Genomic DNA, 62,079 nt, shown 5'->3' with positions numbered 1-62,079 from the left:
AATATAAAAGTAAAAGACACAACAAGATTTTGTTAACGAGGAAACCGCAAATGCAGAAAAACCCCGGGACCTTGTCTAGTTTTGAATACTCTCAGGATTAAGCCGTTATACAAAATCTAAACCAACTTCGTATAGTTGAGATCAAGCAACTAAACCTATATAGTTCACCTAGTTCCCTCTGTATCCCTGCGCCTCCAACTTGCAATAAGTCACGCACTTGGAACAATTCCTTTGGTTCATATTCCAAACAGTAAAGGAACAACCAATCTGTTCGGTAACAACTCTTTTCAACCAAGTGATATGAGTTCGTCAAAAGGCTCTTCCGTTTATCCCAATAAACTTCTTTGTCAGGTCCTTAGATCTATCCAATAACAATTACCAAAGTAATTGTCAAGATTTTGCAATCACTAATTTTAATCACAAAGAATTGTATTGATGTCGGTCTACTCAACTAATCAATCCAATCTATCACAAAGATAAACCAATTATAGTTGGATCCTTTTCCAGCCGAAACAAGTATTGTGCACACCAAAGATTATGAACCCAGATATCTTCTTTGTCTTCAAATCTTCTTTGATCTTCAATAAACACCTGCATACAATCAACTTGAATCTCTTATGATTAATCACACACAAAACGGAGTCTTTTAACAATGGATTATCACAAGACCTCTTCAGATCTACAAACAGTCTAAAGATCCCCGTCGAAACTTCGATCTAGTTTGAGTGAATCTTATATCAAAAGAGAAGATTCTCAAGCATAAACAAACCAGGTGCAATCAAAGTCCAACAACCGTTAGTCAATCAAATCAATCGAAAACTAATAATAAACTGCAATTATCTAGTTTCTCACCAACGGTACTAATAAAGCTTCTCAATACCAAAGATGTCTTTAAACTGAGCGGCTGTAAGAGATTTCGCCTAATTAGGTTACTTTCCTCTCCGAATAGGCGGCTCCACCAGCAACAACACAACTAGGTAGTTTTACTGGCTCTGAGGATTAGTTTGCTTGAAATGCAAACTTCAATATTTATAGACCAAAGAATTTTGGACACCAAGGAATTTCCAAAACCGAAAATATTCTCAAGATATGCAATATATTTCCAAATTCGGTTTCCATAATTCCTGGAAATGCTTTGTCCAAATAATGACCAAAATCTCAGTAGAAAATCTCCAATTAGTAAATGCACATTACCAATTTTTATTTTCTAAAGATATGCATTTTAATTGCTGGAAATTAAAAGCATATAAAACTAAAAACCTTAATTAAAAGATTCTCAATTTATTTCGATCGAGGATTCTCCTTTAGCTATTAAGGAATATCTTTGAACAATAAAAGATAAGCGTCACTGCACATGTTCAAAGTATGTCGACATCTTTAGTTAGTAAATCCTTTTTCATATTTACTATCTTGGAACCGATTTGCCACACTTCCAAAACGAGTTTAGAATTGGTTCATCTGACTTCCAAGAACTATGTGATTGATTATCCTATTAAATCATCAAACATGGGTTTCACGGTTCTACCAAAACAATTTTCGGTTCTACCTCCATGTGGGTACTAGAATTAGTCACGCTAGTTACCAAAACTTGGTTGACTAGGTACTAGGATCGATTTCCATGTATATATGGTATCTAACTTGTATTTGGTGCACATGTTCATAGGATCGGTTCCCAATAACTAGAGACTTGTTGCACCTCTTACAAGGATCGATTCCCCTTTTGTGATCGGTTGCACCTCTTACTAGGATCGGTCCCCCAATGTCTAGAGTTGGTCATACCAATTACAACAAATCGATCATACCATCTCAGGTGATTACTTAAGATCGGTTTCACTAATAAAAGTCATACTAATACATAAGTTAGGCCTTGTGAATAGTTTTACCAAGAACATAAGCAAGTCATGAGAGGTTATACTAAACACACATATTGGTAATTCAAAAGATATGCAATGAATAACAATACCAATAAGCCTAGCGATTTCCCTTTTGATTCACAAAACAAGTTTATGAATGTACTTCCTTTCAACGAATGTAAAACATTGTTTCCTAGGACGAAATCTTCACCTCATACCCATACATAATCACAATAGCATTCAAATGATTATGTCGATGTCATATATACGAATTTCAAAAGATAAGCGTTATACTTCGTATTGTATTCCTTAATACTACGTCTAACTAGAGTATAATCATTCACAGCTTCGCAGTTATGTTTTCAATATGCACGACTTGAAAGATACGTTAGGGAATCAAACAATTCAAGTCAAATATTACTAACCTCAAGTGGGAGGATGATGTCGTCGTTTTATCTCCTTACTTCTTCACATTATTCATATTCACGTAATACTTGTAATGTCTCATATCCTAATACTTTCAAGCTAACCTATACGGAGTTGACTCTAGTAAATAATCAAGCGACTCTTTAAATGAGTTTTGGTTCACTAAAATATGACAACCAAACTTGACATACCAACGCTTTGTGGGTTCAACCGAGCTATGCTCTAACAATGACCACATAGAGGCATGCTCATCCAATACTTTCGGGTAATTGATTCATTCCCCTTTGGCCCTTGTACTCTAGCAACCGAATTTCACTTCTTTTTCTTTTCTTGTTTTTCCTTCCTTCATCATCGATATGTAAAATTCATTGTCTTCTTGTAGGCGCAAGGCCATCATCTTTCTAAAATATTGACATTGGGTTAAGTTCCCATCGTCCGCCAAACTTATATGGCCTATTTGTTCCGACGCAACGTGATAACCACAATTCCCATCTGTATCCACGTCGTCGGTAGATAACACATATGGCTTAATGATTTCAGGAAGTTTCGAATAATACTCCTCGAATATGGTATAACACGTTTGATAGGGTCTACCTCATTCATCCCTAGGCATGCTTCCATCACCAAGAGCGTCCCTTAGAGTCCCATAGAACCCATTTGTCTTGCTTGTCCTTCCATGCACGTATCCTTGATACTTGTGTTGTACTCGCTTGACTTTCTTGAGAAGGAACGATGAGATCGTTTGGATCCTCGTGACAATTCAAGCAACCATGGCTTAACAATATATTGGACAAACAATAATAGTTTCATTTAAGCATTTAATCAAACAAACTAACTGCAACCATATTACATTATATGTTTCATGGTGACAACTTTATCTGATCATCTTCAAACTTTACAAGGACATACATGAATCAATAATCTACAACATACCAAAAATTTACAGTAAACCAACGGTTCAAACAAAAGAAAAGATATTGAATTTATAATGACATTCTAAAAACTGCGCAAATTACATGTTATTACTAAACAATTCATGGAAAATTCATAATAACTTGAAATCGAGAAATTCCAAAGCGCAATTGAATATATCATACATGTCTACAACTTTTGTCAAGAAAAATAATTATAAAATCATTTAGATTTCCTAAACACACCGAAATCATAGCAAAACGCAATTGTCTGAGAATTCAGAAACTATCACCCAGATTCAAACAAACATTCAACAATGAATTTACGGTGGATTAACTTCAAATTTTAACTATATGTACCTAATCATATTATCTATACATATACAATGGATGATCATCAATCGGATGCTCAAAATCACGCAGATAAATTTCAGAAACTTAATGATATAAGAATTATTAAGATCAAGTATAACAAAAAAGACAAAGAGAAAGGGAATTTAACATTCTACCTCTCAATTGCTACAAACTCCTCCTGATTTTCTTTATCCCTTTTCTTAAAAGTCTCTACCTCCATCTACCTCTCTATTAGAACATTGCTCGGTCGAAATCGCAAACGTTGCTATCTCAAGCTTGTTTTTCAAGTTTAGGTGATCAAAACGATAAGTATTGATTTCTAGTCTACTTATAGCTATGTCTCGGATTAGGATAAAATGTGTAGTTGAGTTTTAGACTTCACGACGTTCATCGATTGAAGACGAGGATCTACTGAGGAGATCTTGGAGGAACTTCATCAACAAAAGGTATGTCGAGACTAAAACTTATCTATCACTCAGAAGTTTATTCTATTTTATCTCCTAATGAGACTAAGTCGTATAGCTATATAAACTTTTATATTATACACATTTGATATTTCGAGCTGAGTTTAACTCAGTTATCTATTTCTCGAAATATATGTTGCAAGATTTTTGCTTTAGCGGAGTTCATCATATTCTTGACGAGTTTAGTTGGAAACGATTTATTTGTTGGAAAATGAATAATAAGTCAAAAGATGATCATGTGAAAATTGCCTTGAAATATCTTACATGATTTGTGTGAGAAAATCATATGATGTCGACTCGGAAATTTTCGTATTGATCATTCGATCGCTTGAAAATTACTTATAAGTTAATAGTTTGTATGAGACAGCTATTGTCGTCTTCTAAGGATGTTTCAATGATTGAAATGGGAGTTTAGAACAATAAACCTTTGTCTGGACACAACACAGAATGCGTACCTAGTATACAAACTGTTTTGGTATGATTCAGGTCCGGGAACCTTGTTTGCATACCTAGGATGGTTTAAACTGTTAAAGTCCGGGAACCAAGTTTGCATACCAGTATGCGAACGGTTCTATCTGAGTTAAGGTCCGAGACAGCAGTATGCATACATGGTTGCAAACTGCTGGACAAGACCAAAACTCCGGAAGCTTTGCGTACCTGTTTGCAAACTTAGTTGTTTAAGTTCTAAAATCGGTTAAGCATGTTTTCATACTCATGAACAAATACATTTATGAATTAAGGAATGTTGTTAGAGCACTACTCGGTCGAACTCGCATGCGTTGCTATCTCAATCATGTTTGTCAATGTTAATGATCAAAACTTTAAGTCTTGATTTCTAGCCTATTTTTAGATGTCTCGGACTAGGACATATATTGTGTAGTTGAGCTTAGTCTTCACGGCGTTCATCACTTGAAGACGAAGAACTACTAAGGGGAGCTTGTGGAACTTCTTCGACAAACGGTATGTGGAGACTTGAACTCATCTATCACTTGGAAAGTCTATTTCTACTCTATCTCCTATATTGAGACATAAGTCATGTTGAGTATATCTATAGTTTTCTCTATACACATTTGAGATTTCGAGCTGAGTATATCTCGCTTACATATTTCTCGAAATATGTGTTGGTAAGCTTTCGCTTCGACCAAGTTCATCTTATATCATGAGAAAATCGCCGAGTAACATCTTATATGGTTTATGTGATACAAACATTTTATGTAGGCTTGGAATGTTTCGATAATGGTTATTTCAATATCTTGAAAACTGCTTTAATGCTAATAGTGTGTGAAAACGGCTATTGTCATCCTCTAAGAATGTTTCAATGATTGAAATAAAGAGTTTAAAATCTTGCAACCATCTTTGGATATAAGCATAGTGTGTTCGCACATTAGTGTATAAGTCCAAAACCGGGAACCAAAAGTATGCATACTTGTGTGTATACAAAATGGTTGAAAGAGACTGGGTAAGTATTCGTACTAGCAGATGTTCACGTCAGTGAATTTTTGCTGAGTTCGGAAACCAAACCAAACTCATTCGGTTACCTAAAGTACGCGTAGCCGTACACATACTTGCGGAAGTTCACGTCCGTGAACTTTTGCTGAGTTTGAAAACCAAACCAAACTCAAATATGGTTACTTAAGTACGCATACCCGTACGCATACTTAAGTGGGTTACTTTCTAAAATCGGTTGTGTACATGAACTTAAACATTTATTGATAAGGAATGCAATCTTTGCAAACCGTGGTTATAATGTTCATGTATTGATTCGAGTGAATCAAACGGATTTTGCTTCAATTGTGTTCTTGTATAATTCTATGATAATATAGCAATTGAACAACTCTTTAACTAGTTTCATTTGAGTCATTTGAACTAGTTATGGTTAAGATGAATAAGGATGATATGAGAGTTATCATATGGCTAACCTCGGTTAACTATTTGTGAACCAACATGGTGTACACATTTGGGTAGGTTACATAAACCTACATGAGGGTACATTTCATTTGTGTGTGTAACAAGCTAAGTTCGATCTAATGGTTGAAAGATATTAGCTTGGTTGAATCGGGTTTTTCATCTAACAGTGAATATTAAATGCTTTGTTACCAAGGTAACTTAGATTGCAAACCATGATTTGAAAACTATATAAAGGAGAACTATAGCAAATGGGAAAACTAATCCCCACACCTCTTGTGTGTTACTAGTTGCATAACTAGAGTCGATTCTCCTTTAACCTTAGGTTTCTTCTCGAGACCCTGTAGGTTAACGACTTGAATACTTCATTGGGATTGTGAAGCCAGACCCAACTATTCTCTTTGTAGTTATGTGATCTGATCTTGCTGTTTCGATCGTGATTGAGTGCAATCGTAAGATTGGCTTGAGATTAATTTCTCCGATAGGCAAGATAGAAAAGTAATCACAAACACCTTCGTCTCATCGTTTGTGATTCCACAATATCTTGTTTCGCTAGTCGATTAAGATTATTGTGAGGTGATTGATAATACTAGGATGTTCTTCGGGAATATAAGTCCGGTTCATCAATTGGTTCCTGTTCAGCTAGATTTATCAAAAGACGGAACAAAAACACTAGGGTATTTCTGTGGGAAACAAATTTATTCAATCTTATAGACTTTTCTGTGTGAGATAGATTTGTCTATCAAGTCTTCGACTTTGGGTCATAGCAACTCTTAGTTTTGGGTGAGATCAGCTAAGGGAATCAAGTGCATAGTATCCTATTGGGATCAAAGATGTAAGGAGCGCAACTGTACCTTGAATCAGTGTGAGATTGATTAGGGTTCAACTACACTCCAGTCCGAAGTTAATTGGTAGTAGGCTAGAGTCTGTAGCGGCTAAATACAGTGTGGTGTTCAATCTGGACTAGGTCCCGGGGCTTTTCTGCATTTGCGGTTTCCTCGTGAACAAAATTCTGGTGTCTGTGTTATTTCTTTTCCGCATTATATTTTGTTATATATTTGAAATATCACAGGTTGTGCGTTAAGATCCATCAATTAGAATATCCAACCTTTGGTTGTTGATTTACATTGATTAACACTTGAACATTGGTATTTGGTACCATTCAAGTAACTCCTCTTATATTCAATCGGGCTCGCAGATTGCTATTTGTTGATTGCGTATTGAATTAAGAGTTAGAGATATTAATCTCTTTGATATACTTTAATCTAGATTGAGTCTGACTGTCTAGTTGATTCTCTATAAAGTATATTGGAGTAAGTCCACTCAGATTTCCAAACGAATTGTTGGGTGTGGTTGTTAGACCCCCGCATTTTCAATTGGTATCAGAGAAGGCAAACACATTAATGACCTTACAAGTCTGTGTTTATAGCGATTTCAGGATGGACGATATTGTCTCTGATAAACGTATCGCCAGAAATAAAATTTATGTTTCCTTGAAGTCTATTAAAGAGAAAGATTTGTCAATCTCGAATATAGAACCTTGTGTTCAAAGGAAACAGGCGTTTGTTGACAAGTGCTCTCCTGACTACCTTACTGACGAGTTCGACTCCGAAGATGAAAGGAACGCATCCAAAGAGAGTGCAGTAATTCTAAAACTTATTAGAATTACGACTGATAATGTCAATCGGTTGAAGCACAAAGTCAATGACCTTGCTGGTATGGTACGTGAGAATGACTCTCGTTTGGAGATTCTTCAAGAGTAAAATCTCAAAAAGGATGCTTTGAAAATTGAACAAATCTTAAGTAAACTCTCCTTTCAAGATTGTTCAAAAAGAGTCCACCGTATCAATTGCTTCTGATTTAACTGCAAAAGAATCTGTTCCAGAAGCAAAATCAAAATCCCTTCCTGTCAAAAAGGATGTGCCTATGTTTTCCTCTAATCAAGGAATATCCACATCACATGGAAGGAATAAGTCTCCCAACAACAACAGTGTTGAGTCTGTTCCTTCTAATCACTCAGGTGATCAGAAAGTATGTCTGTTTTGTGATTCATGTCAGACAAACGAAGAAATCTAGGTTGAATGACAATTCTTTCAGTCGTCTTCAACACACCTTAGATTTAATTCTCAAAGGTGTAACTGACATTTGTATGTCTAAACCAATTGGTTTTAGTACTTACTTGTGTATTCTACCAGGAAAGTCAGTTTGAGGTGTTGTTCAAATGTTCAAGAATGTAACAGACTTCCCAATGTTGTTCGATCAAGAAGAACTCATGGTCTTTCTTCTTTCAAAAAGGGAGATAATGTTGTTCATGATGTGAAAAAATACCAGAAGAAGAAAGCAGAATTGTAGGTATGGAAGACAACTTAAAAACGATAATTAAAGGATATAAAGAAATTATCAACAAGCTGTCAATTCCCTCTGGCATAAATTCTTCAGGTAAGAATTAACACTATGCGTCATGTCTTGATGATAGTAAGTTTTATGATAACTTTTCACCTCATAATGTTTTTCCTCCAAAGATCAGGAAAAAGAGGTTTAACCGTAAACGACGTTCATTTAATGAGCTCACGACTCATACTTGTGCTAATTAATCACAAGGTTGAAACCTCACTCTCAATAAAAATCCTGACAGAGTGAGATGTACTCAGGTATACTGATGGCAAAATGTTTCTATGATTTTCTATGCTATTCTCTTATTGTTCTTAGCTGGATGATCATTGTCAAACTCTTTTGCTTAAGTATTTATTCCTTGTTGTGTCATAATATTAAATCTTTTTGATGTGTCAAAACTGCTACTCTTACTCTAAAATTGTTCTGTAAGAATACAATTTTTATTGAGCTAAGATCTGTGAGCTTTCTTACATAGGCAAACATTGTTGTTGTTCAGTCGCTTCTTTGAGTACTTCTTGTTTCGAGTTGTTTATGAATAATGGGACAAGCTCGTGTTCGTACGGGTATCCTTCACATGTCACGGACCGACTTTGGAAACCCTAATCTCAGGGTTTCTGTGAAACCATTTAAATACCAAATCCACCTATTGAGAAGTACGCATACTCCAGGCTATTTTTTTTTGTCAAGAATGGGATCATCCTCATGAACGTGTTATTTTCCAAGAGGCTTTCTTGATAAGGGTTTTGGCCTTACACTCGAGGAAAAGGAAAAAGGGACTCTCGTGGAAGTTGATGACACGTCTCCTTATTCTCCAAATTACCTGTCTGATTTTGGGGATGCTAAAGAGATTTCTAATGAAGTTGTCCAAAAATTTATTGAAAAGTTTAACGATGCAAAATTATTGCTTGTTAACACTCTAAAAGAGTTAGATGGGTTAAGAACCGAATTGATAAAGGTCAATACCGAACTTGCTCTAATGAAGACACGACTTAAGGATCATCTCAATGCCGTGTCTGAAGATGTTGTCAATTATGTCTGTCACAAGCTTGAAGGTATTGGTACCAGTGAAGTTTCCTTACCGGAACTCTGATTATCGCTTGTGATTCTCTTTGTTTTTAGAGTTTGTTTTGCTTTGATTTTTTCTAGTAAATCTTCTTTTGAGAATTTATTTCTTGTGTTTTTAAAAGAATAACTAGGGTTTGGAATAGGCATTATTGTGAGCACACATAGATATGTCCAACGATTTTCATCTTTAATGTTTTTAGATTTATTTATTTAAATTCTAAGTTATTTGGAAGATGATTTTTGCAATTTTAATCTTTGTGATTTTATATGTTGCAAATAGTTATGGGATATGTTGTTTACGTCCGTGAACCCGTGACTATCCCATACTTGTTCAAAAGTTATCTTTATTATGTCGGTATGAAAGTATTGATAAAAAATATAATGAACTTTTGACATTACAAAAGTTAAAACCTTTTATGTCATTATTTGATAAAAAGAAAAGATAAAACTTTTGTTTACAAAGATTAAGTCTATTATATGTCATTGTGCAAATAGTGATGAAAAATGGAATGAATCCTTTTTTATTCCTCAGTATTGATCGATCTCCGATCCAAATTTTTGTGCATATATTGTGTTGCTCCGTAAGTTTTCTTATGTTTGAGCATAACCAATTTAGTTGATCATTTTCTTATGATTAATTTAGTGGTAGCTCCGTAAGTTCTCTTATGACGAGCATGACCAATTGAATTGATCACTTTCTTGTGGATAATTTAATTGTGTATTTCGATTGCATTAATCATGAGTTCTCTTGTGGTTAATTCGAATATTTTGGATACAAATTCATGTTTTCATCTGATTTGATTTTATCCAAGAGAAATCCTTCTTTTCTTGTAAAAGCAAGGTCGCCTTTGTTGTTCTTTCGGGAATGACATTTTATGGGGGAGCGTTCTTTTTGAACTTGCGCTTAATTGCCAAATCTTTGTGGGGAGTGCGGCTGTGGAATATTATAGGGGTTATCTTGTAAACTCCTTGATGAATGCATTTAGCTTCGGCTTTATGATGGCATCTAAATAAGTTGATATGGTATTCTCTTTTGGTCATGAAGTATCTCTGTGAAAATTTCATGAGGATCCCACTAGTTTTCATACCTTTGCCAATTTATATTGACAAAAAGGGGGAGAATTAATGTGTAGTGTGATACTACAAATACATGTGGTTTACAGATCATTATGTAAGGGGGAGTGGTTTTCATGTTGAGATGAAGTATTGACTAAGGGGGAGTGATACATATCACCATAATATTGTTGTCAAAGTTGTGATCCAATTTTGATGTTGTGTAATAATACTATGACATTGTATAACAATGATTGAGAGCATTTGTTTTCTCGTTGTTATCGCTACGGATCTTCAACAACTATGATGCTAAACTTGCAACCTTTAGGATCATGGAGTACTTTGAAGTGACGAAGATTTTGAGTCGTGTTGAAGATGCCAAGGAGATCGATCATTTGGATGAGAAGCTACAATTTTTATTTATTTTGTAATCCATATGTATTGATAGTTTTGTCACTGAAATTGACAAAGGGGGAGATTGTTAGAGCACTGCTCGGTCGAACTCGCATGCGTTGCTATCTCAAGCATGTTTATCAATGTTAGTGATCAAAACTATAAGTCTTGATTTCTAGCCTATTTTTAGATGTCTCGGATTAGGACATAGATTGTGTAGTTGAGCTTAGTTTTCACGGTGTTCATCATTTGAAGACGAAAAACTACTAAGGGGAGCTTGTGGAACTTCTTCGACAAAAGGTATGTGGAGATTGAAACTCATCTATCACCTGGAAAGTCTATTTCTACTCTATCTCCTATATTGAGACATAAGTCGTGTTACGATATAGTTTTCTCTATACACATTTGAGATTTCGAGCTGAGTATACCTCGCTAACATATTTCTCGAAATATGTGTTGGTAAGCTTTCGCTTCGACCAAGTTCATCTTATATCATGAGAAAATCGTTGAGTAACATCTTACATGGTTTGTGTGATACAATCATTTGATGTAGGCTTGGAATGTTTCAATAATGATTATTTCAATATCTTGAAAATTGCTTTGATGCTAATAGTGTGTGAAAAAGGCTATTGTCATCCTCTAAGAATGTTTCAATGATTGAAACAAAGAGTTTAGAATCTTGTAACCATCTTTGGATATAAGCATAGTGTGTTCGCACATTAGTGTATAAGTCCAAAACCGGGAACCAAAAGTATGCATATTTGTTTGTATACAAAATAGTTGAAGGAGACTGGGTAAGTATGCGTACACGTACACATACTGACAGAAGTTCACGTCCGTGAATTTCTGCTGAGTTTTAAAACCAAACCAAACTCACCTAGTTACCTAAAGTACGCGTACCCGCACGCATACTGGCGGAAGCTCACGTCCGTGAATTTCTGCTGAGTTTGAAAACCAAACCTAACTCAAATCCGGTTACTTAAGTACGCATACCCGTACGCATACTTAAGTGGGTTACTTTCTAAAATCGGTTGTGTGCATGAACTTAAACATTTATTAATAAGGAATGCAATCTTTGCAAACCGTGGCTATAACGTTCATGTATTGATTCGAGTGAATCAAACCGATTTTGCTTCAATTGTGTTCTTGTATAATTCTATGAGAATATAACAATTGAACAACTCTTTAGCTAGTTTCATTTGAGTCATTTGAACTAGTTATGGTTAAGATGAATAAGGTTGATATGAGAGTTATCATATGGCTAACCTCGGTTAACTATTAGTGAACCAACACGGTGTACACGTTTGGGTACGGTTACATAAACCTAAATGAGGGTACATTTCATTTGTGCGTAACAAGTTAAGTTCGATCTAACAGTTGAAAGATATTAGCTTGGTCGAATCAGGTTTTTCATCTAACGGTGAATATTGAATGCTTTGTTACCAAGGTAACTTGGATTGCAAACCCTGATTTGAAAACTATATAAAGGAGAACTCTAGTAACTGGGAAAACTAATCCCCACACCTATTGTGTGTTACTAGTTGCATAACTAGAGTCGATTCTCCTTTAACCTTAGGTTTCTTCTCGAGACCCTGTAGGTTAACGACTTGAAGACTTCATTGGGATTGTGAAGCCAGACCCAACTATTCTCTTTGTAGTTGTGTGATCTGATCTTGCTGTTTCTATCGTGATTGAGTGCAATCGTAAGATTGGCTTGAGATTAATTTCTCCGCTAGGCAAGATAGAAAAGTAATCACAAACACCTTCGTCTCATCGTTTGTGATTCCACAATATCTTGCTTCGCTAGTCGATTAAGATTATTGTGTGGTGATTGATAATACTAGGCTGTTCTTCGGGAATATAAGTCTGGTTTATTAATTGGTTCCTGATCATCTAGATTTATCAAAAGACGGAACAAAAACTCTTGGGTATTTCTGTGGGAGACAGATTTATTCAGTCCTATAGACTTTTCCGTGTGAGACATATTTGTCTATCAAGTCTTCGACTTTGGGTCGTAACAACTCTTAGTTGTGGGTGAGATCAGCTAAGGGAATCAAGTGTGTAGTATCCAGCTGGGATCAGAGACGTAAGGAGCGCAACTGTACCTTGAATCAGTGTGATATTTATTAGGGTTCAACTACAGTCCAGTCTGAAGTTAATTGGTAGTAGGCTAGAGTGTTAGAGCATTGATCGGTCGAACTCGCATGCGTTGCCATCTCAAGCATGTTTGTCAAAGTTAGTGATCAAAACTATAAGTCTTGATTTCTAGTCTACTATAGCTAAGTCTCGGACTAGGATAGAAAGTGTAGTTGAGCTCAAGGACTTCATGGAGATTCATCATACAAGAAGAAGAACTACTCAAGGAACCGGTGGAACTTCTCGACAAAAAGGTATGTGAAGACTTCAACTTATCTATCACTCAAAGGTCTATCTATTCTATCTCCTACTTCTTAAGACAAAAAGTCGTATGCTATATATAGACTTTGATCATACACAGTTGGTATTTCGAGCCGAGTATACCACGCCTATCTATATCTCGAAATATGTGTTGGTAAGCTTTTCGCTTCGACCAAGTTTATCTTTACCTAGTGACGAAAGTCATGATATGTTTCAATCACTTTGAAAATTGCTTTGACGAAGAATGTTTCAATGATTGGAATGAGAGTTTAGATTACATAACCAATGTGGACATAAGCATTGTTGTGGAAACACATTTATGTATAAGTCCTATTCCTTGAACCAAAGTTTGCGAACTTTGTTGATCAAGAGAACCAGAAGAATGGCGTGAGCTAAATTCGCAAACTCAGTCCGCGAACTGCCGAAGTTCTCAAACCCGAGAATTTCTGCTGGAGTTGACAAACTAATGAGTGAAGCTAAGTCCGCGAACTCAGTCCGCGAACCGGCGAAGTTCTCATCCCGAGAAAATCGGCTGGAGTTTGTAAACTCTGCCGCCATAACTTAAGTCCGCGAACCAAGTCTGCGAACTTAAGAAGGTTATATATCTGAAGATGATTTCTGAACTTAAACTTAAAAAGACTAAGGAATGCAGTTTGCAAACCATGGCTATAAAAGTTCATGAATCGATTCGAGTGAATCAAATCATTTTTGCTTCAATTGTGTCTTGTGTAGTTATATAAGAAATTTTTACAATTGAACAACTTTCTAACTAGTTCATTTGAGTCATGTGAACTAGTTATGGTGAAGAAGAACATGGTTGATATGAAATGCTCATATGGCTAACCTTTTGGTTAACTATTATTGAACCAACAAGTGGATACGTTTGGGTACGATTAACAAACCTAGAAGCGTGCATTTCAATTGTGTGTAACAAGCTAAGTTTTCGATCTAACGGTTGAGAAATATTAGCTTGAATCTAAATCAGGTTTTCATCTAACGGTGGATAATGATTGCTTTGATACCAAGGTAACTTAATGGCAAACCCTGATTTGAAAGACTATACAAGGGGACATCTAGCGTCAATGCAAAACTAATCCCCACACCTTACGTGTGATACTAGTTTGCATGCTAGAGTCGGTTCTCCTTTAACCTTTGGTTTTCTTCTTTTAAAACCAGGTTAACGACTTAAAGACTTTATTGGGATTGTGAAGCCAAACCGATACTACTTTATCGTAGTTGTGTGATCTGATCTTGCATATTCTATCGTACGAGTACAATCATATTGATTGGCTTGAGATTGATATCTCAGATAGGAAAGATATAAAAAGTAATAACAAACATCTTCGTCTCATCGTTTGTGATTCCGCAACATTTTGTTTCGCTACCATACGATTAAGATTGTTGTGAGGTGATTGATAACTCTAGGTTGTTCTTCGGGAATATAAGACCGGATTATCAATTGGTTCCTGTTCACCTTGATTACTATCAAAAGACGGAACAAAACCTTTTAGGCTTTATCTGTGGGAGACAGATTAATCTTTCGATAGGCTTGTCTGTGTGAGACAGATTTGTTTGTCATAAAGTCTTCGACTTTGGGTCGTAGCAACTCTTAGTTGTGGGTGAGATCAGCTAAGGGAATCAAGTGCGCAGTATCCTTCTCGGATCAGAGGCGTAGGGAGTACAACTGTACGTTGGATCAGTGGGAGACTGATTGGGGTTCAACTACAGTCCAGTCCGAAGTTAGCTTGGATTAGGCTAGTGTCTGTAGCGGCTTAATACAGTGTGTGTTCAATCTGGACTAGGTCCTGGGGTTTTTCTGCATTTGCGGTTTCCTCATTAACAAAATTTCTGGTGTCTCTGTTATTTCAGTTTCCGCATTATATTGTTTTATCTTTATAATTGGAATAATACAGGTTGTGCGTTAGATCATCAATTAGAGTAATCCAACCTTTGGTTGTTGGTTGTCATTGATTGATCCTCGGATATTGGTCTTTGGTACCATCCGAGTTATTTCTTATATTTGATTAGGACTCTCTGATTTCTATTAGCTTGAGTAAATCAAAACAAGAGAGAGATATTAACTCCTTGAGATACTTTTACCTAGATTGAGTCTGACTGTCTAGTTGATTCTCTAGAAAGTATTTCGGAGTTAGTCCATACAGATTGCTAAGCGAAACATTGGGTGGTGTTGTTAGACCACCGCTTTTTCAATTGGTATCAGAGCAGACAAACACGTTTAAAACCTTACAAGTCTGCGTTTGTAGGGATCTGAACTCTATGGACATAGGTGCTATCTCTGTTAACGTACCACCAGTCTTCGATGGCTCTAATTACTTATGGTGGAAAATTGCTATGCGAGCTTTTCTTCAAGCACGTGATTTTCAATCATGGGTATATGTTGTTAATGGATATGATGCTCCCGTTGTGGCAGTTGGAGATGTAAACGTTCCCAAGAATATTGGTGAATACAGTCCTACCGAGATACTTGCTGCAAAGAAAAATTCTGACGATTTGAATGCCATCACACATGCCATCACCCCAAATCTTCAGCACCATGTGTCTAATTGCACTAGGTCTAAAGATGCTTGGGATATCTTAGAAACCGTATTCAAAGGAAATACCAGTGAAAAGGAAGCCGGATTCAAAATCTGAATTCCAAATGGGAAAATCTTCAGATGGCAGATAATGAATCGATTAATGATTTTTACCACAAAGTGTCTGAAATTGTTAATGCATCATTTGCATTGGGTAAGACAATTACTGAAAAGGACATTGTGATGAAAATCCTCAGATCGCTGCCGTCAAGATATGATTCTAAGAAGCATGCCATCATTGAGGGAAATAACCCTGATACACTTTCCAAGACATCTCTAATTGGAAAGTTAAGAATTCTTGATCAAGAGACATGAAGAATGCTCGCACTCAACGCTGTGAACAAAATTAAGATGTCTTCTTTTCACCTATCCTGGGATGATGAATGTGATCATTCACTAATATTTGAATAGATCAAGAACCTAATAAAAAGGAAGAATAGATTTGCAGGCTTTCCATCTTCTATGTGTGTTGTAAGTAATTCAACAGAAGACAATACTTCTCAAAGTAACTCAGACGAGTCTAACTGGTGCAACGGATTTACTGCCCTTACTTCAGATTCTCGTTCAACTTCAAACTCTGATTCGGAACTTGAATTTGACACTGAGTTGGTTGATCTCCTGAATAAAGAGATTCTTCAAGAGAACCTTCGTTTTAAAGCCTCCTTGAGGAATATTGAATCTTCACTCCAAACGAAAAATATTGAGATAGAGCATCTTAATATTAAATTCGTCAAAACCATGCCTCTAAAAGAAAAAGAGATTAACTCTCTCAGAGATGACCTGCAAAGGCTGTCTGGAAGCTCTGACAAAATTGCAGCAGTGTTGTTTGGTCAGAGATCCTTTGGAAACTATCATGGTTTAGGATTCAAAAGCAAAACAGCAAAAGTAATGGATTCTGCAAATCATGAAACAATGGTTGGATGTTGTGTTAAACAGAAAAAATTACATGGAGACGAAAAATCCACATTGTTCGTCTCTTTCGGTGGACACTCAAGGCATGTTAAAGATACATGTTGGAGATTCAAGAAAAGCAAAAGAGTCACCAAACTTCAGAAGAACATGGAAAGAATGAATCTGGATAAAGATAAGCAAGGTAAATATTCCAGAAGAAGTAAGAAATCTGTTAGCCCAACCACCAATGACAAGCCACGAAAAGACAAGGGAAGTGGGCATTTGGCCCGTCCGGTCACCAACTAAATGGTGACATTTGCCTTCTCATCTTTAACTTGAGAAAGATGAGAAGTTTCTGAGAAGTGGCTCAAGTCAATGTTCGTGATTTTCCATATATTTTTGTAGAGGTACTTCCAAAAGAGATGCAGTAGAAGCTTCCAATGCACATATGTGCAAAGGAATCACTTCCTCAAGAATGATAAAGAAGAAGTCAACAACCAATGGAGAAGGTTCTTCCTCTAACTGTCTCTTTTCTGTTTGTCATGCTGATAATCATTTTAGAGACATGGTGAAAGTTTTCATCAACAAGCGAAATGGTTTAAAATCTCAAATCATTTCCTCTTTGAAAGAGATAACTCACTATAAACAAAGGTTGTCTCTAACCAAGAATACCCTGCGTAATATAAAAAGAGAACTCGGTGAGTTAACTGATATTTCTGAAGATCTAGAGGAATTGAGAGATCCCATAATCAATGGGTTTTTCAATAATGAGAAGGAGTTTTCAGTAGATGCTCTGAGAAAGATCTACAATGCCTAGTATGTCTTCTTTTTGGTTTAGTTGGAATAATAACTAGTGATTTGAATAGCAATGATTGTGACTACACATAGCTATTATTTTTCATCTTCTTGTTCTTTTTAGGTTTTTTGGTTTAAAAAATTCTAAAAATGTTCGGAGGATGATGTTTTTGCAGTATTTAATCTTTATGATTTGTTATATTGCAACTTGTTATGTGATATTGGTGTTTACCTTCGTGAACTATGTTTGTCCCATACCTTGTCAAAAGTAAAGTCGTTTGTGATCGATATTCATGTATTGGTTAAAGAATGGATGGACTTTTGACAATTACAAAAGTTAAGCATATATTGTCAATCTTTGACGGAAGATAGGTTAAAATCTTTTATTTGCAAGGATTATGTCTATTGAATGTCGTTATGCGAATAATGATGGAAGATAGAATGAATCCTTGTGTATTCCACAATATTGATCTTTACTGATCCATATTTTATGTAATACTGTGAGGCTCCGTAATGTGTCTTATGTTGAGAACTAAATAACCAAGTTGATTATTTTTGATTGGATTTGTTGTTGCTCCGTAAAGTACTATATGTCGAGCATTATGAACTAAATTAATCATCTTGTTTGGTTATTTAGTTATTACTCCATAAGTTTTTCCTGTGTTGAGTATATGAACTGTTAAGCTAATCATTCCTTATGGTTAAAATTAGTCGTAGCTCCGTAAGTTTACTTATGTTGAGCATAATCAATTAAATTGATCACTTTTTGTGTTTAATTTGGTTGCGTATTCCAATTAAATTAATCATAGGTTTACTTGTGATAAATTTTTTTGAGTTTTTGGATATAAAAATCATTCTTATGGTTTTGGTGTCCAATCCTTCTTTTCTTTTGAAATTAAGGTCACTCGTTGTTGTTCTCTCAGGAATGACATCAAATGGGGGAGAGTTCTTTTGAACTTGTGCTTAATGATCATATCTTGAGGGGTGTGCGGCTGTGGAATTTTAGAGGGGTTATCTTGTATCTTTAAACTCCTTGATGAATGCATTTAGCTTCGGATTTATGATTGCATCTAAATTAGTTGGTATGTATTTTTTCTTTTAGTCATGAAATGTCTCTTACGGAAATTTCATTATAGTCCCGTTCTTGTAGCTTTGCCAATTTTATTGAAAAAAAGGGGGATAATTAATATGTAGTTCACACTACAAATACATATGGTTTTCGAATCATTGTGTAAGGGAGAGTGGTTTCCATGTGAGATGGGTATTGACTAAGGGGGAGTGATACATATCACCATAGTATTATTGTTGAAGTTGTGATACAATTGAACTTTGACACTGTGTAATAATACTATGACACTGTATAACAATGATCGAGAATTATGTTTTCTCATTGTTATAGCTACAGATCTTCAATAACGGTGATGCTAAACTTACAACCTTTGGGATCATTGGAGTACTTGGAAATGACGAAGATTTCAAGGAACGTTGAAGATTAGACATGTGGAATAGGAGATACTAAAGTTTCATTATAGTTTTTGTATTCCATATGTATTGATAGTTTTGTCACTAAAATTGACAAAGGGGGAGATTGTTAGAGCATTGCTCGGTCGAACTCGCATGCGTTGCTATCTCAAGCATGTTTGTCAATGTTAGTGATCAAAACTATAAGTCTTGATTTTTAGTCTACTATATCTAAGTCTCGGACTAGGATAAAAAGTGTAGTTGAGCTCAAGGACTTCATGGCGATTCATCATACAAGAAGAAGAACTACTCAAGTAACCGATGGAACTTCTCGACAAAAAGGTATGTGCAGACTTGAACTTATCTATCACTCAAAAGTCTATCTATTCTATCTCCTACTTCTTGAGACAAAAAGTCGTATGCTATATATAAAATTTGATTATACACAGTTGGTATTTCGATCCGAGTATACCTCGCTTATCTATATCTCAAAATATGTGTTGGTAAGCTTTTCGCTTTGACCAAGTTTATCTTTACCTAGTGACGAAAGTCATGATATGTTTCAATCACTTTGAAAATCGCTTTGACGAAGAATGTTTCAATGATTGGAATGAGAGTTTAGATTACATAACCAATGTGGACATAAGCATTGTTGTGGAAACACATTTATGTATAAGTCCTATTCCTTGAACCAAAGTTTGCGAACTTTATTGATCAAGAAAACCGGAAGAATGGCGTGAGCTAAATTCGCAAACTCAGTCCGCGAACTGCCGAAGTTCTCAAACCCAAGAATTTCTGCTGGAGTTGACAAACTAGTGCGTGAAGCTAAGTCCGCGAACTCAGTCCGCGAACCCAGTCCGCGAACCGGCGAAGTTCTCATCCCGAGAATTTCTGCTGGAGTTCGTAAACTCTGCCCGGTAACTTAAGTCCGCGAACCAAGTCTACGAACTTAAGAAGGTTATATATCTGAAAATGATTTTTGAACTTAAACTTAAAAAGACTAAGGAATGCAGTTTTCAAACCGTGGCTATAAAAGTTCATGAACTGATTCGAGTGAATCAAATCATCTTTGCTTCAATTGTGTCCTGTGTAGTTACATAAGAATTATTTACAATTGAACAACTCTCTAACTAGTTCATTTGAGTCATGTGAACTAGTTATGGTGAAGAAGAACATGGTTGATATGAAATGCTCATATGGCTAACCTTTTGGTTAACTATTATTGAACCAACAAGTGCATACGTTTGGGTACGGTTAACAAACCTAGAAGCGTGCATTTCAATTGTGTGTAACAAGCTAAGTTTTTGATCTAAAGGTTGAGAAATATTAGATTGAATCTAAATCAGGTTTTCATCTAACTGTGGATAATGATTGCTTTGTTACCAAGGTAACTTAATGGCAAACCCTGATTTGAAAGACTATACAAGGGGACATCTAGCATCAATGCAAAACTAATCCCCACACCTTACGTGTGATACTAGTTTGCATGCTAGAGTCGGTTCTCCTTTAACCTTTGGTTTTATTCTTCTAAAACCAGGTTAACGACTTAAAGACTTCGTTGGGATTGTGAAGCCAAACCGATACTACTTTATCGTAGTTGTGTGATCTGATCTTGCATATTCTATCGTACGAGTACAATCATATTGATTGGCTTGAGATTGATATCTCAGATAGGAAAGATATAAAAAGTAATAACAAACATCTTCGTCTCATCGTTTGTGATTCCACAACATTTTGTTTCGCTACCATACGATTAAGATTGTTGTGAGGTGATTGGTAACTCTAGGTTGTTCTTCGGGAATATAAGACCGGATTATCAATTGGTTCCTGTTCACCTTGATTACTATCAAAAGACGGAACAAAACCTTTTAGGGTTTATCTGTGGGAGATAGATTAATCCTTCGATAGACTTGTCTGTGTGAGACGGATTTGTTTGTCATAAAGTCTTCGACTTTGGGTCGTAGCAACTCTTATTTGTGGGTGAGATCATCTAAGGGAATCAAGTGTGCAGTATCCTTCTGGGATCAGAGGCGTAGGGAGTACAACTGTATCTTGGAACAGTGGGAGACTGATTGGGGTTCAACTACAGTCCAGTCTGAAGTTAGCTTGGAGTAGGCTAGTGTCTGTAGTGGCTTAGTACAGTGTGTGGCCCCGGGGTTTTTCTGTATTTGCGGTTTCCTCGTTAACAAAATTTCTGGTGTCTGTGTTATTTTAATTTCCGCATTATATTGTTTTATCTTTATAAATGAAATAATACATGTTGTGTTAGATCATCAATTAGAGTAATCCAACATTTGGTTGTTGATTGTCATTGATTGATCCTCAGATATTGGTCTTTGGTACCATCCGAGTTATTCCTTGTATTAATTAGGACTCATTGATTTCTATTAGCTTGAGTAAATCAAAACAAGAGAGAGATATTAACTCCTTGAGATACTTTTACCTAGATTGAGTCTGACTGTCTAGTTGATTCTCTAGAAAGTATTTCGGAGTTAGTCCATACAGATTGCTAAGCGAAATATTGGGTGGTGTTGTTAGACCCCTGCTTTTTCATAGAGTCTGTAGCAGCTTAATACAGTTTGGTGTTCAATCTGGACTAGGTCCCGGGGTTTTTCTGCATTTGCGGTTTCCTCGTTAACAAAATTCTGGTGTCTGTGTTATTTCTTTTCCGCATTATATTTTGTTATATAATTGAAATATCACAGGTTGTGCGTTAAGATCAATCAATTAGAATATCCAACCTTTGGTTGTTGATTTACATTGATTGACACTTGAACATTGGTCTTTGGTACCGTTCAAGTAACTCCTCTTATATTCAATCGAGCTCGCAGATTTCTATTTGCTGATTGCGGATTGAATTAATAGTTAGAGATATTAAGCTCTTTGATATACTTTACTCTAGATTGAGTCTGACTGTCTAGTTGATTCTCTAGAAAGTATATTGGAGTAAGTCATCTCAGATTGCCAAACGAATTTTTGGGTGTGGTTGTTAGACCCCCGAATTTTCAAATGCAATCTTTGCAAACCATGGCTTAATGTTCATGAATTAATTCTTACGAATCAATCCGATTTTGATTCAATTGGTTCATGTATATTTGTATGAGATAATGAACAATTGAACAACTCTATGTGGACCACAATTAGATTCATGTGATTATCTTTCATGATTGATTGATCATCATAGTTGATCTAGAAGTGTTAGATGAATGTGGTTAAGACAAAAGTGTTCATATGGCTAACTTCGGTTAACTGTTATTGAGCCAACTCAATATACACGTTTAGGTATGGTCACCCGTATCTAAATGAAGGTATATTTCATTTGTGTGTAACAAGCTAAGACCATCTAACGGTGGATAGATATTGCTTTTGTTTTAAGCAGACTTAGCTTGAATCTTAAATCAAGTTTTTATCTAGCAGTGAATATTGAATGCTTTGTTACTAAGCTATCTTAGATTTGATTGAAAGCAAACCCTGATCTGAAAGTCTATATAAGGAGAACTCCAGCAGCTGGAAAACCTAATCCCGGCAATTTCCTGTGTCCTAGGACTAGAGTCGATTTTCCTTTAACCTAGGTTTTTCCAAAACCATTATAAGTTAACGACTTGAAGACTTTATTTGGGATTCGTGAAGCCATATCCAACTATTTTCTCTGTAGTTGCGTGTTATGATCTTACTTGTTCTATCGTATTGAGTACTATCTTCTCTAATATTTGCTCGAGATTTATCTCCGATAGGTAAGATATGAAAAGTAAACGCAAAGTTCTTCGTCTCATTCTTTGTGATTCCACAATAACTTCTTCTACTACCATATAGTTAAGTTACCGTGAGGTGATTGATATTTTTAGACTGCTCTTCGAGATTATAAGACCAGATTATCAATTGGTTCCTGTTCACCTTGATTTATCAAAAGACGGAACAAAAACTTCATAGGTACTTCAGTGGGAGACAGATTTATCTATCAGAATAGACTTATCTGCGGGAGACTGATTTGTTTATAAGTCTTCGACTTTGGGTTGTAGCAAATCTTATTTGTGGGTGAGATCAACTAATTAGGGGAATCAAGTGCGCAGAATTCGGCGTGGTTCAAGAGGCGTAAGGGACGCGACTATACCTTAATCGGTGTGAGACTTGGTGGAAGAAGATTTAAATCCTTGGGCATTCCATGAAATTATTTTCATGTTGGGGGGATATAATGGACTAGAACAGATGCAATGCAATCCTATAGAGATAATAAAATACATGAAAAGCCTAATTATAACAGTTTGGAATTAGTTTTTCAGAAAAATAATTAGAAAAGATAATATATAATGCATAGACTAAAGAGATTATTAATGCAAAAACTATAATGAAATTTGTAATGAGAAATAAAGTGAATGGAATGATATTCTGTAACACTAGTTTTTAAGAAGATAAATTGTGAAAAAGTTATGTGGTTTTCCTCGACAATGCTTCCATATTGTGTTTCTCTTGTTGTAATCCCGTAAGTTGAATGGTGGACTGTGTTGGTGTCCATATTGGCATTGGAGGATAAAGTTCCATCTTCAATGTGAATAGGGAATGTTCGCCGGATGTCCTACGTCTTTTACCTATCCTGGTTACATCTTCATCATCTTAATCTTTCTTCTTGAACAAGAAAATTCAAATTAACAACAACACCATCTTTAGGAGGAATAAAAACCGTAGTCTTGATAAACCCCTTTTGACTTTTTTTGGATACTGGAGAAAATCTTGATTGCAGTAAAGTTATTCCTCATATTGCTTAGTTATCAAAAAAAGTATGGCTTTTCATGAGCCTTAACCATGAAATTAGCTGCATCTTTACACGCGCCTTTGGAATGGCTGATGACATTCAGTGCAAATTCATGTGTTTAGACCGACATTTGTAATGGCTTTACCACCTCTTCTTAATGGGTTGGTATGATCAATATTGACACAAACTTTCACAGGATCGCTTCCAACCGATATAACATATTTTGGTTCAATAGCAACAATCTGACCCATGATTTCACCATCTTAGTTACTGCAGCCACATTCATGTGTTTATGCAGAGATATTTAAGTTGAATCCAGAACTGTTGAAAACCCCAATTCTTATAAGTGTATATCATATTTGGAATATATCATGAACAACCAGTAGTTTCGTGTTTACACTCCAAGGTTGTTCTTCAATCACCTTATTCAATAAGGTCCAATTACTAAACCTAAAGACAAATATATTGGGATTGATTTCTACTATCTTAGGATCCTCAGACGCCATAAAAGGCCACATGCACTTGCTTCCTAGGTGGCATCTTCTTGATCTATTTTATTATTGTTATATTTTTGGAAAATAACAACTTCACTCGTATCTCCCAGACCAAAAGTAGCCCAGTTGAATTTGTTCACCAATTCTCCAACTTGCTTTTCTCCTTCATTTTTCATTGTTGAGATGAAGAATTTTTCAGGGTTTACGATATTTGAAAGGGTAAACAAGGGAGTATTAAAAGGTAAAAGGTGATAGCACTGGTTGTATGGGAATATTTATTGGCTATCCCTAATAACTCGGAAAAATATGAAAAATTTGCTTTAAGGGTAAGTGTACCTAGCCGTTGACCAACTGAGACTAGTCAGGAAACATAAATGTTGGTTGAGACTGTTTTGTTGGTGTTTGAAATTTTTTGTATTGAGCAAAAGGCGGTCGACATTAACTGATCGATTCACTGGATCAGAACATCTACGAATTTTCCTCATCTATACCCCATTGATACTAACACGATCCTTCAAACGATTCATATAAAGATGACAAACTGTGCAAACACAATGATCACAACATACATCATGACAAACACCATGAAAGAAAGCATAATATGTAAACACATTTTAGGAGAAACCAGGAAAGATTAGTTAATCATGTTAAAGAAGGCAATAACCAATGAAGTTAAAACAAATCAATTAAAAGGTGAAAAGATAGTCAAAAATCTAGAACATAGAGGTTTTGACAGGAAATTTAATGAGAAATATGCATTGAGAGCTGATTAATTATGAAAACATAAAAAAAAAATCTAAGGGATGAAGATACTGAGTTAACTCAGCATAGTTGCCCGATCCTCATCTTTTTGATGTTACCTTCGCCGTAGCCGTTAAGCTGTCAGTGTCATGTAAAAATGAAGAGGTTGATTTAGATTAAATCTCAAAACCTATACTCAAGCGGTTTTAACCTGGCGAGATTGGGGTATACCCAGATTAATTGGGGTATACCCATTTTATTCTCATCCAAACTAGTGTGCTAAGGGGTGTCTAAAAGGTGTTAAAAGATCAAATTGCCCATACTAAAAAACCATGCCGACCAAAACATATTTAAAAAAATTTCAAAATATTTCTTCACAACTCTAACTATACATGATGAGATCAAAAAAAAAAAAAAAAAAACGAAAAATCAAAACTGATCGAAAGTCGACAAGGTTTTTTTTGTCGACCTTGCCGACTAACATATAGTCGACAGGGTATAAGGTTGAATACCGTTCCGACTTTTCATCTCTGAAATTAGCAGTTACAGGGTCGGCATGTTATTCAACCTTATACCCTGCCGACTATATTTTAGTCGGCACGATATTCATCCTTATACCTTGCCGACTATAGTTTAGCCGGCAAGGTTGTGAAATTAAAACCCTGCCGACTAATTATGCATTTGTAATACCTTTCTCTGTATGTCAAAAATCTTATAGTCGGCAGGGTATTTTTTGTCGACCTTGCCGACTTTTCATACTTTCAGAACTGAAAATGTTGATTCCTTCTATAAGTTTGAGTATAAAATCACCCAGTAGCTCTACAATTCCATATTTATAAGTGTTCGGGTGGTACAATTTCATTTCCGTTACAAGTAGAATTCTCAAAAAAAAAAAAAAATCTCAAAAATCTACCCATATCTATGAGTTCAATCTAAAATAAAACCTAATTCCAAAATTTCAATCAACTAATTAACTAACTAAATTAATTACCATAATCGTATTTATTAGTGTTAATTAATCAAGGGTAGATTAGCCATTTTTGTAAATATGTGGTTAAGGGGCTTTGTGTTTTACTTCAAGATGACCTTATTTTGTCTCATTTGGTATACCCCTATTAATTTGAGTATACCCCAATCAAGCCATTTTTTTTAGATGCAAGCGGGTGTAAAAGAGAAGAAATCCCACGGGGCAAAACCAAAACCCGAATCCAAATATCCTCCCTTGCCCTTTCTTGTGTTGTGTACAACAACTCAAAAGACTATTCAAAACAACCTTGGTATAGGGGCGGCATGGTTTAGTAGAGGGGTGGCATTCGAATAGGACAAAAAGTGTCATTACATGATCATTCAAGGCGTCCCTTATAAAAAAATTTTGGAAATGACAAATTAACCCTCATAATTGATAACCTAGTTTGAATTTCACTTATATTAACTCAAAATCAAAACAAAATCAGATTTTAGAGTTTAAAAAAAAAAATTTGGAGATGGTAGAGAAGTTTTAACCCAAAGTGAAGGTCAATCTCAATCAATTGAATAAATTAACCAACAAAGTGAAAACCCAATGCCTGAAAATGACCAGGTATACTTCTAAATTAGTCCCAACTAGCTTTTTGTTGCTCAAATACGTAAAAAAAAATTCAATTTCTTACATTTTCAGAGCTAATTACGGTTGGCATTTCGCTCGTAACCAACCGTAATTCATAGTTACGGTTCGTAAAAGATGAACTACCAATCGTAACTGGTTAAATTTGGGAAAAATCCCAATTGTAAAACCAGTTACGGTTGGTAACTAAATGCTCGATACGAACCGTAACTCAGTTACGGTTAGTAGCCAAATGCTTGATACCAACCGTAACTGAGTTATGGTTGGTAACCAAATGCTCGAGACCAACTGTAACTGAGTTACGGTTGGTAAATAAAAATGGTTACCAACCGTAACTGAAGAAAATTTTCAGATATAAGAACATACGGTTGGTAATTGAACTATTACCAACTGTAACAACATCAAATTCTCCAGTTACGGTTCGTAATAGAGTTAAAATCAACCGTAGCTCACATAAACCCAGAAATTTGAATTTGAATTTTCAATTTTCACCTGAAACCCTAATTTCTGATAGAAATTAAACTTAAATCGAACAAAATAAACAAAACCCTAACTGGATTTTTCATAATATACCTCGTATAAGTCATTACACATAGGGCTGCACATGGGCCGGTACAGTCCGGGTTTCTTGTGAACCCGGTACCTGTACCTGGTGTTGACTGATTCCTCATTTTGAGGACCTGTACTTGTACATGTACCTGGAGTTGTACCTGTACCGATGTTACAACTCTGGTCCTAGCCGGTACCGGGTTTTTCCCGATGATTTACAAGATTTTTGATGTACAAGAAAATGGTGAAACTTTGGAGGAAAAAATTGCACAATAAAAACAAACACCTCTTGAGATCTAAATAGTTACTGACATTTTTTTTCAGATTTACATATAATCAAAAGTCTTACTAATCAGATTTACACATAATCAAAAAAATTGCACAAAATTGCACACAAAAAAACACCTCTTCAGATCTAATTCAGTTTTCATTTTCATTACCAGGACCCTGTAAATTTCATCATTCAAATACTTTGAATCATCGTCTTCTTCCACGCCTATTGAGCTTCAAATCTTCAAATCCTAACTTCAATTATTCTTCACCAATTCCTCCGTCTTACTCCTATTGAATCCTGTGAACCCTAATCTCATCAATACTGTGCTCATTAAAAAAAACTAAACTACAATAGAATAAATTAAGAACATAATCAAACAAAATCACCATCAATAGAACTGATTGAATAATCAACTAATCAATTGAAGAAGAAAATGATTAGAACCAATATGAAATTTCAATCCATAAATCCATCTAAAAAACCTTTGATTTCTCATTTAACTTATTCAAACCAAACATGCAATTAAACAGAACCCTAAATCAATTAATAACTAAATTACCCAACATATATGAATTACCTGTGAAAAAATAAGAAGTAACAGAAGAAGAACTAAAAAAATAAAAGAAGAAGAAGATGATTGAGAACTGTATGGTGATTATTTTGGATTCATGATTCATGGTGGTGGTATCCCTCTCTGTGACGATGAAGAAGGTGATGGTATGGGAGGTACGACGAAAAATAAGAGAGAAGAAAGATGAGATTCTGTCTCTGTAAGGAAGGAGAAGAGGCAAGGAAAATATATAAGGTGGTGATAGAGAGTTATCCTTAACCTAAAATCAATGGCCCCAGATTTATTTCTAAAATCTTATCAATGGTTCACATTCACCGGGTTGGTCAGGAATCTTAGAAGAACCGGTACTTGTACTCCCTATACATCGGTTATGAAAATGAAAACCGGTACCTGTACTTCCTTGGCCGGTTTTGGTCCGGTACCGGGTTTTTTTAATCGGTTCCGATCCGGTTCTCAGGTTCTGGTTCGGTTCCTATGCAGCTCACTTGATTAATTTTCGAATCGCTGATTAATCGAAGACGATGAAATTACCAGTTTTAATGGAGGTTACAGTTGATGGAGGAGAAGAGAAGATGATGAAGAAAATGAAAAAAAACTAATTTGATTTTTTCTGATTCATTAGGTTTAAAAAAAAATTGATTTGATTTTGGTTGATTTAAGGTGAAAAGGGTAATCTAGTTAATTTACATCCTTTTAGGACATCCTCTAACCAACTAAAGGACATTACTATCACAGTGCCGCCCCGCTACTAAATCATCCTGGCGTTTTTAGGGGCCACCCGAAAGGATTTAGGGGCCATCAATTTATACCCAGCCAAAGACTCTAGTTAAGGGGTACCCTATATGATATTGAAGTTACATAAATGCCCTTCTGGTAAAACTGTATAAAAACCAAATAAAAAAACAATTCTACTCATTTCAACTCTTCTTCTTCCAGTTTCCTATTATCTTCCGATTGTGGAAGAAAAAAAAATTTTCCACTCCAAAGTCAAATGGCCCCAATTAGGTAAGAATCTATTATTTTTGGGGTTTATTTCGCTTTAATTCGACGAATCGAGAAAAAAAAATTCTAGGGTTTTCGGTTATTTATCCAGATTCGGGCGATATTCATGCTCCTTTACTTCCGAATGTAGTCGTGTTCTTCATTTCTAAAGAACATCGACAGTATTCGGGAGAACGATTTGATGGTTATCTGCCTAATATTGGTGGCCATATCTTCCTGGATACAAACTGCTAATAATCGGTAGTTTAATGAATTTTTTGGCTACCGAATATATTTAAGTAGACACACAGTATTCGGAAGAACACTCACTACCGAATGTATATATTGAAAAAATCTCAAAATTTCTGATATAGGAAAAATCCCATTTTGGGGCCAGTATTTATTCGGAAGACAATATAATGTTTTATACCTTCGATTATTTCAATTTCAAAATTTGAAAAGTATAAGTTTTTCCCAAATTCTGATTTTTGGGCCATCGTACATTCGAGACTTTACAAAAAAATTATCCTCCGAATAATATAGTCGTGTTTAGAAATACCAACTTAATCGGTAGATAAGAATTTAAGTTTGCCACCGAATGTCTTATTCGGAGGGAATACGTGTATCGTTAACAACCGATTGTAGTGCACCAATGATACGAAACCTCAACGGCCATATTTTCAGAAACCTCAACGGCCATATTTTCAAAAATTAGATCCGTTGGAACTCTAATCTATATAAGGAGGGTAACCCCTCTCAGTTATTATTGAGTAAAAAATCTGAATGAAAAACCTTTTCAATGGCAAGTCCATCATCAATCGACAACATACTTCGAAGATGCAAGCGAACAACTACATCAATTGCAGCAATGGAAGAAGAAATACAAAAAAGGAACAAACAACCCAAAAAAAATTAAACTATCGTTAGTGGCAACGGAGGAGGAGGAAGAGGAAATCAAGGCTAAGAAGCGAGGTCAAGAACAATTCCATCATAGAGAAAGATTAAAACAAGTTGAGGAAGAGACCGAATGGATAAAAAATTATTACATTGTGAAAGATCTACCCAAAGAACAGCAGGACGATCGTATATTTTGGATTAACGTTTCATTCGGTCCTTTTGTTGGTAAGTACAAGAAGCCACGCCACAATTATGAACCATCCCATGTTTCTTCAAGGGTGCACCATGTTATAAAATTGTGCACCGAGTACAACCGTATTCTTGCTAGGAACAGAGACGACAGGTTTGCGGCACAAGATGCTTATTCCAAGTGGAGAGGAGAGTCGTTTATACACTTCGAAACCGCATTGATTGTTGCATCTCGGACTGGGAAAAAAGAATAACATGTGATGTTTGAGTGCTGTAAATTCAAATTTTTAATATTAATCGGCGGTTTGATAAAATATGGAATTCCTGAATATGATTAATCGTATTGAAGTGTTATAATACTGTTGTTCTGATTACATAGTTTCAAAAAAAATTATAGTCGTGCCTCGAAAAAAAACGATCAAACATCGTCATCATCCGAGGGGATCAATTCGAGTAACTCAGTGGGAAAGTTGTTGTCCATAACACGATCCCAATCAACCATGTTGGACTCATATTGTTTTACCCAATCCTTGCAATGGTTCATCGGGAAGTAATCGTGCCACTTACTCAACGGAGGTAACGGACAATCTTTCTTTACTCTTAAACCGATAAAATGCATTTCATTCACAAATGCCATTACGATTCTTCTATCTTTAACCGACTCGTCGCAAGCCGTTCTTGTGGGTGCAAACGTCATGCTAAGTCCATACATAGGAGGAACAGAGAAATGTATCACGCAATTCAAAACGTCCGCTAGGAGATATCCAAATTTAGGCATTGTCATCCAATAATTGGATCCGATTGTCTTCAATCCCTTTCGACACTTCACACGCGCAACTAAGTCTTTGAACTCTTGTTCTTTGTCGTATCTATCTCCTCGCCTCATTGGGTTGACTTACTTGAGAAGGCTCTGTAGAGATCTTTGGCCTTACTTGTCGGGTGGTTGGTCCACTTTGATCATTTCTTGGACGACCTCTTTTCTTAGGTTCCGGCTCATCTTCAAATTCGGCTTCCGAACGCTCGTGCCTAGACAATATTCTTTTATTAGACAAATACTCCTTCAACTCTTTTCTTTGGATGGTCCTCGACACTTTGGTGTTCGGCCTACCGGTGTTCTTTTGCTTCATAGGTTCATCAACCTCCCTTAAACAAGGGTGAAGGGCTTCCTCCAAATTATGCATCAATATTTTCTTTTTGGTGCCGTTTGATGTAGCGTAACGCTCGGCTATTTGTGCACACAATTCCGACTCGAAGAAAGACGGAGCATCAACTACCGGGGTGTTCGGAGTGAAATTTAATTGCTTCCAAAATGGGTGAATATCATCAATGTCAATCACTTCAACATACCTACCCAACTTATGACGACGTGGGAGTCCAATACCTATCATATCCTTGCAAACACAAACCGTATTCTCGTCATCATAAGTTTTATATAACTTCAATTGTTTCATCATGCGATTTATTTCCCATCTTGAAACTTTATGAACAACTCCCCTTAGAAGCAATTTTTCCTTAATATGTTCCATCGGGAATTGGTGTACACTAAATTGCATACATTTCCTAATCTTTACGAGATCACGATTGCTGAATTCATGGATTGCTTCTTGGATCGACACAACTCCATTTTGACTACCAATTAGTATTTTCTTTAGTCTACCATGAGACCCCTCCGCAATGCTTGTCGCCTCGTTCTTGAAGTTACGATATTCATATGTCCATGCAAACACAAACCTCTCCTTAATCGTTAACCATTGTTTTTTACAATACTCAACCGGTTTTGGGTAGTCCGTGCCGTATTCATCCTCAAATTTCTTCAAGTTACGTTCGTAAATTTCCTCGGTCATCGACCAAACGATTTTGTCCCATGATTTCATGAACATTTTCCAAATTATTCCATCCTCCTTCCACTTTTCTTCAAATAGCCTATCCTCTTCCTTACGTTCTTCCACGGTTAATCTACTAATGCGCTCATCCTCTTCCTTTGACCTCTTGGTACCCTTCCTTGGTCTTTTAGCTTGGAAATGATGATGGAAATTGGTTTTGAGATTGCATTGAATGTGCCACGTACATTGCAAGTTTTGGGCTTCCGGAAACATTACCGCTATTGCATGCATTAAGGCTTGATCGTTATCCGTTACAATAACCCTTGGAAAATTATCACCGTTATAAATGGACCTCAACGTCTCCAACATCCAAATGAAACTCACATTGTTCTCATGATTCATTAAACCCCATGCAATCGTAAACGTGTTTTTGTCCGAAGTATGGCAAGCAATGTTCAACAACGGCATGTTATACTTGTTTGTCTTATAAGTAGCATATATCAACAAAATTTGATGAAAGCATTGAGCCAATTGGATCATTTCGGGATGTGCCAAGAAAATACGAACCACTATACCATCCTTTTCTTCCCTTCTCAAGGTGTAGCCGTGTAACTCCGCTAACCACTCCGATTGTTGCATGACCGTTCTACCATCCCAATCAGTCATTTTGATCGTAGCTAGGGCCGACTTAATTGTATACAAAGAAGACAAGTTGTCGGGATCATCCGACTTTATCTTACTTAAGATCACACTCGCTTTTTGGATCCGCATAGACCTCACCGTCTGCATTTGATGTGGTTTTAACTTGGCAACCATTACATGTCCAATTAAATCCAACGGATCATCATGGTTGTGACAACCGTTATCAACTTTATACATTTTATACTCTTTACCTTTAATACCATCGGGCTTATAAAAGACAATCTTAAATGGGCATCCTATCTTCTTGGTATTGCTTCAGTATTTCCTATTCATCTTCCGTATGTACTTACTATTCTTTCCCTCGTGGCTCTTTCGCGTCCCACCTCGCTCACAAATAATTTCAAATCGAGTGTCACTAACATGATTATTTTGAACTACCACGCACATGTTAGCTTTTGCCTTGTTCATAAGCCATTCCTTTGCCTCCTTCTTACTTCCAAATGTCTAAACGTGCATAAAACAAAACAAATCTAATAAGCATAACCATTTAACATATAAATTTTGCAAAAAAAAAAGTAGTTATGAGTATACCAAATCGTTTGCATAGTATAGGGAAGTGTCGGGCCTCAAATAGAAGTCATCAACAAACTCTTCAACGGCCTGCATATGAAAACAACAAATTATTATACAATAATCGGAGGTTATAAAATAAGTCAAACTTCCGAATATTCTACATGCATCGTTAGCTTCAATATCATGCGATTCTCCATTTTCTTCCATGAAAGGGTCGTCTAGGTTTTCCTCTCCACAAAAGTTTGGATCATTCAACATATACCCCAAATCGTCTTCTCTAAACGGTCGTGAACCCTCAACATTTTGTTCTTCGTCATGATTCTCACATTCTTCTTCATATCCATCCATTTTTGTAGTGAAAAAAATGGTTTTTCCCTTTTTTCCTTTAACCTCTTCTCTATAACTCTAATAACTCACAAATGCAAAAGAAATGAAAAAATGAAACAAAAATCATTTTAATACTGCACCGAACACAATCGGAAGTCTGGGAAATATTTTGGCTTCCGATTGAAATCGGAGGATAACAATGTTATTATATCCTCCGAATATATAAGGGTAATTTCGCCATTACGAATTACGCGAGATAAAGGCTGGCTACATTTTCCCTTTGGGTGACCTTTTTTGTTTTATTGTTGGCCCCTAAATCCTTTTGAGTGACCCCTAAAAACGCCGTAAATCATGCCGTCCCTATAGCAAGGTTGATTCAAAAAGAAAGAAAGAAAGAAAGAGGATAAACCCTAAGAATTCACTCTACGAGGGTTTATGATGATGTGAAGTGTATCTGCCACTTCTCTTTCATTCATTTATTGATTTACCAGAAGAATAATAATAGAGTGAAAGAAAGAAATGCTTCATCTTCATCATCACCATTATCATCATCGTCTTCTTCTTCTCTCCTGTTCCTCGAACATCTTCATGGCTTCCAAATACTTCTTAAGACCTGCACCTCATAATCCTCCTCATACTCTCTTACCAACCATATCCTTTTTCTCTACGAACCAACTTCGTCCATTACAGCAGCAACAACAACATTATAATTTCTCACCAAAACCCATTTCAATTTCTCTCAATTTATCAAACCAAAACTCTAGGTTTTCTACTTCTGCTGCTGTCTCTAATCTAGTACCAGGTACCTACTTATATTATTTGTGCTTTTAATTTGTTATTTATGATAATGATTTCTTCTAATTCTAATGTATATATTGTTTTTGAAATTTCAAGTTGAAGAACAGTCTAGTGAGGAAGAGGTAACCAAAAATAGGTTGACATTGAAACAGCAATTAGAGAAAATGGGGATTTCTTGTAATTGCAAGCCTGGCACTTATAGTCGTTTGAGATGTCATCAGGTCTAATTTTCTATCTATTAATGTTTAGATATATGCTATGTTCTTGTTTGGAACAATGAATTAAATCAAATACCCCCTGTCCTGATGATTCAACTTTTTTCATAAAATAGTGTGGGGGTGGAGATACTAAGGAGAAGTCCTTATCTGTTTTCATTACAGCTGATGGGTAAATTTGCTTAACCTACTTTTTTAAATGCGGGAATTTTCAATTTCGTCCTACTAGTATGACTAAATCCCTAGTGACTTCAATTATTGCTGTTCATTCTTTGCTTTGGGTGTTGTAGAAGTACAGCTTTGTGGAATTGCTTCAGAGCAAAATGTGGAGCAAATGGCAATTTAAAGGTAATTTTGATTTTCATGTTAACTGTTTGGTCAATTCTGTATTTGTAAATTGAGAATAGCCATTAATGTTGAGCCCCATATTGTTTTAGGCCTCTGGAAATGGCCGGGCATCGTCTGCCAAGGTTTCTCCCCGTATTGAAACAAGTAAAACCAAAAGACACATTACAGAAGAGAGCATTGGTCTCGAACCATTAAGTGGGGAGGTAACATGGTTCTATTTTTTCCTTTCCTAGTCATTATCCACATTAGTTAATTACGTGTTTTACTGTATGGGGGCTATGATATGTTAGTTTTGAGACTTCTATATTGAAGCCGAATCAAATTGATTCTAGAAATGTTAACTAGGGCGTGGTGTGAACTTTGAGCACTTCAATTGTACTTGATGTTGGTTGGGTGTGGGCCTTCCATGACCAATCTACTGCAATCCCTTTCTTATTGTAGTACGTCCTTTTTTTTGCCGTCTTGCTAAGAAGCATTCCGTTCAAGGTTATTATTGTCACCTTTTTAGATGCAGTTGATGACTGTTTGTGGTGTATCAGTTTTTCCCTGTCTATAACAAAACAGTGTCTATCATGAGATTCATGATAATTTGGAGCTAATCTGGGATTCCCTATCTGATGTTCTCTACAATACTGTTGAAAAACCATCTCAAAAATTTCTTGCGAGACATATCTGCTTTTTTGGATTGTTGTAGTGGTAAATGATAGTTCGTCTATGGGCAGGGAAGTTAGAGTTCCCTATAAGAAAGGCATATAGTTCGTATCATATTTTCTTTTGAAGTTGAGCTTAAGCAGAGTCTTATGATATAAATGATCTGGTATTATCTCCCCTCGTTTTTACAGCTAATTGCTTAGTTTTCTTCCTTGTTTTCTCAGCTAATTGCTTACTTCTCTGAAAGAATGATATCTTTTTTTCTTCTCCTGTTTTCACAGCTAATTTCTTACTTTTCTTCCCTTGTTTACTCAGCTAATTGCTTACTTCGCTGAAAGAATGATATCCGCAGAAACTCTTCGGAGGAATTCTGTTATGCAAAAGCCTGGTGACGAGGTTTGTATAGCTTTTAACGGTTGTGAATTAGTTTGATTATTAGAAAATTCATAAATACGTTCTTATTATGCTCAATGGGAAGTCATGTTGCCGCACTGTGGCTACTCACGATGCAGGATGGACTTGATTGATGAACTACTCTTTAAAAGTGGCTGCCCGGGATGCATGATCATAAAAGAGTGAACTTGGTTGATGAACCTATCACTAAATGTGAAGTGGACTGATTTAAAATGGAATGTTGTTCATCAGTCTTTTTTGTGTATGATGCTCACATGAAGGATTGTGATACCTTGATTTCATATATACAGAAAGGATATTGCTCAGATCAGATATAATTCCTTTTTTGGACAGTCAGAAAGGGTTGAGACTTGGGATCTTGGATCATCAATTTCTGAAGAAAGTAATAGGTTCCCGACTGTCTAAATAGATCTAAGTGATCATCCAACTGATTTTCTGTGAATCTTGTGATGGATGAGAATCCTAGTGCGCACTCGTTTGACTTAACTGGCATTTACCACTCCTGGGTATATTTGTATAGACCATCAAAAGTAGGGACAAATATTCAATTACCACTCCTTACATTATGTTGGCATCCCGTCGCATCTTGAGCCGCATGTTTACAAGATTATGGCTCAAATATAATTCGTCATTTTTTCTTTCTATGTTATATTCTTTCTTAGATTTTTTTATAACCTCTAAGTAGGGAGATGCTCAGGTTTTATTGTGACACATCTAACTACTGAAGCTGTGAAATTTACAGGTCGCAATCGCTTTTACGTATAAACGAAATGGAGAGCTTGTAAGCTGCAAGTACCGAGACATAAACAAACGTTTTTGGCAGGTTCTTGTTACCAAGCCCTACTTGTAGTTCACAGTACCAATGCATGAATAATTTGGTTGAATGTCTCACCAGTTGGTCTAGTTAGGTAAGGTGCAGAAACTACACAGCGATTAACACAATCATGAAAGTTTTGTAGGAAAAAGTAAATAAATTAATTAAGTTACATTTTTGGATTATCAATATGTTAGCTATTGTTATTTCAGGATTAACATCATTATTTTTCTCTCACAGAACTCCATTTCACCGGAATTTATTAACATTTTAATGACCTGATTTACTTGTTCTTGTCAGTCTCGTGAAATGCTAACTGTGTTATTATATTTGATTATAATTATCAGGAGAAGGAGACTGAAAAAGTACTTTATGGACTGGATGACATAAAAGGTGCCACTGATATTATAATTGTAAGTACAGTCAACTTAATTATGGTGTTCGGATGCTGTTTATGTAAAAACCTTGTCTGGTATCTAATTTGTGTATAGTATTTATAGGTTGAGGGTGAAATTGATAAGCTTTCGATGGAAGAAGCTGGGTTTCGTAATTGTGTGAGTGTTCCTGATGGAGCACCTTGCAAGGTGTCTGATAAAGATATACCCCCTGAAGATGAGGTTAGGTTTGACCTCATGTAGTTTCTATTCGAATCTGTGTATTGACTAGCATGGTGACCTTTATGGTGTTGAACAATAGCCATGTAGGCATCCTCGTCACACTTTCATAAACATTATATCTATCTATCTATATATATATACACGTATACTTTAGCATTTCTTGGATATGTAAGGAAGTCGTCAAAATCATTTTTCTCGGAAACTAAAATTTAAATCCTAGTGACTTCAAATGCTGGGGATGATATCTCTAATGCATGTATATCATTAGTACAGAGTATGAGCTAGCTCAATGAGCTCAGCAAGTGTAGGGAACACATGTGTCCTTTCTTTGCATTTCTTATGCTGGCATAAATTACTAATTGGTTTGATCGGGTTTTCTATTTTACTGGTCCATTGTTTTTCCTGCTTTAGAATAGTGATCTAATGCTCTTGCAGTATTTTTTTAAACTAGGACAAAAAGTACAAGTACTTGTGGAATTGCAAAGAATATCTTGACAAGGTTTGCACCATTGAACAACTTCTATACGATTTGGACATGTGTTATTGCCATTGTTAATCTTTTGTGTGTCATGTCAACTTGGAAACCCATTAGGCATCTCGCATTATTTTGGCAACTGATGCGGATCAACCTGGGCAAGCCTTAGCAGAAGAACTTGCACGTCGTCTTGGAAAAGAAAGGTTTAACAACTCATCTTTCCATCGTAATGATATTTGGAACAAGTTGTGGATAGAGATTTTAATATATATATATATATATATATGCTACAATTATACTTTTGTGGTCACCAGATGTTGGCGAGTCAGATGGCCAAAGAAAAATAATGCTGACGTTTGTAAAGATGCAAATGAGGTTTGGTACTAACCTTTTTTTTTAAGAATATGTCAATCACATTGGTTTTAGACTGAGCATAACTTGGAAGGAAACTATGCATGTCGTTGTTGGCACAACACAATCGGCCAGGATTAAGATTTCATCTGGGCCTAGCTAACTTGGGCAATGCATGAACCTTGTCGTTTTATGTTTTATATATTGTGTGACTTAGATCAGTTGGCATAAAGTGGGAAGTACAACCTTGAACAATTTTAAAATAAAATTTGCAGTGACCACATTCAAATGATATTATGTTAAATTTTTGTAAGGGTTGTCTCCTCACCCAAATGACATATCAAAAAGTAAAAGGAATGCTGTAATGTTTAGTGACTACACAAATGCATTAGAATTTCACCCAAGTTGCAACAAATATCTGATGAGTTTATTGTTTTAGATTAAATGGGAGGATGATACACATGGTGACCCTTGTGTACCAAGTGCTAATCAATCATGTATTTTCACTCGGAAAGATCATGCGACTCTGAACTTATAGTTCTCTACTTGTAACTATCTTGAAGCTATACTTAGAAATGTTTCCCCATATAGATGATAGGGCAAGAAGTTCTGGAATGGGTAGCTTTTGTGTAAGAATCATGTACCTGCACATTTAGATATTTTCAGATAGGGTGAATTCTAATTTAGTTTCGACATATGATATAACCTCAAAATAATACTTATAAATTATAATCTCTTAATATAACATTTTGTTCCGGTCCCGACTTGGGGCTTTGGTGCTAAATTAATAATCCCGACAATATAATTGTATTTGTATATTCAAAAGGTCCCTTTTTATAGGCCCTAAATATTTTATAAAGTAATAGTTACTAGGGAAAATAAATGTGCGTGCATATCATCTTTTCTCATGCATCAATATTTTAAAATCAAGTTGTATTTCATCACTTAATTTAATTAGATTGTTGTATGACAACAAAAAGTTTCGGTGGATGCTTCGAGTGCGTTCTTCCTTGAAACCTGTACCCGCTAATGGTTGAGTGATTAAGTCTCAGTGTAGCAAACCTGTGCCCTTTGAGTGCGTTGATCCATTCTAATTTTTTTGTTATATTGTTTATAACAAAAAGCTAGAATCATCTCTTTAAGCTAATAATTATTCATTTATCTCTAAATTTATCACTCTCTAGATTAATTGAAGAAGGCGGATCCCAAGGCTATTATTTTATAGAGGTTATGCTATCTGATGTTTTGAGAAGTGGTCTTAAGACTATTCATTTTTTAATCAGCTCTTGGCGGGGGTTGTGAGGAGGATCTATTTGGAGATGGAAGTCAACTGTTGTATGTAAGAGAACCATAAAATGTGTATGTAAGAGACCCGTAAAGTAAGTGCTCATAAAAAGCGCCCCAGGCTGGGGTCGGACCAACTGAATGGTACATCAAAATTATAAATTAAGTGTCCGTCAGCTTAATATTTGATAAGAAAGTATCTGTGGAGTTGGAACAACCAAATAATTGGTAGAGGAGACTATACTCCCAAGATGTGGCTGCTGCAAGTTTAAAACTATTAGTACTCTATCATAACAGTTTCTTATATACCTTAGTCCAAGCTCTTTTCTTATAAAATTTCTTCAGTCACTAATTGAAAATTGAATATGATTACAATTTCCTACGTTATTATCTATAATATAAAGGATAGTCGTCTTGTTTGGTGTCCATGGTTACATTCTTTTTTGGACCAAAAATCCCCTCCATGTTTTCTTTCTTTTGTATGTAAAGAAAAAAAAGACATGTGCATGTTTGTTTTACACAGTGATCTTTTTTGATTCAACTTACACACGCAGGTGCTCATGTGTCTGGGATCACATGCACTGAGGAAAGTGATTGACCAGGCTGAATTATATCCCATACGTGGTTTGTTCACCTTCAGAGATTTCTTCGACGAGATTGATGCATACTATCATTGCAGTATGGGCTATGAACTTGGAGTGTCGACCGGGTGGAGAGGTCTGGATGATTTTTACAAAGTAAGCATGTTTTCCATCTGTTTCACATGTAAAAGTGCTTGATGGTAACTTAGTCATGTATTTCTAGGTTTTGATACTAAACTTTGATTTTTACCAACCTTTTGATATTTCCATGGTAGTTACATTATGACATGCTGTGTAGTAAATTCCGGCGCTCACGCTTCCCCATTAAACTTGTCAAAATGACATCCCTTCTTTAAGCTATTTGAGTATCTTTGGTATTTGTTGAGCAGATTGTTCCTGGAGAATTGACGGTAGTTACCGGAGTTCCAAATTCAGGCAAGAGTGAATGGATTGATGCTCTTTTATGCAATATTAATGAAAAAGAAGGATGGAAGTTTGCACTTTGCTCAATGGAGAACAAGGTAAGGTGTTTTAGATATTTGAATAACATGTCTGTGTTGTAGAACAGTCTGTGTTGTAGAACTACGCCATGTTGAATTTGCGCCCTTTTCATTGGAATTGCACAAAACTGGGACATATAATGTTTTATCCGGTTATTTCTCCTAGTATATGTTTCCTTTCGAAAGTGTGTATCTAATTGAAGAGCCATTTGAATACGTCGTTGTCATTTTATTTGCTTCCATCATCTTTTGTGTGTGACCCACAATCACTTTTGTAGGTTCGGGAGCATGCTAGGAAACTTTTGGAGAAGCATACAAAAAGGCCGTTCTTTGGTGCTAGGTAAAGTTAGAATTATACTGCTGTCTCACTTCAATTTTTTGTATGTACAATGGATTCTGATCACGGGAGAAAAATATAAAAAAACTTTAGTTACAGCCTTCCTAAATTCAAGTTTCAAGTAATAATACCCAATAAAATGCTTCCTGTACGATGATTATAATATCCTTGGAAGCTGCAATTCAGGTTTGTCTTGCTGTGTCTCCTTCAGGCTAGTGTAGTTTACGCATATCTTTCACTAGAGATGGCAATCGAAGAACCACATGTAGCTGTAGTCTGTTTATCATTTATAAATACTCACATGGGAGGGATAAGATTACAGATAACGTAAGAATGGTCTAAGAGTTGAATTTCTGAAAGGATGATGTCCTGTATCACTGCATGCTTTTAGAAGGGTATTGGAAAAAATTGTAAATATAGTTTACTGGTAAATTTTAAGCTTCTATTGGTAGGGTTAAATAAATTAGAATTACTGTTTTTCAATTAAATTCATTTTTTTTTGGTGAGGTTGTTGATCATCTAAACAATAAATGCATTCTCAAAAAATATCAGCTGTTGTGCCCATAATCATGTGTATCAGTATATCACTCTATCCCTAGGGGAAGAGGTTGTCTACTATATAGGGAAGAGGTTGTCTACTATATATAATTTTGAATACAATAAAAGAATTTCAGTTTTGGTGTATTTATAACGTTGGCTAAATTCTTTTCCCTCACACCTGCAGCTACGCAGAATCCGTTGAGCGAATGAGTCCTGAAGAGTTAGAAGAAGGGAAGAAGTGGCTCAGCAATACTTTTCATCTCATAAGGTGAGTTTTTTGGCGCACAAAAAGACACATGGTTGAGCTTGAGCTGCTAAATAATTCTAGTAATAACTTAATTGGTAATAGTTGTTGGAGTTTGAACCACCGGGACTTAAAGTAGGATTTTTTTTCCCAGAAGCTTTTGAGGAGTTATTATAAATCAAAACGAAAAGCTCTATTTGTTTTTTTGGTTAAAAATGAAATTTAGGGTTAGGATTATAGTTGATCTGTTATTTCTGGTTGCAATAGTTATTCCCCTCAGTATCTCCTCCCCAGTAAAGCAGTGTTTTAATGGCGATTAGCAGAGTTCAACTTGAAAAATATCAGGTTCACACATCTTGTTAGTTTGTTTGAGCTGTGACTCATGTGGGATTCAGTTTTTCTATATGTGCTGTATAATGACTAAATTGAACTCTGTTTATCATGTGCTTAGGACTGTTTCCTCTTCTTTTATGTAGAAACGATATCACCAATAAATTTTCTAAGATTCTATCTTCAAAAACCAATACTCTTTTCAGTTCATCTTTTTACTTACGAAACTGTAGGCGGCTGAGTGCCCCCAAGTTTCTATCTGAATTGTGTCTTTTCATATGATCCACAACTGGGGAGAATTGGAAACCTCTTTATGCTGTGTGCCCTTTAGTTTATTTTGCTTTCGTGATTTACTTTTGGCATTTTGGACAGATGCGAGGATGATTCCCTTCCTTCAGTTAAATGGGTTCTTGAGCTAGCCAAAGCTGCAGTCCTCAGGTATGGGGTCCGTGGACTTGTGATCGATCCATACAATGAGCTAGATCATCAGCGCCCTCCAAACCAGTGAGTTTTCTATTTCTTACCTTTTAAGGAGTATAAGACAGGCACATAATATTTTGGTACTTGATTTAGATAATGATACAACCTCTTGCTTTTCCTGTGGAGTTCCACGCACATGTAGTAACAATAAAAAATTAAAAGCTTACTGCTTTCTGATGTCATTTTGTTGACCGCGGCTTTGCTCCTTGGGATAGTAATTATTCAGCAATTATATAAAAAGATTCTTTTTCATTCACCAAACTCAAACACACAATTAGGGTAGCATACTTAAAAACGTAATTGTTAGGACCACTTCTGGTTAAAGCAACAGACTTAGGGTAGCAAAATAATGTCTTCTGTATAAATTTTACTCACTCACTTGAACAGGGGATATTCTGAGAAGAACGGGTAATAAGCTGTTTATAAGATGCTAAATCATATGAACATAAGTTGACCATGGCTTTGCTCGTTGAAATAGTAATAATTCAAACTTTTTCTATCACTATTGTTAGGACCGAAACGGAGTATGTGAGTCAGATGCTTACGAAGATCAAACGTTTTGCTCAACATCATTCATGTCATGTCTGGTTTGTAGCGCATCCAAGACAGGTATTATCCCTTACTGTTAAACACCTTTTTGTTCCTACTTCCTTTCCTGTTAAGTTCAGTTTGCTTATTCAGTTACTTTAATATATTTCGCAGTTACATCAGTGGGTTGGTGGACCCCCTAATCTTTACGATATCAGTGGAAGTGCACACTTCATTAACAAATGTGACAATGGAATTGTTGTTCACCGTAACCGGGATGCTGAGCGAGGTCCAGTGGACCAAGTAGAGGTGAGTTTTTCTGGTTATGAACAAGTCTGTCTTATGTTCTGTACCGCATCTCACCCTGATAATAATTTACCGTTGGTTTGAAGATATATGTTCGCAAAGTACGGAATAAAGTTGTAGGGAAGATTGGGGATGCTAAATTATCTTATGACAGGTACGTTTATTATATCTTTAAGTGCCTCTCGTTCTGAGTACTTAAATGCAGGGTTTCATTTCTCCACCTGCCGATTTGTATTTGTGAATATCTAGGTTGACTAATAAAGAGGATGACCTACTTATGTCTTTATTAAATAGTAAAGAACATCGAATTAAAGTGTTCCAGGACAAACGTGTGTCACTAAAGTCTAAGAAAGAATTCGTTGAACACTTGGCAACCATGATAGACTGAACGAGGTCCATCAGTAGTCAAGCTGTACACAAGCTCACTGACAATTGTGTACTTATCAGTAATGGGAAGAAAAGCTTAACTACGTAGTAGAGTTTCGTCTCTAATAGACATTATAAACACATATTTCTGTTTTAGTTCCCTTTGGAGCAAGTCCAATATTTGCAGTGGGATGCACATGCAAGTTTTTCGAAATGCAAATTTGGAAGCTTAGTTCCCTACTTAAAAACGTAGTTTGTGATGCAAATTTGAGTGTTGTTGACGTCAGTTATTTTGTTTGTCATGCAAATTTGCATTTTTGATCTTTGGTAGCTTTCTAACCTTTCTCCAAATGCTGGTTGCGCAAAATTAGTTCGCTAGTTAAAAAACTTGTTGCATGCTCTGTTTTCATAAAACACAGAATAATTGTGGAGTCACCTATTGTTTTCCACTTAGAACCTAATAATAGCACTCTACTTTGTGCAGGGTCACGGGTACATTTCAGGATCCTGACGAGCGAGGCCGAGTTTGAGTTCTTTAGATGGTATACATAAATATAAAATATGTAAAATAACACAATTTCTGTTGAATCTTAATGTTCAAGTGCAGTTTCAGTTTTGGTTCATTTCCTCAACAAGCAAGGTGTTCTGTAATTTTGTCAAAAATGAATGTAGCTGTATTTGAACTCCTTCACATCAATCCAGAAAAGAAAAAGAGAAAAAAATATATCAGGATCATTTATGACTTCTGTTGCAGGGAGGATACACTTTTCTCTTGGAGAATTACTACTCGGGTACATTTACCTTACCTGTCCAAAACATATGGGGGGCTACGATTTTTATAAATTTTGGATGAACATATGGAGATCTCATGTACCTTTCCCTTCAAAAACTCACTAGGACAAAACTTTATGAAGAGTACTATTGTCAACTTTAAGTTGAATTTTTACAAAATTTCGGACACCACCTTTGTTAGACTTGAAGGTTGAGTAAGTCTTAACTACATCAAGGGGTCAGTTTTGGAGTAAATGTATTGTTACCGTAAAACCCATTTTTGTGTATTATAACCAGTGCAATTCGGTCGAAACAATATTTGCACTACGAAACTTGGGGATCGAACCCTTGACCACGGGATTAAAAGTCACGCGCTCTACCACTGAGCTAAGTCGGCTTTGTTCATTATGCGAAAACTCTGATGTTCTTCCAGAAATCTCAAAAGAAAAAATGAGAACCCTTTTAAGGTTAGATTCAGCTGAGCGTTGATTGTTCAGTATACTGTACTTTAACGGTAGTTACTGCTAAGGTTTGAGAACTGAATTGAACTTTTCATTTGTGGGATGTGCATTTCTCAACCCAAACTGAATCACCAATAAGCCACAGATTTGTTGGCATATCAGATTATCAGAATCATGTGGTTGGTATACCAATTAACTTGTCTCTTCTTAAAAATACAATTGCACACGCTTTTTGTCTTCTTTAAAACAAATTGCCAAATTTAGAACCTTGTTTTATCACACAGTTCCTGAAACTAGAGTTTATACAGAGCCATGCAAATACGCAGCATGGCATGGAAAAGAATCTTTCACCAACCAAATGAAATGTGTCAAACCCTTAAACCCTTTTCTCTCCTATAAATGTCAACAAACACCATTGCTGATAACTCACCTCATTCACTAGTAGTATCTCCTACAACAAACTAAGCCTAGCTTGTTCATGATGAAGTCCTCATCTTTAGTTTGTCTTGGTTTGTGCTTTCTTTTCACGCTGAATGGTTGTTTAGGTCAAATAGAACAACAAGGTGGAGGATGGCAAACTCAGCAACAACAGCAACAGCCACGCCATTACCAAGGTCAAAGCCAGTGTCGAATTGAAAACTTAAACGCTCAAGAGCCTAACCGTCGTGTTGAGTCCGAAGCTGGTGTTACTGAGTTTTGGGACCAGAATAATGAACAGTTCGAATGTGCTGGTGCCGCTGCTACTCGATCGATATATCATTCAGCCTAGAGGACTTCTCTTGCCATCTTTCGCAAATGCACCTAGACTTGCCTACATTGTGCAAGGTCTGTTTCCTTGTTGCTTCCAAATTTATTTCGTGTAATTTATGAGAAGCATTACTTAACAGCTACAACTTACTGCATGCACGGGTTTTCCAGGTAGGGGATTGACTGGAGCCCTTATCCCTGGTTGTCCTGAAACCTTCCATTCAATTCAACAGTCTCAGCAACTACGAGGAAGCCAGCAACAGAGATCTAGAGATCAGCATCAAAAGATCCGTCAAGTTCAACAAGGAGATGTTTTGGCCTTGCCTGCAGGAGTATCTCATTGGTGCTACAATGAGGGCGAGACTCCACTTGCCGCCATCGTTGTTCACGACACAAGCAGCAACGCTAACCAGCTAGATCGCAACCTCAGGGTATATGAGATGATCCATTCTTTTGAATTATTCATGATGAATTATAGATGCCATAGACGTCTAATTACACGGATTCACTCGTCTGGCAGTTTATAAATATATGCCAGTCGTATAAACGAAAGCTAACTGTATGTGTGCTATATATGTAGAGATTTCAACTGGCCGGAAGTCAGCAAACACAGACTAGCTCATATCAACAACGACAACAACAACAACGTCAACAGGTAAGAGGTCAACAAGATGTCCCAGAAAACAACATCTTCAATGGCTTCAATGTCGAGACTTTGGCTGAGGCATTTGGAGTGAGCACCGAGACAGCGAGGAAACTACAAGGACAAAATGACCAGAGAGGTAACATCGTTTTTGTTGAAGGTGGGCTTCAAGTGATTAGGCCACAACAAGGAGAAGAGGAAGAGGAACGAGAACAACGTTACAGGACCACAAACGGGTTAGAGGAAACTATTTGCAGTATGAGACTCAAGCAGAACATAGCCAACCCAACTAGGGCTGATGTTTACTCAGAAAAAGGTGGAAGAATCACTACTCTCAACAGTCAGAAGTTGCCCATTCTTAACTACATCCAGATGAGTGCACAAAGAGCTCCGTTTCTAATAAATAGGCTTGTTTCCTTATTTGAGTATGTCAAAAAAATAGGTTTGTTTCCGTATATGAAAAGTCAAATGTTATGATTTTACTAGTATACTCATATAGAGAGGACCACTTCTCTCTCTCCCTTTTCTCTCTTGATACAAAAATGGGAACACTTCTTTTTCTCTTTTCTCTAATATCAAATGAGTGGGGACCAAAGGATAAATTAGGAAAAAACATGAAAAAATGGCTACAGTGATTAGTTTTCTTAATTTTTGTGAAAAATAAACAAGCCTATTTTTTAGAAACGGAGGGAGTAATTAACAAGGAGTTATCTATCAATGAATACGGAATGAAAGAACTAAGAAGCATATATCTGTTTTTACTTAAAATGCATGATGGTGCTGTATATGCAGAATGCCCTACTTGCACCACACTGGAACTTGAATGCGCACAGTGTTATGTACGTCACAAGAGGAAGTTGCAGGTGTCAGATTGTAGGTAACTAAGGTCGCCAAGTCTTTGATGGTCAACTCAACCAAGGCCAGATGTTGGTTGTTCCTCAGAACTTCGCCGTGGTTAAACAGGCTGGAAATGAAGGATTTGAATGGGTATCATTCAAAACTAATGACAATGCTATGACGAGCCCATTGGTTGGAAAGACTTCGGTGTTAAGCGCAATGCCCGCAGACGTCTTGATGAATGCATATCAAATCTCAAGAGAAGAAGCAAATAGGTTGAAGAATAACAGAATGGAGGAAACAATGATACTTACCCCAGGATCTAGGTCTCAGTCTCAGGTCAGGGCTTCTGCTTGAACACATACAATATAATGCATGTATGAGTTCCTTTTAGCTATGTGGGGGTTTAGGTACATGTTTACTAGTAGTAAGTCTGATCTTGGTAAGGCTGAAGTTGGTTTAGCTAACTACTTGTACGAGTCATGATGTCATATATAATAACGTTTCAGACTGATAATGAAATAACTTTTGTTCCCAGTCCCTTTACTGATAGTGAAGCAATAATCACAGCCCAATCAAACTCAACCGTCTAGCATAATAACTTCGAGGCACTTGTAAAAAAATGTAGTTTGGACGAAAAGAAAATAAAAATAACCGAAACTCAAGCAGTGGCGGAACCAGACATTCAATATGAGGGGACTAAAACAAAAACTTATATGAAATGTGTGCATTAGGTGGGCTAAATTTTGAAGATAGGTGGACTAAATGTAAAATTTACTAAGAAATTAAGGTTTTTTTTTTTATGGTTTTATAAATTTTAGGGGGCTAGAGTTGGGGTTAGTCAACCTTTGGCTCCGCACCTGAACTCAAGAGATCAAACTTGGGAATTTTTAATAACGAGGGACTAACGCAACTGATACATAAGATGTTAAGGAATCCTAGCTAGTTTGGGGCCTAGTGTGATTATTTGGGGCTAATGAATTTCTTCAACCAATCTAAAGAAAAGGATATCGGGGTGTCCAAAAATATGGTAAAATACTAAAGTAGGAATTACCAATAGGTACTATTATAGTGTTCTTAGTTAGTGGCAGGTCCACCCATTAAAGCCCAGTAACCGGAGGTCCATAATTAAAACAAAACAAAAAAATGGACCAAATTTTTTAAGCCCAGGTCCTACACACGTGTGTAACCTATTACGTGTATTTTAATAATTCCCAAAATGGCCTTCACTATAAATATAACATAAATAAAAGCCACATTTTCTCAATTTTCTTCTCAGATCCGTTTTCTCTCGCTCGCTCGCTCTCCTCTTCTCTGCTGCAGCCGCTTATGAAGGTTAGACCTAGGGTTTGTGAAGATGTTTCGTGGTTTTACAGGTATGTTATGTAATCTTTTCTCCAGTTCTTCTTTGTTTTTGATTAATTCTCAACTGAATCATGAAGATCTGATTGATTTCATGATGTTTTCACTTTCTTTTTCCAGTTTTGGTAGTTCGATTTCATGATGTTCTCTAGCTTTTCACGTGCTGCTGATTTTTAGACTATGAATCAACAATACATATTCGGTGTACTGAAATATACTGCTCTAATTTTTTTTTTTTTTTTTTTTTTTTTTTTTTTATAGTTTTGGAGATTTTTCTTGTTTGATCCAGAAGTACATATACGAAATACTCAAATTAAAGTGTTTCGATTCTATTTTTTCATAAATTCGCTACTTGTTTTTCACATGCAGCTAAATTTTAGATTATGAATCAGCAGTACATATATGGTGTACTGAAAAATTATGCTATCATTTTGTTATTTTTGTAGTTTTGGATATTCTTCTTCTTCGATCTAGAAGTATATATATGGAATACTGGAAAAAAAGTGTTTCGATTCAGTTTTTTATAGATTCATTACTTGGTTTTCACATGCAGCTGATTTTAGTTCCATTTTGTTTTTTTATATGCTTTTGAGTTGCTTTTGTGTATTAATCATCGATACGTATATGATATATTGGTGGATTTTAATGAAACAAGTTCAAATCTAAATAAAAAATCATGTTTTATGTTTATTTCATTAGTAGATCTGATATTTTTATGGTTTTTGGTTTGACTTTCAATTTTCTTTTGTGTATTAACCATCAATACATATCTGACGTACTGTTTTCTTTTTTTGTTTACTATGAATCTATAGGTTTTCTCTTATTTTTTTGGTTTGATCCAGGAGTACATATATGTTGTACTGGTTGAAACTTCTTCTGATTCTGTTTTATTCAGAGTTTTGCCACTTTTTTTGGTTTGATCCATGAGTTCGTATGTGAAATACTGAAGTATGTGCTTTGATTCGGTTATATTCATGGATTCATCACTTCTTGACATGTAATTGAGTTTGTAGTTTATGAATCCGCGGTACGTATATGTTGTACTGAACTTCTTTTAATTCTGTTTTATTCATACTTTTGCCACTTTATTTTGGTTTGATCCATGAGTACGTATGCGAAATACTGAAATGAATGCTAGTTTTGTTGCTGTGTTTTAATATTGTTATATTCTGGTCACATTTACAGGTTCAATATGTCCAACGGATACATACTCTATATGTAAGCAGTGAGGCAGATACATACTTAGATTTGTACGTAGTGTAGCAGATATGTACTCAGATTTGTAAGAAGTGTACCAGATATGTACTCAAATTTGTAAGCAGTGTAGACACACACGTTTGGTAGTAATGAGTATTATGGACATTTCCATGTTTTAATTAATTTTGGACCTGCGGATAAAAAAAAGATCCGGTTGGACCCTACTATAAATAACTATATGGGCCTAGGACCAAACAAGAAATTTTCCAATACTAAATACCCTTTAAAGAAATCTTAATCATTCTAAAACAAATACAAATACAAAATCATAATCATTCAATTAACAAATACAAAAATCATTAATCAAAACTCAATTTTTTTCTTCAATATCCATCAAAATCAAAACTAAAACCTAATCAATCACAAACAATTGAATTCTTTTTATTTCTTTTGGGTTTTGAAAAAAAACTCAAAAACAAACAATTCAAGTGATCGAGTTAAATCCCTTTAATCCGTTTCTTTTAAGAGGAACTCAACAATGATTTAACTGTAAATCTCTGAAATTCAATCATCAAATTTTATGAAAATCAACCCAGAATCGGTTTATGTGTGCGCTAGATTAGTCCGATTGTTGTTGATGTTACAAGCAATTGATTTTTATTATACACTTACACAAAACGATTCTGGGTCCAAGTTCAGAATTGTAGAGAAATCAAGAATCGGTTGGTATGTGCCTCATATATAAATCGATTATGGAAAGGGAGCTATTTCCCATTATTTTAAATTCACAATCGGACTATTCGTGCGTCTATATAATCCAATTGTTATCGTTGACGACTATTTTTTTTTTTTTTTTTGAAATTATAGTCGTTGGTCCCTTGTGTATATAAAAAGGATAGCCTATTCTCTATCATTCACTACCTTATTTAAATAAATATTTCTCCATTGTTCATTATTTCATCCGAAGATGTCGAATTTGTGATCATCGACTACCAACTCATTCGAACACATACTGGGAAGATGCAAACGAACTACTCCATCATCGTCAATTACCGATTCAATTGAAGACATAATTAAGAGAAGCAAACAAACTACCACATCTTCGTCGACTACTGCGATGAAAGAAGAAGACGTACTCAAGGCAAATAAACTAGGTCAAGATCAATTCCAACTAAGGGAAAGATTGAAGGATGTTGAGGAAGAGACTGAATGGGTTAAAAATCATTACATAGTCAAGGATCTTCCCGAAGAACATCGACATGAGAGTATATTTTGGATTCAAGTGAAATCGGGTCCTTTTGTTCCAAAGATGGGCGGTAAGTACAAAAAACTACTCCATGATTATCGACCCGATTACATTTTTTCAAGGACGATTCACGTTAAGAAATTGTGCACCAAGTACAACGAATCACTAGGCACAGAGGTGACAGGTTTGATGTACATGATGCTTATACCAAGTAGAGGGGAGAGCCATTTTATCATTTTGAAGCCGCATTGATAGTTGAAGCTCATACTAAGAAATATAAAATTTTCATTTTATGCAGTTAAAAGGTCAATGTGGTAGTCTAGTACTGTGCTAGTTTAAATTTTAAGAGTTTATGAAAAGTAGAAATGGACCACAATCGGAACATGTTAGACTATATGTAGTCTAATTAAGGAATTAAAAGTTGTCTGTTTTTCTGTAACTTATTTCATCTAGAATCGGATTACATCATCGTCCACATATACCATTCTTAATGAATTCCCAGGAAAGTTTTGTTCATAATCGGTTTATATTAATTCCAGAGTAAACCGATTGCTCTTTGAATTCAGAATCGGTTTATAGTAATTCCATCATAAACCCATTCTGAAAAAGCCGCAGCTTACTACCTTCAAAAGCTGCAGCTTACTACCTTCAAAATTAGACTTTAACAAGGTATAAGAAGACCGATTATGTTACAAATATTATGAGTCTAATGTACCCAAAAAATACAAATCACTTTCATTGATTAATTTTGGTTCATTTGCAACATACAATATATGAAAGCGACAAAATATAAGCATCCGATAGTTCATGTTCTTAACAAAAGGAAAATACTCATTCCAACACTTGGAGACCCTTCATTTGATCCTGCCCGACCAATTCCTCTCACCGCTTCATGTTAGGCTCGTATTTTTTCAGCCATTCCTTGGTGAGCTCCGAGTCTTCATGAAACCTACACACCGGTGGTAATAGACAATCTTCGCGTAGTCTAAGACTGATATAATGAATGTTGTTATGGTTGAATAAAACAATTCTCCGATCCTTAAGTGATTCATCCCAAATGGTGTATTTCGGTGCGTATATAAAATATGTTCCGTTACCAAATAGATGAATAACGCAACTCCACGTTTCCGCCAAGAGATGACCACGTAGAGGCATGACCATCCATTACTCTCGGGTATAAAGATGAGTTTATCCACCGATTATGGTTGATATGCTTAACAAATAAAGAACATCAACCATAATCGATAGGTAAAATAGATTACTATCTATCGATTATTTTTGCATAAAAAAAATTCAATTTTCTGTTCCAAAATATAAGCATAATCAGTATATATCATCCACCTGTGTCTACCGATTGTGAAAGTAAAGAAATTTGAAATTTTATTAGTTTTTGAAAAACTAGAATTTGGGGATACTATCACAATCAGTAGATAATGAACATACCGAAACTACAGATTGTACAATTAATAGATAATAAACATCACGAAACTATCGATTGTGAAATTAGAGAAATTAAAAATTTTATTAGCTTGTGAAAAATTAAAATTGGGATACTATCATAATCGGTAGATAATGAACATCAAGAAACTATCGATTGTGAAAGTAGAGAAATTCAAAATTTTATTAGCTTTTGAAAAATTAGAATTTGGGGCCAGTATCACAACTGGTAGATAATGAACATCATGAAACTACCGATTATGAAAAAAAAATAGAATTTTGGGCTACTATCACAATTGGTATATAATGAACATCACAAGACTACCGATTGTGAAAGTAGAGAAATTCGAAATTTTTTATTAGCTTTTGAATAATTAGAATTTGGGGTTACTATTACAATCAGTAGATAATGAACATCACGAAACTACCGATTATGAAAATAGAGAAATTTAAGATTTTATTGTTTTTGGAAAAAAATAGAATTTGGGGCCACTATCACAATCGGTAGATAGTGAACATCACGAAACTACCGAATGTAAAATCGGTAGATAATGAACAACATGAAACTACCGATTGTGCTTCTCTATTGGAACATATGAGTATAATCAGTAGATAAAGTACTCTATTATCTACCGATTCTGGGACGTTAATGGCTCTGAATGCATCAATCGTCTCTCTAATCATTATTGAACCTTCAACATGATATTCTTCATGATGTTTCACACCTTGTTCTTCATACTCGTCCATTTTTGTTAATGATTTTAGGTGAACTTAGTTTTCTCCCACCTTTTCTTTCTCTTCTACTTGAAAACCTTAAAACTCAATAACTAATTTCCTAACACAAATTATATGATCATAATTACCGATTAATACTAATTAACTACCGATTAATACGCGGATACCCACTGGATCAAGGTAAACAACTTTCTTTTTAAAAATCGTTTATTTCTTCGTTACATATTCTCTATATAAAAATAGAGTTTTTTCGAGCGCTGTGGTTAATCGGAGCTTCTGGTTGATTCTGGCCCACCATTCTATATTTTAGCCAATAAAATTTCAGGAGAATCTTTCGGGTCCACGAAATATTATTTAGCCAATCAAATTGTTTGAAAATAATTACCTAAAACTAGTAAATCTTATTAATCTAGAAAACATAATAAAACAAACATAAACACCTTCAACATTACTAATATAAAAATTAAAAAAAAGGATTTCATCATGATAAAATTAAATAAAATTAAATGTGCAATGTTCATCGTGATATCATCGTACAATTAAATCAATCATAAGAATTAAGAAAAAATATTGTCAAATGTCCAGTGTCCAATTACACTTCTTATAATAAAAGTCACCTAATTACAACTCCAAAATACCGATAATAAAACTCACTTAATTTCATATTACAATTATACGTCCAAATGATATTAAACTATCGAAATATTGTTCAAATTTAGATCAACAATTAAAAATAAATAAATAATAGTTTTGCGGATTGTAATTGCAATCAAGATAAAATTAAAAATAATAATCGATCGAGAAGAATTTGACAAATTATTGATCAAATTTATACCTATAACTTTTTTTTTTAAAATTGATCATGCCTTGCACTGTGCGAATGAAGTTGGGATTAAATTTCGTCATGATTTGGTGCGTGACATTATTGCAAACATGTGTTTTTGTGCAGGGGTTCCGGCTAGGAAGGAAGTTGATTTGGGGTTTCTTGCGAATAATGGCACGGCCCTGAGACCGGCTGATATATTCGTATATAATTAGGGTGATGGACGTGACGTGTGTTTCTATGTGACTGGTGTTTCACCTTTCACCGGTGGTGGGGTTCGTTCCTTTGTCTCAGGCTTGGCCATTAAGAACGCCGTTACTCGCAAGAATGCTAAATATTTGGAGAAGTGTACGTCTCAAGGCTATGATTTTAGAGCGCTTGCTTTTACCACCTTAGGAGAGTTGGGGGATGATGTTATATACTTTTTGCAACGTCTACGCAATTACATTGCTAGCCATGACCCTAATGTTCGAGTTGGGGAATTTCTTTTCCATAGGTTGGGTGTAGTTATTCAAAAAGGAGTTGGAGCTCAACTTGTTGCTAGGCTTCCAACTAGTTTCTTACCGGATGCTAATCCTTTAGATCCGTAATTTTCTTTTATTTGCTTATCAATGGATGAATTACAAACACCAAAAAAAATAATAATTGAAATTAAAAAAAAAAACCCTGTGTCTATGGTTGGTTACCGACTGAGATCCGCGTAGGCTATCCTCCATAGAAGAATTAGCTGAGAAAAACTCTAGTCATCAATCCTGAGCAAAACCGAAACACAAAAAATCATGGGGAGAACAACAGAATAAAAAAAAACGTGATAAGAGCAACAAAATGTTAACGGGAAGAGGAAAACGAAAAACTCAATTTTTTCCGACAAATTTCTTTTAATGTTACACATTCCAAAAGAAAAATAAAATCTTTTCTATTCTTAGAATGTAAAAGATGCGTCGGATTTTTTTTGTCCCAAATATTTTGTGAGTAATTAGGCTATCAGAAAATATACTGGATATCCAAAATTTATGTAAATTTTGAGATAATAATTGATTTTATTTCCAAAATACGACCTCTTTCTTTGGGAACTTTTAGGGTTGGTCATTCTCTATATAAAGCACCCAGGCCAACACCAGATCCCATGTTGATTTTTAGTTTTCCAATTGTTTTAGTTCTTCTGTTCTTCCTGTATAGGGTTTTATTAATCTATTCGTCGGTTGTTTTGCGAATTCATGAGTATTGATGCCGGTCAGTTTCTTAAACTTTGTGGCCATGAAAGGCATACTATCGTTAACCCTGATTTTTGGCATTCTTGTTTTTTTTTTCTTTTTTATGATTTTTTTTTGAAGATACTGACGATACCTCATCGCATTGAATAAAAGATGTTGGTGATACTGCCTTGCAATGAAAAACTGGAATTTTAATGTTCTTAACGAGTATATATTCCTACGTTTTTTTTCTTTTATTTGGATATTTTTTGTTGATTGTGTTTTGTAGATGTGGATGATACCTCCTCGCAGTGAAGAGGCGAAGTTAAAGCAAAAAAAAATCAACGCAACCGTGAACCGTGTCTACATTATAATTAAGGTTTTGAAAAAGCGGGGGTCTAACAACACCACCCAATATTTCGCTTAGCAATCTGTATGAACTAACTCCAATATACTTTACTAGAGAATCAACTAGCCATTCAGACTCAATCTAGAATAAAGTATATCGAGGAGTTAATATCTCTCTCTTGATTTTATTTTTACTCAAGCTTAAAACAATAGAGAGTCTTTATCAAATACAAGGAATAACTTGGACGGTACCAAAGACCAATGTCCAAGTGTTAATCAATGAAATCAACAACCATAAGGTCGGATCTCTAATCGATTAAACTTTAACACACAACCTGTATTATTTCAATTATAAAGATAAACAATATAATGCGGAAAATAAAATAACACAGACATCAGAAATTTTGTTAACGAGGAAACTGAAAATGTAGAAAAACCCCGGGACCTAGTCCAGATTGAATATACACTGTATTAAGCCGCTACAGACACTAGCATACTCCAAGCTAACTTCGGACTGGACTATAGTTGAACCCCAATCAGTCTCCCACTAATTCAAGGTACAGTTGTACTCCCTACGCCTCTGATCCCAGCAGGATACCACACACTTGATTCCCTTAGCTGATCTCACCCACAATCAAGAGTTGCTGCAACCCAAAATTGCAGACTTGATAATAAAAAAATCCGTCTCACACAGAAAAGTCTATCAAAGGATAAATCTGTCTCCCACAGAAGAACCCAAGGTTTTTGTTCCGTCTTAATATGAAATCAAGGTGTACAAGAACCAATTGATAATCCGATCTTATATTCCCAAAGAACAGCCTAGATTAATCAATCACCTCTCAACAGTCTTACTTGAATACACAAGAGGACGTCGACGAATCACAAACAGTGAGACGAAGATGTTTGTGACTTATTTATCTTGCCTATCGAAGAACTCTCACGATCTCAAACCAATCAATAGATTGTACTCGTACGATAGAAGATGCAAGATCAGATCACACAACTACGATAAAAGTAGTATCGGTCTGGCTTCACAATCCCAATGAAGTCTTAAAGTCGTTAAACTGGTTTTAGAGAAGAAGATCAAATGTTAGAGGAGAATCGACTCTAGCGAACGACTGGTATCACACAGACGTGTGGGGATTAGTTTTTCCCAATGCTAGATGTCTCCTTTATATAGCCTTCAAATCAGGGTTTTGCCTTAGGTACAAAGCAATCCATATTCACCGTTAGATGAAAACCTGATTTAGATTCAAGCTAATGTTTCTCAACTGTTAGATCGAAAACTTAGCTTGTCACACACACTTGAGATATACGTTTACTGGGTTTGTGAAAATCGTGCCCAAACGTGTACGAGTATGTTGGTTCAACATAGTAACCCAAAAGGTTAACCATATGAGCATTTCATATTAACCTTGTTCTTCTTCACCATAACTAGTTCAATTGACTCAAACGAACTAGTTAGAGAGTTTTTAAATTGGTATGAGATCTTATGTAACTACACAAGACACAATTGAAACAAAGATGATTCGATTCAATGGAATCGGCTCATGAACTTTATAGCCACGGTTAGCATACTGCATTCCTTAGTAATTTAAGTTTCATGTTCAGAGCACATCTTTAGATCATAACCCACTCAAGTACGCAAGCAAGTTCGCGGACATAAGGAAACCAACAGAGTTTTCCAAACTCAACAGAAAATCTCGGCAAGGAGACTTCCGCCAGTTCGTGGACTAAACACGCAAACGAGTTTTTGGAAAATCCCAGCAGAAATTCTCGGTAAGAGAACTTCCATCAGTTTACGTACTGAGTTCTCAAACTGAGTTCGCGGACTTGGCAAAGCCAATTCCTCCGGTTTCTCTCAATCAACAAAGTTCGCAAACTTCGGATTAAGGAATAGGACTTATGCACATATGTGTTTCCACACAATGCTCGTATCCATCATTGGTTATATAAACCTAAACTCTCATTCCAACCATTGAAACATTCTTAGAGGACGTTATATAGTTGTTACACCATTTCTCGTCAAAGCGATTTTCAAAGTGATTGAAACAATATGACTTTCGTCATTAGGTGAAGATAAACCCGATCAAAGCGAAACGCTTTACCAACACATGATTTCGAGATATAGATGGGCGAGATATACTCGGCTCAAAATATCAAATGTGTATGATCCAGTCTATATAGCATACGACTTTTGTCTCATAAGAAGTAGGAGATAGAAGATATAGACTTTTGAGTGATAGATAAGTTCAAGTCTCCAGATACCTTTTTGTTGATGAAGTTCCAAGGTTCCTTGAGTAGATCTTCTTCATTGTATGATGAATCGCCATGAAGTCCTTGAGCTCAACTGCACTTTTCTATCCTAGTCCGAGACTTAGCTATGTAGACTAGAAATCAAGACTCATAGTTTTGATCACTAACATTGACAAACATGCTTGATATAACAACGCATGCGAGGTCGACCGAGCTATGCTCTAACAATCTCCCCCTTTGTCAATTTTAGTGACAAAACTATTAATACATATGGAATACAAAAAAGATAAACTTCATTGGCTCCTATTCCATAGTCTAATCTTCAACGTTCCCTGAAATCTTCGTCCTTCCAAGTACTCCAATGTTCCCAAAGGTTGAAAGTTTAGCACCACCGTTGTTGAAGATCCGTAACTATAACAATGAGAGAAATCGAGATTCTCGATCATCATTATACAGTGACATATTATTATTATGTAACATCAAAGTCCAATTGCATCACGACTTTAATAATAATACTACGGTGATATGTATCACTCCCCCTTAGTCAATACTCCATCTCACATGGAAACCACCCCCCCTTACAAAATGATCCGAAAACCATATGTATATGTAGTAGAACTACACATTAATTCTCCCCCTTTTTGTCAATAAAATTGGCAAAGGTACAAGAACGGGTTCCTAATGAAATTTCCGAGAAGAGACGTTTCATAGACTAAAAGAAAAGATACATACCAACTTAATTTAGATGCAATCATAAAGCCGAAGTTAAATGCATTCATCAAGGACTTTTAAGACACAAGATAACCCCTATAAAATTCCACAGCCGCACACCCCGCAAGATATTACCATTAAGCACAAATTCAAAAGAAATCTCCCCCATTTGATGTCATTCCCGAAAGAACAACAAGTGCGACCTTAATTTCGAAGGAAAAGAAGGATTTTTAATTGGACACCAAAAACTATAGGAATGATCTTATATATTCAAAACTCAATCAAATTAATCACAAGTAAACCCATGATTAATTTAATTGGAATACGCAACTAAATCAAACCACAAAAGTGATCAATTTAATTGAAAGTGCTCAACATAAGTAAACTTACGGAGCTACGACTAAGGTAATCATACGGAGATGACTAACTTAATCGTTCACATACTCAACATAAGAAAAACCTTACGGAATATACGACTACATTAACCAATAGAACATGATTAGTATAGCCGTTCATATACTCAACACAAGGAATTGTGGAATATATGAAAACTCAACTATACTAATTACAAGAGAACCCATAATTAATCTAATTGTAATACAAACAACCAAACTAATCACGAAAGTAATCAATTTAATTGTCAAATGGTTTTCTCAACAAAAGAAGACTTTCGGAGCAAATAACTAAATAACCAACCAAGATGATTAATTTAGTTCATAATGCTCAACATATAGCATCTTATGGAACAACCAACCAAGCCAATAAGAAAAATAGACTTAGTTGTATCGTGCTCAACATAAGACACAACAATGGAGCCTTCACGGTAATACATAACAAAATAGATCAGTGAAGATCAATACCACGGAATACATACAAGGATCTATTCTATTTTCTATCATAACGACATAATAAACTTTATCCTTGTCACACAAAATATTTTATCCTATTTTCCATCAAATACATGACTGCATAGGCATAACTTTTGTATTTGTCAAAAGTCCATTCGTCATTTCATCAATACGAATATCAATTTATGAACGACTTTACTTTTGACAACATATGGGACCTTCAAGTTCACGGACGCAAACAATACATACCCCATAAAAATATTGCAATACTTCAAAATCAAACAAATTAATACTGCAATAACATCATCCTCCAAATATTTTTAGAATTTAAAAACCAATAAACCTAAAAAATAACATAAGAAGATGAAAACAAAAATAGCTATGTGTAGTCACAATCATCGCTATTGAAAACGCTAGTTATTCTTCCAACTAAACCAAAAAGAAGACATACTAGGTATCTAAAAAGACAAGCTAGAGAGAATCAAACTTCATCGTTTCCTTGACAGCGAATAGGGATTTGGGAAGTACAGGATCCTCACAAGACAAGGAGTCTATGGGCTTGTGAACGACAGCCTTCTCTACTTCATCAGAGAGATGATTCTCTTTATGAAGATCATTGATTTGAGATTTTATGAGACCAAGGTTAGACACAACCTTTTCCAACTCAGTTTTCACCTTATCAAGACCTTTTAGAGTATCAACAAGCTGTTGTTTTGCTTCCCTAAAGTACTTAAGAAAGTCATAAAAAACTTCAGCAGAGATCATATCATCCTTCTCAACATCTTCATGAGAATAAGCAAAGAAGCATGAAGCATTGGGATGATCTTCATCTACAAGTGTTCTCTTCCTCCTGGAATCAACCTCAATACTTTTGTCAATAAATCCTTTTGCGAAGCCACCGTAGCAAGAAGAGGAGAAAGACATTCTTTAAAAATCCAAAAACCACCAGAAGTTCACGTACCTGACATGTAACCCTAAGAGGTTGGATATTTTATCCTTGGGGACAACAATTTAGGGTTTCAAAAAAAAACTGTTGACTCGGGCCAGAACGGAATCCGTTCGAGTACAACAAATACCCAAGAAATAAAGTCCTTCAAATATTTGAAAACATGACCTAAAAACAAATTTTAAGACTATATGCAACATTTTCTTTTGACTTAACTAATACTTGATCTTAGCGGATCTGTCAACACAAGTTTAGCTATGGACGATAAGAAAATAACTTAACTTAACAGATGTAAGCAACAAGTATACCTGTTTTTAACACCACTTACTCAACAAGATTTTTTATGAGTAAGCTCTCGAAACTTGTGATTAATTAGCACAAGTGCGAGCCACAGGCTCATTAAGAGGTTTATGTCTTTGGTTAAGTTTGTTTTTCCTCTTAGTCTTAGAGAGGGATCCTATTTGACATTAGAAATTATCATAAAATTTACTGTCATCAAAATAAGAGAAATAGTTAGAGTTCTTACCAGAAGTGCCTTGACATGAGGAAGAAGATAATCTGTTGACAAGTTCTTTGTAGCTTACAATTATCTCTTTAATAACATTTCTTATCTTATCAATTTTCCTTTCTTCTGGAATGATTTTCTCAACAGGAACAATGTTGCATTTAGAGACAAGGCGTTGAACTTCCTTAGGTCGATGTTTATTAAGACGTCTATTCTTCCTTAGGACTAGGTTCGCAGATTGAGTTCGAGGACTAAACACGCAAACGAGTTTTTGGAAAATCCCAGCAGAAGTTCTCGCTAATAGAACTTCCATCAGTTCGCGGACTGAGTTCACAAACTGAGTTCGCGGACTTGGCAAAGCCAATTCCTCCGGTTTCTCTCAATCAACAAAGTTCGCAAACTTCGGATTAAGGAATAGGACTTATGCACATATGTGTTTCCACACAATCCTCATATCCATCATTGGTTATATAGACCTAAACTCTCATTCCAACCATTGAAACATTCTTAGAGGACGTTATACAGTTGTTACACTATTTCTCGTCAAAGCGATTTTCAAAGTGATTGAAACAATATGACTTTCGTCATTAGGTGAAGATAAACCCGATCAAAGCGAAACGCTTTACCAACACATGATTTCGAGATATAAATAGGCGAGATATACTCGGCTCGAAATATCAAATGTGTATGATCCAGTCTATATAGCATACGACTTTTGTCTCATAAGAAGTAGGAGATAGAAGATATAGACTTTTGAGTGATAGATAAGTTCAAGTCTTCACATACCTTTTTGTTGATGAAGTTCCACGGTTCCTTGAGTAGATCTTCGTCGTTGTATGATGAATCGCCATGAAGTCCTTGATCTCAACTACACTTTTCTATCCTAGTCCGAGACTTAGCTATGTAGACTAGAATTCAAAACTCATAGTTTTGATCACTAACATTGACAAACATGCTTGATATAATAATGCATGCGAGGTCGACTGAGCTATGCTCTAACAGGTTTGATACATTTTTTTTTCCTTTTTCAATGAGTGATTAACTTTCTCAGTTTCGGGTTTGATATTTTTTTCCCTTCACAAACAGGGTTCATAACTTTTCCAGTAAATTTTCCAAAAATGTCTTAAAACTATTTTGTAAATTTTTGATTGCCTATTGTAATATATACATACCTATTTTAGAAATCCACCTAACATATTTGTAGTAAATACCTACCTATTTTAGAAATCCTGTAACAAAAATTCCTTAATCTGGTATAAATAAATCGTATCTAAGGTAAATGCACGGGTAAACCAAGCAATGCTCTATAAAATAGATCATGAGGGCATCTATTTATAGAGCATTGCTTGGTTTTAAAATTTTTAATAGCTATACTTGCTCGCAGTTTTGTGCTACGTTTCCCACACCAATCATGCATATATTCCTTCTATTGTGAGTAATTTTTTACTTTTGCCATAATTTTTT

General features: G+C 35.6%; 1 protein-coding gene, 1 long non-coding RNA gene and 1 pseudogene across 2 annotated transcripts; 2 read left to right on the top strand and 1 right to left on the bottom strand.

The window, feature by feature from the left end:
* Nucleotides 1–27,382: 27,382 nt before the first annotated feature.
* LOC113326513 lies at nt 27,383–28,126 on the bottom strand. Its single transcript, XR_003348379.1, has 2 exons — nt 27,945–28,126; nt 27,383–27,664 (listed from the first exon to the last, which is right to left on the bottom strand). It is a non-coding gene; the product is annotated as an uncharacterized LOC113326513 (long non-coding RNA).
* Nucleotides 28,127–33,759: 5,633 nt separating this feature from the next.
* Nucleotides 33,760–44,163, top strand: LOC113280798 (twinkle homolog protein, chloroplastic/mitochondrial-like). Its single transcript, XM_026529380.1, has 21 exons — nt 33,760–34,172; nt 34,265–34,389; nt 34,500–34,555; nt 34,674–34,731; nt 34,821–34,934; nt 35,698–35,778; nt 36,539–36,619; nt 36,958–37,023; nt 37,111–37,227; nt 37,679–37,726; nt 37,820–37,905; nt 38,017–38,077; nt 39,892–40,074; nt 40,308–40,439; nt 40,697–40,758; nt 41,480–41,563; nt 42,242–42,373; nt 42,862–42,958; nt 43,052–43,186; nt 43,270–43,337; nt 44,034–44,163. Exons 1-21 carry the CDS (start codon nt 33,890–33,892, stop codon nt 44,077–44,079), a joined length of 2,115 nt encoding a protein of 704 aa, XP_026385165.1. The 5' UTR covers nt 33,760–33,889; the 3' UTR covers nt 44,080–44,163.
* A 1,078-nt stretch (nt 44,164–45,241) lies between these two features.
* Nucleotides 45,242–47,365, top strand: LOC113357710 (annotated as a pseudogene).
* Nucleotides 47,366–62,079: the final 14,714 nt, after the last annotated feature.

Source organism: Papaver somniferum, chromosome 1 (assembly GCF_003573695.1).
Source record: "Papaver somniferum cultivar HN1 chromosome 1, ASM357369v1, whole genome shotgun sequence".
Lineage (NCBI taxonomy): Eukaryota > Viridiplantae > Streptophyta > Magnoliopsida > Ranunculales > Papaveraceae > Papaver > Papaver somniferum.
This window is presented reverse-complemented; position numbering and strand designations above follow the sequence as displayed.

Bases quoted from the DNA above. Each gene is read 5' to 3' on its own strand.
- LOC113280798 (XM_026529380.1), top strand. From the start codon at position 33,890: ATGCTTCATCTTCATCATCACCATTATCATCATCGTCTTCTTCTTCTC. The intron at 40,759-41,479 runs GTAAAGTTAGAA...TCACACCTGCAG, and splicing joins AGGCCGTTCTTTGGTGCTAG to CTACGCAGAATCCGTTGAGC. The intron at 43,338-44,033 runs GTACGTTTATTA...TACTTTGTGCAG, and splicing joins GCTAAATTATCTTATGACAG to GGTCACGGGTACATTTCAGG.